Source organism: Gastrolobium bilobum, unplaced genomic scaffold (genome assembly GCF_033153095.1).
Source record: "Gastrolobium bilobum isolate Gb01-03AN ecotype WA unplaced genomic scaffold, APGP_CSIRO_Gbil_v1 utg33850, whole genome shotgun sequence".
NCBI classification, from domain to species: Eukaryota; Viridiplantae; Streptophyta; class Magnoliopsida; order Fabales; family Fabaceae; genus Gastrolobium; species Gastrolobium bilobum.
In genome coordinates this window covers 6,086-66,659 of record NW_026899874.1, presented here as the reverse complement: position 1 = coordinate 66,659, position 60,574 = coordinate 6,086, and the positions used below count along the sequence as shown (strand labels likewise).

Here is a 60,574-nt window from a genome sequence, read left to right as displayed (position 1 = left end):
AGCAATATTTAATACATGGGTTAATTATGTCGTGTCACCTCATGTTAATTAAAAGGAAACTTTTAGATAGCTAATTATTCACAGAGCTAGGATCGTTTGATATAAGTATCAAATTTAAAGTTTTACATCTCATTTAAGAACTGTTAGATAAAAAAAAAAAATCAATGATCTCACATGTTTACAAATCAGAGTCGTTGATCTTTTTTGATTTAGTAACTCTCAAATGAGGTGTCAAATTTTAAATTTTAATGTCAAAGGATACGATCTCTTATTCATATTCACATATTAAGTGGGACACCTTTAAATTAGCATATTATTTATAGGGTCTAGTGTGTCATTTAAAAGGACATAAGTTATGTCTTTTTAGTGACTTACACAGGTTATATTCACAAGTTATGTGTAAATTTGAAAAGTTATTTTTTTCACTTTACATGATGTGATTGGGGAGAAAAAAAAAAACTTCTCATATTTACACAAAGTATGACCAATCATACTTTGTGTAAATCACTTAAAAAGATACAAACTTGTATCCTTTAAAACGATACTTTTGTTTTCTTTATTTATATTGTGTCCAGTGGCAAGTCGTATTTGTGTAAAAAAATTTAATATGAATCTTTGGTATGGAGGTCAAACTTAAGTGGGACACCTTACATCATTCTCTCGTACTAAGTCTTTGGCAAATCCAGGAGATAAGTTTATCTCTATAGATTGTCAGGTTACCATACGTCCATACCAACTCAGTAGTTAAAACTTACAAGGTTTGAGTTATTATATGGAAGAAGAATAATTAACTTCTAAATTGAGTGCTTCTGATTGATTTGTTTTCCCAAAGATTGGATAAACATAGAAGGGAGAAACAATATTTTATTACAAAATATGTAATCCTGTAAAAAAAAATTATTCAAAATGTTTTGGTGTACAGGTAAATTAAATTACTTAATATATCAGTTTATATACGGCTATGAAAATCTAATTGTAGGAAGTATGCTATGTTTGACGAGAAGGATTATATTTTTTCTTTTACAAACTCTTATAAATTACATTATATTCTTCTGGAAGAATACTAGGTTACACTATGTTCTCCCAGAAGTACATAATTTAATTTGCAAAAATTTGTAAACAGATCCTTCCCCTGATTGAATATTCAAATTTGGAAAATAAATAAGTCTAAAAATTAATGAAATGGTAAAGTTGCAAATATAATCATTAATATCTGCTAGGATTTTTAATTTTATTTTTGAGACAGCCTCCAATGAATTTTTAAATTTTTTTATTTTTAAATTTGTTTATTAATATCAGATCATATATATTGGTATTATTTCTTTAGGAATTTTATTCTGTTTTATGAGTTATTATTCTGTTCCAATTTCTTTTTTCTACGTACTTATTCAAGTAAAAAAATAGATGATACAATTTTAAATAGTAATATACACGAATTGTTAATAGTAAGTTAAATTATATTTTTAATCACTATACATTATGTTTATTTCAATTTGATACCTTTTTTCGGGCACAAATTTCATACGTTTTTAATATAGTCTCGTACAATCATTTTAATTTAACCCTTAGCGTCTTTTATTATTAAAATATTCTCTGTTAAAAATCATAACAACATAAATTGTGAGAAATAAATTAAAAATAAGTATACGTAATGAAAACGGTATATTTTTTGTCTGTACACGTGATATGCTTTTGTTTAAGGAAAATTATTATCTCATTTTATATAAAATAATTATTTTTTATATAAAAATTTGTGCCATTTTTTGTTAATAGATGGTGGACCCACCACATCAAGTGTCTATATGGCAGGAGATATTTATCTCTAACAATACGAGAAAATAGAACCTTTGTTTAATTTAGTTTATACACTTTATATCAATCTCATGATATTGTAATCACAATAAACGAAAAAAAAATAATTTATCTATAAAATCAAATAATTTATTTTGTATAACAAATAAATTAAAAATAAATGTCATTTTTAAAATTAAAATATATTTAAACTAATAATATGGGTTTTGAGCATGTTTAGCACATTTTTTCAAGTTACAGATATAAAAAAATAAATAAATAATAAAATTAAAAGTTGTTTGGTAATTATTATTAGAATAAATTATTACAATAAATGATAAAATTTATAAAAGTAAGTTTAGAATAAGGATAAAACTGTAAATAATTAAGGAGTAAAAAAGTTGACATAAAAAATCTCATATTAAGAGCTTTAGCTTTAATTTTTAACTTGTTTTTATTATATAAAAAAGCTCTTTTCATAATAAGATATTTTATAAAAATTTGTTTGGCAAAATTTTTGCATATAAAGAGAAGAAAAACTGAAAAAAAAAAAATCTTCACAAACATACGCTTAATATTCTATCACAATCAATGTTATCAAAATCAAGTTTCTACTTAGAAACGGAAGAGGATGGTAGAAACAATACAAAACGTAAAGTTTCAACTACTTAAGGTCAAGATACAAAAAAAAAATATATATATATATCACATACGTTACTACTCAAAATTCAATGAACAACTTCCTATTTAAAAGATATAAGTTACATAACTATATAAAATATAAGTTCAAAAACGCAAAAAAAGTTTAACAACTATTCAATAGCGACCCCCGTGCGAGGCTTTTCTTTTTTCTTGCATCATCTTGATTTATATCAATTGATTCAAATCAAATACATCATCTTGCACCAGTTACATGTCATCTTCTCTTGATCCTATAATAAGTTAATTTGCAATAAAACTTGGTATTCAAACTTTTAACCAGTGGTTTCACTTTCTTCTTTCTCTGCAATAGCGACCCCGTGCGAGGCTTTTCTTTTTTCATTGTGCATTTTGATTTAGGGGAATGGAGAAAATCGATTTGTGGGTTAAAAGTTGACCTAGTTCAATTTTTTTATATATAAGATCTGATTTAGTTTTTTGTTTAAGTAAAAATGCATAAACTTACGTTTCTGTCGTTTTTATCAATTTTTATTGAGAAAGTTTTTATTTGCATTTTAACATGTATCACTTCAATGAAAATATAAAAATATAAATTTTTTCATTTTTACACTAAATTTTTATAGCAATGGTCACAATCGGTTTGGAATTTGTCGCATGTGAGGTAAAATATTTTTCTCTAATAATAATATCAATTTATATTAAGTATGAGATTTTTTTTTAACTAACCTCCAATATCATTAACCGATAAAGAAGTGAGGGGTTGTTTGGTATGGAGTTTTTTTTTTAAATCCTGGGAAGTGGGGTGGGGCAAATTTTTTTCCAACGTTTGGTATGAGAAAATTAAAAATATCTTCGGAAATCTTTTTTTCCCATCTTTTCAGTTTTAACTATAGAATCCTAGGGTGTTCATCAACTGATCCAAACCGCAGTGACCGAACCGAAAAATCGATAACCGAATTAACCGAAAATTGAAAAAAATCGCAAAATTTAATTGAATTGGATCAGTCTGCGGTTTGGTTTGTGAAAATTGATCCAATCTGAACCAATTCAGTGATTCCTCAACCTTACCCTCTACCCACTTTAGCCTATTCCCCAGTCATAGCTCAAAAATCATATAGCAAAATTCTAAATTTAAGACTTATTAATCTATCAACCTCTAAACGCAAGAGAAAATATAATTCTAATTAAATATAAAAATTATTGATAATTAATAATTGCATGTAAAATCCTAATCAAATACAATATCCTAATGATATGTTTCTCCATTTTCGGTTGTGCTCGATCTATGTTATATTTTTGTTTTGTAAGATACATCATATATTTTTCATTGCACGTGTTATTGAAATTTTTTCGTCAGAGGAAAAATAATGTTGTCAATTCCATCATGTTGTCAATGCTTTTTTGTGCTTGTTATGCTTTTGATCTATGTTACTCCGTATCTCAAGCAACCACATCGTAAATTTTTTGTTTGAGTTAAAAGATAGTAATTCAACTCTTTGTTATACTATATTAAAAAATAGATCATCGGTGCATGATACTTCTAGATTGCACAATAATCATCATACAAATTTTACAAAGTCAATACATTAAAAAGATATGTTATTTGCATAATAATCATCGTACAAATTTTAGGTCGAAAAATGATCCAATCCAAACCGAAAAAAATTGGATTGGATTTGAAAAAAAATTCAAACTGAATGAATAATTACATGATCAAACCAAAGGAATTGGATCAGATAATTTTTACTTTCAAAACCGCAAATATCCCTACAGAATCCCAAACAAAAATAACTTCTGATATATGGTATTTTTATTTTCTTATAACATCATTATAATTAATTCAACATTTTCAATAAAAATTTAGACCTACCAAACACTTTTTCAGGAAAAAAAATCTCCCATATTCTTGGAGATATTTTTTTGGGAAAAAAAAATATCTCTTTTATTAAACACCTCTAAGAAGTATTACAGTCTCTGTTTGACAATGTAAGTTTGCAAACGACTCTGCTAGCCAATTTTAATGTCAGCGAAATATTGGGTAGGTCCCTCGTCTATGCTTAGGAATGGAGGCGGTGGTAGGTGAAGATTAATTAAGAAAAACAAAAAAAATCAGCTGTAATCATCCTATCCAATTCACACAGCACACCCACGCCACGCCTGCTTAAAGTGTAGGCTCCACCTCCACCGTTATTCTACGCTTCCCTCCCAGTATGTCGTATTTGTTGCACTTCAAGCGAACTAGTGGGTTTACTTGTATAATATATAAAATTCCCATTTTCAACTTTTATTCATAAGTTTTATTAATCTCATGTTAAAGGAAATAAATTATCTCATGTCATAAAGATAAATTTGTGAGCTCTATCATCTGAAAAAAAAAAAAAATGATACGGTTATCGAAAGATATGTAAAAGAAAAAATTGTCACATGTAACATAATAGTAGATTTTCTCTTTATTTATCTTATAAACAAAATATAATATATAAATTATTTTTTTGCATTCACTAACAATTTAAACTATCGGTTTTGTAATTCTTATATAATATCAGAAAACAAAAATTTCTATATATCTTTCGATTTTTGTACTAACATAAATTTCACACATCTCTTTTTTCAATATATGAGTTTCATATAATTTTTTATCTTTGGCATCTCTCTTCTCATGTAACATGATAATTATAAAATCCTTAAATTATTGAGTTTCCTTGTACAAAAAAAACTAAAACTATTGGATTTAATATTTTTCGTATTATAAGAGATAAATTTATCTACTATATATATATATATATATATATAAAACATGAGCCATATTTTTATTATTCTCTTTCTTTTCCTCACATTGACCTATACAGACCTCACATATTTTTATGCATGTATAAAAGATAAATTTATCTCCTATAACATGATAAACATAAAATCCTAAACTATTAAGAGTCATTTCATAAGTAATTGCATAACCAAATGATGGTAACTCAGTTAAAACTAGAAAACTGAGCATGTGGAAATGAAAACATGTGTTCGATCGTCTCCAATATTCTTTTGAAATGAATTTAAAATCTTAATCCCAAAATCCATCCGAAACACACTAATTACTAAATTCTGAACCAAAAAATAAAAGTAACTGCATGACACTTCAGAGAAAGAAAGAAAGAAAGAGTTGGTGGCAAAAAAATTAATTTATTGCTTTTTTAATAAAAAATTACGAATAAGTAGTCGTTTTGAAATTAATTACGAAAATATAGCAGTTAAACACGTCCCATAGGGGCGTGACCGGTTGGAGAGAGACACGCCCAATGTTGGGCGTGTTTCACCAGGTGCTGCCACGTGGCACAAAAGCCAACAGTTTGACCGTAAAACTTTGGAAGTCCATAACTTTTGACTCGGGTATCCGAATTAGGTATTTTTTTTTGAATCCACATAACTTTTCAAGATCTACGTAATGACACCTTATTTGGCATATTTTGTCTCTCACAAAAAAAAAATTGAATTTATAATAATGATATCATAAGAACGTTTAAACAAAAATTAATGGACAGAAAACCACTGTTATGATTAGAAACATTCATAATAAAGATTATGATAAGGTTAATTATGTATGTTATTGAGATATATATTAAAATTTTGAATGAAGAATTTTATGAAATTGATAATTAATAAAAGTTAACATCTATCGGTTACAGAATATCGAATAATTTATATCAATAAGTTAAGTGAGTGCTTTTCATTTTATTTTGATTTTTAAGTTTTTGTTCATGATTATAAAAATGTTGGATTATTTTTAGTAATAATTATAAGGTAACAAAGTCATGTCATTTTTAATAATTATGGTATCATTGTTGTAAATTCAATTTTTTTGTGAGAGACAAAATAGGTCAAATTAGGTGTCATTACGTAGATCTCGAAAAGTTATGTGGAATTAAAAAAAATTACCTAATTCGGATACCCGAGTCAAAAGTTATGGACTTCCAAAGTTTTACGGTCAAATTATTGACTTTTATGACACGTGGCAGCACCTGGTGAAACACGCCCAACATTGGGCGTGTCTCTCTCCTCGGTCACGCCCAACATTGGGCGTGTCTCTCTCCAACTTGGTCATGCCCAATGTGGGCGTGAGTCACGCTTAGGTCACGCCCAACATTGAGCGTGTCTCTCTCCAACTGGTCACGCCTCTATGGGATGTGTTTGACTGTTATATTTTCGTAATTAATTTTAAAATGACTACTTATTTATAATTTTTTATTCAAAAAATAATAAATTAATTTTTTTGTCAAAGAGTTAGTTGCATAACACACAAAAATACAGAGGGATGGGCGTTAGGTCAGTTTCGCCTGCAAATTTAATATCATTCAAATTTCAACTCATACAGTAAAAGTGTTGACAAATCATCGGGAAACCTGTGCCACTTTGCTACACTGGTTTAGCATAACTTTGAAAAATAATAATTCATAATTAAGTTGAATTGACCACATAAGTTTGGTGGGCTCTGAATGACTTCCTCAAATAGAGTTTTATACGGGATGCACAATAAATAAATAAATAAATAAAAAGGAAATTTTTAAGTTTATTTAAAAAAAACATATAATCATTAATTTAAGGATTCTGTTAATGAACATCTAAAAGCATTAATTAAAGAGTATTTTATATGTTATATCAAATACTCTTTATTATCTAAAGAAACAAACAACACTGAATATATTTAATAATTTTATTATAATTTTTGATTCAGTATATGTTTTATTTCTTTAAAATGAACAAATTCCTTAACTTAATATAATTCATAGCTGGATTTGCGGTGCAGTAAGATGATTCCCAAGGGTCAGTCACCATTTTGCTACGTTTTGGCAAAAAAATTACCAGAATGTCACGCAAACAGTAAAAAAATTTAAACTGTCATGCGGCATAATTCGCTACACATTGTAGCAAATTATGCATGCAAATAATTCGTTACACAGTGTAGTGAAATACGACACGTCAGAACCAAAAAGTGTCATGTGTCAAAATTGTTGAAATTCGCTACTCTATGTAGCGAATTTCAACATTCTGACACAGGACACTTTTTGGTTCTGTGCATTCTGACGTGACATATTTCACTACACTGTGTATCGAATTATGCCGCGTGACAGTTTGAAAAATTTTACTGTTCACGTGACATTTTGATAATTTTTTTACCAAAACGTGACATTTTAGTCACTGTCCCGATTCCCAGAGCACACGGGGCAGCGCTAAAACAATTATGACCATTGTCTGTACCGTAAATGGACAAATGCAAAATCGCCAGTGAAGTGGCCGCCTCTATATTTTTTATTATAAACGACCACTTGATCTGAGTTTTTTTTGTTGTTATTGTAAATTTTCTTCTCGAGCACTGCGTAATGGTCACTGATAAATTAGCAAAAGGAAAACCAACAGATTCCAAGCCTGTTGTTAAGTTCCAAAATCCAAACCATATATAATCTGAAAATGTTTTTTAAATATAAACCAAAAGTTACAGGGAGTAAAGATATTTTTAATATAATTCAAACAATCTATATATAATTTGTTTTTCTTCAAATTAATATATTAGTAGCATGAGGCTTGACTAATTTATTACTATTATTATTATTATTATTATTGCTGTCGATTCTTTCTTAATTATTAAATAGATAATGACGGTATATTATTTGATCCAGCCTAGGTTTTATTGGTTCATCTGTGTATAATTAATCCGTTTAACAGAACAAGGGAGTAACGTGTGACAAATCTTATAACATGCTGGAACCTCGGCAGTTAACACCTTATATTAAAAAAAAAAAAAAAAAGAATTAGATGAAAATTGGAATTCGTCTTCACTGATTAACTTAGTCAAATATAAACGCATTAGAGTTTAGTTTAGTGCTCTTACAATACAAGATTACATCTCGAGTAACTTAATATAGCAAACCCCTATCCTCTCCCCATCATATTACATAAGATAAGAATGGTCAAGTTTTTTGCACCACAAGCTTCAGTTGAGAAGTTTGAAACGCCTCTGAAGGCTATTATTGCTGATCATGTTGTATCGGCGGAGAGGAAGGTGATACCAACTTTTGATATTTATTAAACAGAAAAATATTTATGCAGTTAATGTAGATAAGTTATCTGAATTTACTCTAAAAAACAATGTCGTTTTGGAATTGAAAGATTAGAAAATTATAATTATAAAATATTTACGTCTGTTGTACTGTAGAAGACAAACTGAGGGAATTAGTTGAGAGTTAGTTGATTATTGGGTGCTTGCTTAGAAAAGTCAAGAAACATTGTATTAGGAAATATAGTGTCGATAACATTATCCTCATTATTTCCACGCAAAATAATTACTATTTGACTATTGTAATATATTTTTTCCTTTTTTATTTATTGGCCAATTTTATTTTCAAAATTGGTGCTGTTCATCAATATAATTAGGCCTCTTTTCTTGAGTATACTTGATACCATGAACAAAGGTCCAGTTTGGCTTATGGGCTTTATTCTCTTAAGACGTACGAGGTTCAAACCTCTAAGGCCATGTCCAGAATCGGAAAGGTTACGATTTTGAAAGCTTATTCTTTAATCTTTATTCTCTCTTTAAAATTGGTTTTGCGAATTGAATGGGGTTTTCCAAGTCTGAGACTTTTGAACTCGGAATAAGAGTTGTCAGTGAACTGGGTATTTACTATTTTTTTAAGGGTTTTATTAATCTCACGTTAAAGGAGATAGGTGACACAGTTTATCGAAGAGAGTGTAGGAGAGAAATTTATCACATGTAGTATGAGACTAGTTTTTCCCGTTTTTTAATGCCCTTGCTCTTGGAACTTGTTGTGCTGCAACGGTGCTTAAAAGTTTATGATTTTTACCTGGTTATCATCTATAGGAAATTGTTTTCTGTTTTTTTTTTTTTAGAAACTGGAGTTTGCTTGTACTTAATTTACTTTGGTGGGGTTAGGGCTGGGATGGGGATTTCATTTTTGGTGTTTGTTTGCGCCACATTATGTCTAGTATTCAGCTGAATATTTTATGAACACATTACCATAATCTTAATATTGTTGTTCCTCATTACTTATGTGATACGAGTTCTGGTGTATGTGTATATTCTTTACAGTGATCGTATTGATCGATGAAGAATTGCATAAAGGAAAAAGAGAGAAGTCCTCTTACAAGGAATCTCTCCCTTACACTGGGCAATGCCTGCCCCATTTCTCTTACAATGTTCCCCAAAGATGTAGCTGAATGAAAATGAGTGCACCGAGCAGCTGAAAAGCAAGTGCAAATTGCACATTATTATTTTGTTCCAATGAGAAGCTCATGCTTGATAATTTTGCATTCTCAATGCAATCGTCATAGTTCCATAATATTGCAATTAATATGCACCAAAGAGTTTTTTACTTGTGTGTTTGGGGGCTTTGCTACGTATCTCTGATGTTTTCTGGAGTTCCTTGGTGATTCCTAGCATATTATTATGTGAAGGAGCTTCATGCGTGAATTTACAAATGGAGCTTTTATTAGTAGCACAAAAATATATAGCTATAAGTGGGGTTAAATTCTCTAACCCATGCTAATCCATTTGATTTGGATAAGAATAAGATGACTTTAAATGCTTGCTTACTGGTTGTGTGGACACATTATTTGATCCTCTTGCTATGTTGGGCTTTATGGTGCAAGAATTCGGTTTACTCATTATTTCATGGTATTTTGCTGAGTAGCTTCCTTCACTTACATCAGAAATGGAGTTCTCGCTTGTAGCATAATACAGGTTCATACCACACGTTTATATGCAGTTGGTTGAATTCCTATTCCTGCTTACCATCCTTTACCTAAAATATTGATGTTAGACTATGGTTACAGCCCCCTTCCCCCCATAATATATTACATGGCCACTTCTACTTCATTGCTTGTTTTATTTTTTATGTTGATTTTCATGCTCTCTTGAAGAATAGGGAATACTTAATTTCACGTGTTCTTTTGCAAGTGCAAATTCATTCTGTTTGCTTTTTCCAGTCCATTCTCAGAACCAAGCCTTTTTTGTGTCAGCGTGATTTGTTTGAAGTAGCCTAAGAACTGTAGGGATACAAGGAATAGAATTAAGCACAAAATTGTATGTTTCAAACCTGGACCATGGAGTACCTAAAGACGACATAAGGGTACATACTGTGTCAGTACTTCCTTCTTAGTCTCTGTTTCTAGCTGACCTCTCTCGAAGTTATCTCGAAACTTCCTTATTGGATCTTCATGTTCTTGGTTATTAAAAAATATTCCTGGAATTTAATTTGGCTAGCTATTGCATTTTTTTGTCCATGTTAATTACATGCTAACTTGGATGGGCATGTTTCTCAGTATTTGACATGGAACCATTTCAGTATTCTGTCTTATGGGGGAGAAGTATTTCACCATCAATGAAATTGTAGCTACTTATATGATTTTCTTACTTTTCTTTTTTCAAACAAAATCTTCATCTCCTTGTCATGAAGTTCTTCAAATATAGAACTTATGGACAGTAGTGTAGTTGGAATCACCAGAATGGAAGTTCGAACGATTCTGAACATATAATTTCCTTCTGGGTCATGACAGGATCTAGCTCATCATTTGTGACCCAAAAGGGCATTATAAAAACAGCCTTCTGATTCATAATTTAACTTGTTAGAGATATAATTAAAAACCATTCATGTGCCTTCATCTAATAGCTTAAGTTTTTGGGAGAGTTGGTGTTTTTCCTTTGTTTAATGACTGTGGTCCCATACCAACCTTGACTTGCTCCTTGGTTTTTGGAGGAGGAGGATGAGCTAAGTGATGACTATACTGTTATTGGAGAAAATAATTAGAATTAAAAGTACTGATTTGTGTTTTTAAAATTCAAGTTATTAGACCATGTGATATGAATTTGATTTACATTAAGTTTAGACTTTTATCTTTTTGATACATGATGACTTATCGTATGTTATTATGTATGTTGATATTTGTCACTTATTAAATGATTGAATCATGTTATTGTGTAGGAGGATGCATATTTTTATGCTATTTTTGAGCTAAGATTCTTATAATTTGCTATTTGGAAAATTGGCTTTCCAATTCATGATTTGATAATAGTGGTTATTGGAGTTACTGCATGAAATTGTTAAAAGTCATGTTGAGCAACATGGTTTATTTTTCAATTGATTTGTTTTGGCATGAAAGTCTGAGATTCCTGTTGAAGTATGTTAACTCTTGGGAAGATATATGTTACAGAAAATACCATGTTTAGCAGTTATACTTTATGTATCTTAACCTTTCAACAATGCTGGTATTAGTTACTTTCTATTTCGATCTTTAATATCTTTAACTGGGTTACAGGGTTCAGCTGAAGTTTTGCATACTAGAAGTGATGCATTTGCTGCTCTTAAACGATTTAGTAATGTACTTTTGGATGGAAAACCCATGAAAATTGAGATTGTTGGTGCCAATGCAGAATTGGCAATATCTGCTCGTGTAAATATCACTGGAGTAAATGGGCAGAGGAAGAGCACAGTTGTAACGACGAACGTCATTCCAAGTGAGCATAGAGACTTCTATGTACATATTCTTATATTGTGTAATTAGTGGATGTTCTTTTGGAATTCTGGATCAAAACTACATGCTTAACACATTGCAATAAAAATTTAACTTGAGTTTCTTTTAAAATCATTCATTTTTTTTCTTTTTATATAAACAGGATAAATATTATTTTGGATTGTATGCTGTTGATAGCAATGTTGCAGGCCTGGAGGAGATCAAACTGATGGTCTTTTGGTGCTTAATCATGGTTCTGCGTAAGTTTTAATATCATTAATAATATAATTTGTTATTGATGTTACTTTTTACTAAATTTGTGTTTTCAACTTCATAGAAATCGGATGATTAATGTTTTCTTGTGTTGTTATATGCCATATTAATATAAAGATTTAGGACATTTATGTAGCTTTTGAAGTCTGTGTACGGATCTCTTTAGTATAGGACAAATGGATTTTGTTGTGGTATTCAAATGACTCTGGTGGATATGCAAAGAGATTGGCAAATCCTGTTTTATGTGTCATTTTTGTTTTTCCTAGTTTTTTCATGTTGTGGAAATGCAAAGAGATTGGCAAATCCTGTTTTATGAATCACTTTTTATTTTTCCTAGTTTTTTCACGTTGTATTGAGTAACTCAATGGGATATTTTTCAGGAATATATGTGTACAACTATAAGAAAAGAAAGCAGAAAATGTTCAGACACATACTTCAAGGGATCGGTACCTTTCTATAACTCCAAAATATCTACCCCTCTTGTTTTCCTTTTTTCCACTTACGTGTGCAGGGTGGTTATAAGCTTATAATTCAAATTTCAATTTTTGTCCACATTTACATCATGCTTTTTGCCTTGAGTGTTCTAGTCTCTATTAGCTTTTTTATTTCCCATAAGTTATACCTTTCGTAATTTCCGAACCTTGGTACATCCTGTCATACTCTTTTAATTTTTTATGACATAGTTAATTTTTAATAAGATTTTCCTTCTTTTATTTAGGCAATTTTTTTTTCTTTGTTGTATTACTTTGGGGTCTAACATCTTACTATTGATGTTTTTGGATATTATGTCTTTCTCTTATTAGCATATGATGCTTTTGGGTAGGATGAGTAAATGAGTAAATGAAGGTTAACTTCATTTGGGTTACAATACCAAAATGTTTTTTTTTTTTTAAATATTACCATAAAATATTGAAAAAAAATACCAGGTGTGTAAGATGTTATTTTACAATGTACGTTGCAAGACACTACGTGAAATAGTGCCTTTAATATTTAATAAAATAATTATGCCAAATCTAGAGAAGGGCATAATGGCACTTCTGTACACAAGTACGATGCTTGCTTGCATGGTGGTGTTGGCATTCTGGGTAGAATTACAACTTGTCTTCCATCTTCTTGGGACATTTGGATCGCTTGGCAAAAGAGAAATGGACAGCATTGTCATCGTGGGTTAGGGCAGTGTGAATACCTTCCCTGTGATTTCGATTCCCTGGTTACTCACAAAGGTTGTGAGATAAACGGAGAACTGGTGCACAAGATGCTTTGAAAGAATAAGAACTTGTTTAAATTGGATGTGAGATTTTAATGTTAGCCTTCGTGTCCCCGTTGAAGCAGACTGGGAAAAGGCCTGCCTATGCCATAAACTATTTTGTTTTGCCGAATCAATAAACATCATTTTCAGTTCACCATTATTTTCATTCTAGCCCATTCTCGGAATTTTTTGGGTATTGATGGGCTTATGGTGATTAAGTATTAATGATGGATACGGGTTAATAGTGATATTTAATGGGTTATATAACTATCATGTCACATGACCAATTTTTTTTTTCTTGCAAACAGATTTGGATGGGGTTCACTGTTTTTTTTTTTCACTTTTAAGTGGAAGCAAGAAGGAGAACAAAAAAAATCAATAGACCCCATCCAAATCTGTGTTTGCAGGAAAAAAAATTTAGTCACGTGACATAATAGTTATATAATCCATATTTAATTTATTGATTCGGCATAATAATCGTCTATTTTGATATGGGACAAAGGCTAACATTTAACAATCAACCCCACCTTCAATTTAAACAAGTTCTCGTCATTCTTGAGGATCTTGCGCATCAGTGCTCTGTATCACAATCTTGGGCAGTGGATCTCAATCAAGCAATTGAGATTTTACCATAGAATGCTACGAGAAGGCTATTGCTTTCCCTTTGGTAAAGTGATCTAGATGTCCCAATAGTGAAGGAGGACAAGCCACACAACAAAGATTTATCTCGAATGTAACAAGGCCCCATCAACAAACTTCGTGCTTATGTGACAGAATGCACCATGACCTCTTCTAAATTCGGTGCGAGGGTTAATAATTTTTTTTAAAATATTATAGGCGTTATTTCATTTGGTGTCTTGCAAGGCGCCACACGGAATAACATCTTGCATGCTTGGCATGACAGATTAATATATTTTTTTGGTAAATTCTTTTATTAAATAAAATTCTGGTTTTGTTGCTTAAATGAAGTTAACATTCGATTAAGTATGTTCTACCCTAAAGCATTATATGCTGTTATCAAAAAAAAAAAAAAAAGCATTATATGCTAAAAAGAAAATGACTTGCATTGTCCGAAGGTATCAATAGTAAGATATAGTTTCATTCAGGTTTAGATACAAATTTAATATAATAGCATTACTTCCATCTTCTTTTGATTATGGTAATAAGTTCGTTTATAGAGAGAAAAACAATTGCCTGAGCAGATGGAGGAAAACCTTATCTCAAAAAATTAGCTATGCTGTAGAAAATTAAGATTCAAACCATGATGCATTCATCTGCATATCTCTCAACACAAAAGTGAATTCTAGGGCTCATACAGTACTGAGGTGTATTTTATGATAGATTAAGAGGTTAGTAGGGGATAGAAAGTAGAAAGGATGATGTGAATTTGAGCTGCAAGTGTAATCAGCCTCCATACTTATATGTTTTGAAGTGGGTTGTGGAAGTGAGATCCGACCCCCTGTGCTGTACTTATTTTGCTTTCTTCTTATATAGTTGTATATATCTATTTCTGAAATGATATCAGTATGTATCTCTGATCATATACCAAAGTTATTCAATGAAATACAGCTCTGGTTCCAGTTTTGTAGCAGTGAAACTTCTGAAAATGGTGTAGACTTTATTTAAATTTGCTCAAGTAATGGACTAAACATGTGACGTGCCCATTTCAAAGAGATCCTAAGACATTTGACGACCAATATATAATGGTTTCTATTAGTCATTTGCTTCTTGTGCCGTGAAAGATTAGTTTATGGCCTACATGTGGACATTTTTAACACCCTTCTTGTTCTTGCTCAAAAGGCCTGTACTAATTAAAAGATGCTGTTTCTTTTTTATCAAAGAAGAAGTGTCATTAAAATATATAGCTAAGTTTATGCAGAGGATATGACATCTTTCTAAAAGAAAACAACATGAAATAATTAAGAAAAGCAAGAATGACACCTAAAACAAGACTTGTCAATTTCTTTGGAGTCATTTGAAGAGCTAAACAAGTTCCTTACCCACTGCAACCTCGTCGAAGCCCGCAACACTGCTAATTTCAGCACACAATCCAAAATAATGTTTATTCTGTTTATGAGAAATGAATGATTTTAAAAGAAGTTTTGCAGAATTTTAAGTTAATCTTTTTTCACAACAAACATCCATTAAATTACACAACAGGTGAACACAGAAATATATACATAGAGAAGTCTCTGCTCAATTGTGATAACATGCATCATTAAGTACATGCATCATTAAGTACATGCATGGATAATTCTTTTGATGTAATTTTTTAAAAAATTGCTCATATAATATTATTTTCAGATATAATATCAATCTAATGCAATGAGTATTGAATTTTATTTCTGAGAACTTTCACGTGTTGCAAATTAAAAAGGTTCGAAATTAATTTTGAAAAAAATTAATTACAATTTAGTTGTGACTAGTTTCATTCGATCAGTTGCTCACACCTTTCATGTGCAACTGTTATGAAATTAGTTACATATTAGACTAATCTCTTATGAATAGAGTGTGAAACTCACTATTATATTTGAAAATGAGATCATTTAAAAAATTGCATATTTTAGTCGTTTAGCAGAATCAGTCATTCTTCCACCAGTAAGAGTACTACCTGGCACACGGGAAGCTTCTGTCACGTCCTGTTCCCATAAGCAAGTGACATATCCAAGGAAGAAGCGATTGCAATTGAAATTAACAAAGAATTTAAATTCTTCAGAAAATTATGATAATTTAGGCCTCCAAAAATAAGGAAAGGAAATTAGCTCCATCAGTTTATTGTAAAGAATAGACGCATACACCAGGTACTAGACAACAGAGCTCGTAGTAAATAATGAGAAACGACAATATTAAGATTATGGAAATGTGTTCATAAAATATTCAGTTGAATTCTATGCATGTGGCTTAATCTATACTTTAAACAAACACCATATGGAATCTCGGTCCCAGCCCAGCAACCCCCAACATAATTTTACGCTCGAAACACATTTCTATTATTCGCAGAAAATTATAATGATTTTATTCTTTGATAAGAACTCTGTTAACAGCACCTGAGTTTAGACATATATAGAAATCCCAGATTTTAAAATTGATGACTGTCCTAACTTCTAACTGTTTTATGAAGGACATTTGCACTGGAATTTTGGAAGAAAAGAAAAGCAGGAGACGACAGTGCTATCCCCTATCATGACAGCAAACTTGAGTAACAGGAAGCTCGATTTTCTCAAAAAATAAAAAATAAAAAAATTAATAATAATAATAATAATAAAAGTCAACTTCCTATAGATGATAGCCAGATGAAAATCATAAACTTTTAACAGTTACAGCACAAGAAGTTTCAACAGCAAGGGCATTGAAAAAAAATAGTAAAGAACGAGTTCACAACTCAAACTTGAAGTCTCAAACCTGAAGCCGAAAACCCCAATCAAATTCACAACCCAATTCGCAAAACTCAAAAAATATAAAGGAAGACAGATTACAAGAACTAGGATTCATAGTTGTACTGTGTCGGGAGTATAAAGACATGAAATTACCTATAGAATATAGCAGAAGCGAGGGATGAAAATGTAGAAGGAAAACCTAGTATTAGAATGGAAAAGAGATGACTGCGTATTTAGGGGCAGATGCTTAGAGAAGAAGAAGCAAGATTATTAGATTTTTAATGGAAACAGAGACGAAACACCCATGATTTTTTGTGGATTTTGGGTATCTGCGTGAGCCAGAGCTTTTGGGGGCAGTTTCGAAGCACGAGCACGTTATATGTAGAATTGCTTAAGTTGCCTTGTAGATGAAATCCAACCACTTGTTTTTATTCCAAAAAATAAAATAAAATTCGAAAAGCTCAGCTCATGAAGCTTCCTCTGAGAATGTCTTTTATCAGCTCCCATCTGATACAATACAATCTTTGATTCTTTGGCACATCAGCAACCATGCTTTCCTATCACTCCATATTTTCACTAGCCTTGACTCGAATTTATCATTTTCATATTTGCCAGCAACACAGCATCCAGGATTAGTTGGTCACAAGGTCTATATACACACGCCAGGCATTATCCATCTTTCTTTCTTTTTTTGAAAATGTGGCATCATACGAAAAAAAAAAGGTGGATGCAGGATATCTCACCCAATCTTTTAGCAAGATGGGTGTAGGCTTTCTTAACAAGAAGCATATTGTGTTTTAAAACAATCGTTTCAGAACAAAAAGCACCAAAAGATACTATCAAAAATATGCTTCTTTAAGTAATTTATTCCTAGAGCTCTGTATCCAAACAACTATTAACAGCACCAGCTATCAGGATTCATGACAAAGGCATGGACATAAATCACCAACACCTAAAACTTCAACCACACTGTCTGCTAGGAAATTCTTGTAACATACACACAGTAACGCAGGGAACAATCAGTAAACTCTTAAACCCTTGTGTTCACTGAAAACAAAAGTACACTTCGCCAGTTCTCTGACGCCTATATTACCTCCCAAATTTATGTTGCTTTGTTTGCGCTTCGCTATCTTAGCACAATCCATGAAATGACAAAATATATGGATAAATAAACTTCACAACTTCTTCATTCATGAGCTTGCCATAGTGACTAAATCCCAGGTGTCAGGAGAGATGAACAAGCTTGTTAACAGCAGAATCCAGAGCATCAACGTGCCTTCTTAGGATTTTTCTTCAAACCATTAAGGAGATTCCATTGAAAACTAGGATTAAATCAGGCAGAAAAAGAAGGACTATCTAACATTCCAAAGTGTTCCTAAGAAAGTCTCGAGCAGAAAAAGAGAATATATAAACCTCCCAGAATAATAGAAACAACACTACATTACACAAATATATATATATAGATATATATATATATATATATATATATATACGGGAAATGTTATATTTACAAATTTTTTGTTTACAAACTACACTAAGTATGACCGGTCATATTTTAATCAAGAATGTATGACTGGTCATACTTAGTGCAATTTGTAAAAAAAATTATAAACGGATCCTTCTATATATATATATATATATATATATATATATATATGTGTGAGATGAATGTTTAGCCTATCAAGATGCATGAAGAAAAAGGTAAAATAAATTAGCTAGCAAATATTAAAGCAATTTGGATTTTGGATACAGTTGGGACGCTAGGCCATCAATACTCTTCATCTCCTCATTCAATCTGCACCCCCTCAAGAAAAAAAGGGTGGGTTAGGAACTAGCCAACTTCAACATGATACTATAACTTGACTATAAACAGCAACAAACTTAGAATTTAGTATTTTCCGGTGCAACATGAAATAAAGTTATATCTATCTCCAACCCAAAAAGTTCCAGAAAAAATCATGTTGCAAAAAGAGAAATAAAATTAAAATTGACTATATGTTGCATAAATAATAATAAATATCATAAAACAACATAAAGATAATACCTGAGACATGAATTGATATAGCGGTTCCCTTTTGTTGCTGCATCAAGCACTGCAAAACACAAATACAAGGTTAATAAAGTAATTGGAATAGGTTAGAAGTGTAGCTGAGAATAGAGATGCAGTTGAGAACCAGATTCCTGAAGGCGACCGGTAGCATCGGTGAAGCAGTGGATGTGATGGAGTGAGGTGGAAGTAGCTTGTGAGAGTGCCAACCGGAGTGACGCGAACAGAGAAGTGAAGCTCTCTGCGATGGCCAAAGAATCTCTCTCCACAACCTCAATCGCTCTCATAATTTCTCTCTCATTATTGAAGGCCGTGCTGCCATCCGACGATACTGAAATTGGGGTTTCGCTTTCTCTTTCTCTATCTGTTTCTGTTTCTCTTTCTCTGTCACCCATTTGATCCAACAAACCACAAACAGCTAATAGTTAGTTATAATTGCGACTCGCAGAGACGAAGATTTTGATCGGAAGGATTGTCCTCAATCCTTATTCTAATACCTCGCCTCCGGTACAAGTCAGGGTTTTCAGTAATTTTACATTATTATTATTTTTTAAGAAAAGTTCGTTTTTATTAGTTACATCTCTATACTTTCTTTTATCAATTACCTCCTGTGATCTTTTTCTATTCAATTCTACCTTTAATGTTGTTAATAAGCCCTCAGAAATTTTATTCTTATTTTAGGTTTAGAATTTTGTTCAACAAAAATAATAGAGTAAAATCCTTTTTGATTCCTAACAAAAAAACAAAAACACGATTCTTACTTCTGTCTCTTACAAAAAAAATATTAACTTTTAGTCTTTTTACAATTTCAGTTCTTTGAAAATTGTGGTACTTCAAAAATTCAATAGAAACTTAATTTAGTCCCTGAAAAATTACTAATATAAATACTTTTTGTTGTAAGGAATGAAAGTGAGGACCATATTTTTTTGTTAAGAACCCAAAAAGAACTTTACTCAAAATAATTTCTGAATCTAAAAATTAAAATGGTGGAAAAGTCTATTTTATTATGACTAGTAAAAATAATACATTTGGAGAACAATAATTATTGGAAGCGGGGCTTTGAAAAATTTCACAGACAAATTATAGCTAGACGTGGCAAAATAAAGGAAATCACATTAACTAAAAAAAAGTCACATAGTATTGGTCCTAATGTCAATATTAAATTCCTATAAAAAGAGATGCTTTAAATTGCATATTGATCCAACATTATATTAATATTATATTCTGAGAAATGATTCATATACATCATATTTTTTATAGGAATTCTTGTACTTTTTATATTCAAAAATAGAAAAGATATTGGAATATATATATATATATATATATATACATATATATCAGAAAAATGTTTCTACAGATAAGTTATCTGCATTTACTTCCAAAACGATGTCGTTTTGATATTAAAATATTAAAAAATTATAATTATATTACATCAAGCAAAATAAAAAGTGTTAAAGATAATGGAAAATAAAAAAAATAAAAAAAAAAGAGAGAATATAGTGATACCAAGGTCCAAACACCATTAAGCAAGAGACAAACATTTAGGTAATTTCGTCATAAAAATTAAGAAATTTACAAACATTAAAAAAAAGGGGTTAAATGTTAGTTATTTTAAAGAACCCAATAGTGGTCTCCTGTTCTAACCATGTGAATAGAAAAATTGGTCTCAGACAGTGATATGAACCAAGCCCATCTAGCAAGGGAGGAAGCCCATACATATGAGGAACCAGAAGAAGAATTAGCATCAGAACATACCAGCCCAAAGGTTAAATGGTCCAAGAGGTGCAAGACCAAACCCAAATGGACGAGGGACTATTTGGTCAATTAATTAGTTACCATGTGACTCAGGGATAAGGGACGTGTGTGTGAGGATTCTGTTAGAGAGGGGTTAAGAATTCTGTTGCATAAGGTGTAGGGGCAACACTTGTTGGTGTGCCTCAACCGTTTAGTCATTTGCATCTTTTCTGTTTTGCATTGTGTATAAAGTTCCCTTCCAGGAGTAAATGAAGGTATCAGAAGTTATAGAAAACCCTTGTGGTTAAGGAGGTACCTCCCCTCGAAGGAGGATTATCGTTCTGTTTCAATATATTGTTGTAATTCCTTTGTTTTTCTTACTAATATTGTGCTGTTAAGAGAAGTCCTACCTTTCATTGGCGCTTTCATTGAGTAACCACCACCATGGTTATCCCTCCTTCACACCCAGATTCCATCGAAAACACTTTAGCCCAGCTCTTACAGTCCCAATTGACGCTTCAGCAAGACATGCAGGCCATCGTTCACAAGGTTACTGTCCTCGAAACTCGTGCCCCACCACTGCCACGACAAGTTCTTCTTCCGGCCCACCACCACCCCTACAACCAGCCGAAATCAAGACCGCCACTCTCAAGCTCGAGGTTCCTCGCTTCGACGGTTCCAATGCATTGGGTTGGATCTTTAAGATCACCCAATTTTTCGAATTTCACGGTACACCGGAGGAACAACGCCCTCAGATTGCTTCCTTTTACATGGAAGGCGAGGCATTGAATTGGTACCAGTGGATGCATGCCAGCGGTCAAATCGCCAACTAGCCTCAGCTACTTCAGGCTTTAGAGCTTCGCTTTGCTCCGTCACAGTATGAAGACCCACGCGGTGACTTGATGAAACTGCTTCAGACAGCCACTGTTCGCGAATATCAGGCCCAATTTGAATCCCTTGCTAATCGATGTATTGGCCTTCCCCAACCTTACCTCTTGAGCTGTTTTATTTTCGGTCTCAAATCTGAGATTCGTCGGGAGGTTCAGGCCCTTCAACCCATGTCCCTTGCTCAGGCAATTGGTTTGGCCCGTTTACAGGAGGACAAACTCAACGATCAACGCACGCACTTTCGTTCCAAACCCTACACTGGTTCTCATTCATCAACTTTTGGTAACCCTCGTTCACCAATCGTTACTTCCACCGTCTATAATGCCACACCACTCCCACCTCAACCCTTCACCAAACCTGCCATCAAACGACTCTCTCCCGCAGAACTCCAGATCCGGCGCGATAAGGGCCTTTGTTACAACTGTGACGATAAGTATCACCCCACTCACAAATGCAAACGTCAATTCCTTTTGTTGATTGCCTCACCAGAGGACGCTGTTGGGGACGACGATCTCGAGCAACTGATGGTGGTCCATTCGTCCTCCAGCCCGGATGTCCAACCTGATGAAATGTGTGGGCCTGATGTGGATATAGAAAAATTGGTCTCAGACAGCTGCCCACTTTATATAGTTCGAATTGAATTAGTTATATGGATGAACCGGTTGAGTAGATTAAAAAAAAAATACGAATTTATATCATTTTAAGTGAAATTATTATGTTGTGGTGGTTTTTTACATTTTTTTTCATTCACAAAATTCGAAGGAGAGAGAAAATGAAATGAGAGATAAAGTAAAAAGTTACCAAAACACATACTAATGTTATTAGAAGGTAAAAAGCCATCAAAAGACATACTTATATCATTTTAAGCCACCAAAATGATACAAGTATATGTTTTGGTGGCTTTTTATCTTTTTTCTCATTTACAAAATTAGGAGAGAGAAATGATATGAAAGATAAGGTAAAAAATCACAAAAATACAGTAGTTTTACTTAAAATGATATAAGTTTGTATTTTTTAAAATGAAAAGTATTTTTTCTTAAAAAAGCTATAAAATTAACAATATGTAATTAATTTATTGAAATACTTGTTACCTTCAAGAGAGGGGTCATTTTATGTAAACCATCATCAATTTTCCAAGAAACCACACGCAATCGAACACATTAATACCTCATTCGAACCTTCGGGTTTATGCCTAAAAACGAAGGTTAAGAGTTAAGACAATGGGTCCCTAGGCTATCACATTTTTGTTTTATTTTATTGTGGTTTATTTTGATTTGATATGTGATCATGTCTGGACAATTTATATATATATTTTTTTGAAAAGTATTTCTTCTTTTATAAAATATATAGTTATGTCATCTTGTAAAAGAAAGACACATCTTAATAATTATTTATTTATAATTTAAATTAAAAAAATACTCATTTTTTCTCTCATAATTTTTATTATGTGTGTTTTTTTTCACTTAAAATTACATAACTCTATGTCATTTAAAAATTCATATTTTTTTTGGGAAAGAAAGACAATTTATATTTTTACATCCAGTGAAAGGCAAGAAATCAGTAGTGGGTACATATTTGGTAATGATTATTTTTTAAATTTCTATTTTTCAAGAGCCATTCCGTAAATTTGTTTATTATTTTTAAATATAAAATAAATTAAATTTTAAAAACTATGATATTCATAAGGTGGCTTAACCATAAATAATTGGTATACTTCAGAAATCAAGCATTTGAATAATTTCATCATTAACAAACATAAAAAAAAACTATAAAATTAACAATAGGTAATTAAAATACTAGTGGCATGAAAAAAGCTAGTTGTGGTGGTATATTAATTAAGAGATCACAATGGATCCTTTTTGGGAAGCTTCTATTGTAATTTAGGTTCCTGCAATCTTCTTGATGCAGAATTATGGGGATTACTGAAAGGTTTGGAACTGCTTTGGGGTACAGGATTAAAAAGAATAGAGCTAGAATGTGATTCTATCTAAGCCATCCAGATGTTATTGGAGCAACATGAAGATCCTAGGGACTCTCAAGTCACTAGCAAATTGAGATTATGGTTAAAAGCAGATTGGACTATTCATCTTGTTCATACCAAGAGAGAAAACAACAAATGTGCTCATTGGTTAGCTAAAGCTGGGCAGACTAATAATCTCCATTTCAAGATTTTTAAAGATCCTCTTCCTCAGTTGATGGAACTTATAGTTGCTGATGCTAGAAATATGTCTAGTTTGTTAGTTTCTGATTTGTAATTTCTTTCTGTTTCTGGGGCTTAGCCGCTCTTTATTTAAAAAATAAAATAAAAAATACTTGTTACCTTCAAGAGAGGGGTCATTCATTTTACGTACACCGTCATCAAATTTCCAAGAAATCAAACGCGATCGGACACATTTGTTAACATCTTAAGGGCTATGTCCTTTTTCGTCAATCTCATTAAAACAATACCGCGTTCGAACCTTGGGGTTTTCGTCAATCTTATGGCTAATGTCGAATTGAGATATTCACTTCACATTATTATTTAAAGAGGCCGGCGGGAATACCATTCGAGAATTCGCTAGCTAGTGTCCAAATCACAAAATCGAAACAAAAAGGGTGCTATATTGTTATTTTACAAAGAAGCAGTTAAAATAACTTAAAAAGAGATTCAAGTTTCTTTATTTGGCTTCTAATCCAATTCAATTTACTGTTTACTATTTTTTATCTAAAATTTTCCATGTTCCTGAACGCTTTTCATTTGAAAACAACGTAACAAACAAAGGAAAAGGCCCATTTGATTTAACATTGCTTAACTCTTCAACCTCTCTCTCTCTCTCTCTCACACTCTCAAATCTCGCACCTAATTTCTGTTCTTCTTCCTTTTCTTCTCCAAACAGAAAATCTTCCTCCAATTCCGATCCATCCGTAACGGCGTCGTTCCATTTCGCATTGCAATTTCGAGGAGACATCTACTTTCCGTTCCGCGCCAACTTGTTCTTCATTCATTGGTTCGATTTGATCTCTTCCTTTCAAAGCGTGGCTTCTCCTCTCTCACCTTCTTCCTACATTGCTTCTCCAAGGTTAGGTTCGCGCCGATCTGCTTCCCTTTCTCTTTGTTTTCTATTGTTTTTGGTTCGTTCGTTAAGTGATTAATTAATTAATTAATCGATTAATAATCATACGTGTCAGCTAGCTAATAATGTAGCTGCGATTTTGAATTTTATTTTTTTATTATTTATTTTTATTAATTTGTTTTTTCTTCATTTGCTTCCCTTAAATTGCACTTTTGTTTTTGTTCCTGACAAAATCGTTTGAACCATGACATGACAACTTTTAATCTCGTTATTCTACTGCACTAATACTGTATTGTTTAATGTAGCTTAGTTTAACAAGAAATTTTGGCTCCTATTTTTTAATTGTTATTTTACTGAGAAGTAATTGTTGTTAGGCATCTTCTAGATAAAATTGTCGTGAACATAATCAAAGGGGCAAGGAGTATCGAAAACGAGCATGCAGTGGGAACAGGAGGGGCGGGGGAATGGGGGAACTGGCAGCTTAAATGGGTTTCCTTGGGGTGGTGTTAACCGAAGAGAAGCTTTAGGAGGCATAGTTGAAGGTAACATAACTACTGGCTTCTGTCTTTTAAGATGTTTTTTTTTTGTATTCCTTATTCACCCTCTCTAGGACACTAGATTTTGATATGGTTTCAGGTAACCAACTTGCATCTGTGGTGAAGTGGATGAATGCTGTGCTTCCTAACTTTAATTTGCCTTTAGAAACTTCAGAGGAGGATTTGAGGTTATTGTTGAGGGATGGATCTGTATTATGCAGCATTTTGGACAAGCTGGTTCCTGGTTCAGTGGAGGTTAGAGGATTATTTTTTACTATTTTTCATTGCGTTATATACTTATATACTGCTTCTTTTTGTTTTTTTATGAGTATGCATACATTAGTGTTCTTTATTTTCTAATTGTGCTGACATTAAGTTAGAGATTATTTATTTTTGTCCTCTTTCTTCTAAGGAGTGCATTTTTAACTTCAGGGAAGTGGTTCATTGAATGAGCCAGTGAGTGTTAAAAGGTTTCTGCTGGCTTTGGATGAGTTGGGATTGTCTGGATTTGAATTGTCAGACCTGGAGCAGGTATAAGAAGTTCCTTACGTGAAATGTAATTTGAGAACATGCTGGGTTATGTCTTTGGCTCTCTTTGGTGTGCTTGACTGAAGGGTTGGCTAGATAAGCGCCTAATATGTCTGTACATTTCCGTTACACAATGAAGGAGAACCACTGAATAATTTGATTGCTATGTCTACTATTTATGGTTGTGCTTTTGGAAATAACTTCAGTTGATTTTCTTTCTTGGATGATGAAACCAGTACTCTGCTTTGTACTAGCTTTATGCTGGACTGTGACTAATAAAATAAATTAGATGGAACTGTCCAAACCTGATACTGGAATTCCGTTTTTTCTTTACCACACTTTGTAAGTTTTGTTCTAATTATTTAATTCTGTGCTCTGAGAATATATGCAGGGATCCATGGCTCCTGTGTTGCAGTGCCTTGAGATTTTGAAAACTCATTTTGCTTTTAATGCTGCACGAGAAAATATCCAAAGTTGGTCTAGAAAGAGGTGGGATGAGTCGGATCTAACATCCCTAGAGGAAACTGATAGTTTCCTCAAGGATGCTTCAAAATTCCAATACGCAGTTGATGGTTCTGTTGTATCAGGTATTATGATCCATTAAAAAATGCCTTGCGCTAAATAGATTTATTGAAAAATTCAAATTTTTGTTGAGTCCAAGGGCACCATGTGATCTATGTAACTGACCCCACCTAATGGGATAAGGCTTGGTTGTTTTTTGATTATGCTCTTTCTATTCTTATCCAAACATTTTTATTTGTTATATTATGCTTCTGTTTTCTTTTTCCAGATGGAATTGCTTCTATAGATCATACTGGATTAAAGTCTAATGAACCGTTCCAGTTGAAGCGAGGATTGCATGTGGATCTTTTAGATGCTAAACTTAATGAATTATTAAAATCAAACAGTTTGGATGTAAGTCAATAAGATATTTAATTTATTTGTCTCTATTAGTGTTTCCCTTCCTTCTTGCTCGTACTATTAAATAATTCTTTTATGTGTATTATGCACTTGAGTTCTTGCTGTTAGCTCATATGTGACCTTAATATATTAGTGAAATCTTTTTTCTGCAGAGTGCCTCAACTCAGTCACTTTTTTGCATAGGAAATAGGATCCTAAGCGATATCTTTGAAAGGAAGAATGGAGATGTACCTCAAGTAAGTGGATTAAATACTTGTGCAATAAATAATGCATAACACTAATACTTATTTTCTTATTCTTGCAAAATTAAATTTGATTGCGTAGAGCAGTAATTCAATTTCCCATTTATTTATATGTTTCTAGGCTCAGCGTGCCGCATGCCTGTTGAGGAAAATTCTGCAAGTAATTGAGTTGCGCGTTTCAAATCAAGCAGAAGGCTTGAAAAATGTAAAATTGACATTTTTTTATGTATGTTTTCCTAAACAGTATTGGTTTTTCAGTTTTTTCTTGAAGAATGACCATTTTACCATGTTGCATACCTGAAGCAAAACAATCTTTTCAAGGCTCGTGAGGGAAAGTACCAATCAAGAATAAATGCACTTGAAACTCTGGCAGTAGGGACGACAGAAGAGAATGAGGTATTTTGATGGATCTGGGGGCTTGCCTTACTGTCTTTCTATATTATTATTGTATTGCTAATTTAATTTTAAAGTGGTTTCCCCTTTCTCCAGGTTGTTACAGGTTGGGTTCAGCAATTGAAGGTGCCAAACCCCCTATCTTTGAGTTCAATATTATGGAACAAACTATCAATATAGATCCTTGGTTCTGTTAAATTTACTCTTGTTATTTTCTTTGTCATTATTACCATTGCTTAAACTTTTTGCATTCAAGAAGACTAAGTGGTTGGCTTGGCTCATTTATGCAGCATCATACAGTAATGTTCTTGATTTGGGTGAATAACTAATAATTATCATGCTAAAAAGTTTAAAATGATAAGAGTGCCACTTATATTGCTTTTCTCCAATGTAGCAAGGGGAGTCCATTGATCAGACATAGGATTAGTTTTATGTAAACTTGTCTACCAATATGTTATAAAAACCACTCCCCATAAAACCTGTTTTTGCGAAAGCTGGGGTGAGGGAAATTCTAGTATGCAACCTTACACTTGTATTTTTTGCAAAGAGGTTATTCTCTAGATTCGAACCCATGATCTTTTAGTCACAAAAGAGTAGCTTTATCACTGCTCCAGGCTTGCCTTTTGTCTATCAATATGTTATGCAATTAAAAATGCTTATGAGTGATTATTACCTTTATATATAATGAAATGCATATCGGTTAAGGAGGTTTTCCATGTTACCATTGTGGAAAATGAAAATGATTTAATTTATTTTTAAATGTATTTTTAACTTTTAAAAATTGCAAAACATGTAATTTTTCCAATTTTCCAAGTTCCAACGTGATTTCTGTTGGCTACTAACTTGCTACACTCATTTGTTCTTTAGTTTGCTTTGCAGCGTGAACAAACCAAATTTGAGGAGAAGAAGAAACTTGAAGAGCAGGATTTTTCTCGATTAAAGAAAGACAAAGTTCGTAATGAAATTGAACTTTCTTCACTGAAGCAGGAAATGGAAATGGCCAAAAGAACACATGAAGAACATGTTTCGCAATTAGAATTGCAAGCAACTGAATCCAAAGCTGAATATGAGAAAAGGATAGAGGAACTTAAGCGTCATCTTGCTAATGCAAGGAAGCAAGTGAAGGAACTGGAGGCATTTTCAGAATCCAGATCTTTGAATTGGAAGAATAAAGAGCATACTTATCAAAGTTTTGTCAATTACCAATTTGGAGCTTTCCAGGTTTGCTTCTTTGTTTGCTGTTGGCATAATGTTGCCAATTTCTTTCTTATGCTATACCATATAACTTGATTCTCTGTAGGAATTGAGAGCTGCAATGAAGTCTGTCAAAAATGAAGTGATAAAAACAAAAAGAAGCTACTTAGAGGAATTCAAGTACTTTGGTAGGATAAAATGTTTAAATCTTTTCATGATTTATCATTGATTATTTGTTTTATTATGGATTATATGCATTTACAAGATGTGCATATATAGGAACCAAGCTCAAAGGTCTAGCTGAGGCTGCTGAAAATTATCATGTAGTTCTAGCAGAAAATCGGAAATTGTATAATGAAGTTCAAGATTTGAAAGGTATGTTTATATAGTTCTTATATTAGAGTTGTGCCACTTGTGAGCCTTGCCTGTTTGCTGACCTGATTTCTTCATTCCTTTCGTTCTAAATCATTAATGAATAGGAAATATCAGGGTATATTGTCGAATTAGACCATTTCTTCAGGGACAAAGTCAAAACCATACAACAATTGAGTTTGTTGGTGATGATGGAGAATTAGTTATTAGCAATCCTCTTAAACAAGGAAAAGAAAGTCGCAAGCTTTTTAAATTTAATAAGGTTTTTGGTCAAGCATCAAGTCAAGGTACTGTTTTTTTTTCTTTTCTATTTCACAATTTTTATTATTTTTGCATGTTATGGGTTGTTGGAATTTACAAAAATGTTCAACTTATACATCAATGTTTTTTTTTGTAGAGGAAGTATTCATGGACACTCAACCTCTAATTCGTTCTGTTCTTGATGGGTACAATGTTTGTATATTTGCTTATGGTCAAACTGGCTCAGGAAAGACGTATACGATGGTATGCATTTTGTATGTTTTGATACTTCATTTGCATTGTGAGTGCATATATGGTTCAAACATTTACTTAGCAATTATTTTTCTTCTAGAGTGGACCTTCCCAATCAACAAAATCAGATTGGGGAGTCAACTATCGGGCACTTCATGATCTTTTCCATTTCTCCCAAAGTAGGAGAAGCTCTATTGTTTATGAAGTTGGAGTTCAAATGGTTGAAATTTATAACGAACAAGTTCGTGATTTACTATCAAGCAATGGTCCACAAAAGAGATATCCTTTTACTTTTTTTAACAAATATTCCCATGCTTATTAAAAGTTATGCAACTCTTTATATTCATACTTAAGCTTCCATGCTTATTCATTTATGTATTGACATAAAACTATGCATGTAAACACACATGGATCAGAGATTTAACATATAATATTATTTATTTGATTCATGCTTCTTTATTTGCTATCATGTATGTTATCATCATTATATATAGACACAACATTGTCTACCATTCATTTACTTTTGTTTTCAATGAAAAATATACCAAGTATTGTTTCCTTGACTTTCACACACTTGGGATTTGGAATACTGCCCAACCAAATGGGTTGGCTGTTCCTGATGCAAGTATGTATTCAGTGACTTCAATGACAGATGTCCTTGATTTGATGAATACTGGGTTGATGAATCGGGCAACTAGTGCCACGGCCTTAAATGAAAGAAGTAGCAGATCACACAGGTTGCGTAACTACTCAGTTTTATGATTATCTTTTATGTCAATTTTCCAATTGTGAAGACACAAAACTCATTTTATTTTTATAATCATGTGATAGTGTTCTCTCTGTTCATGTTCGTGGAACGGATTTGAAGGCCAACACTATGTTGCGTGGATGTCTGCATCTTGTAGATCTTGCAGGAAGTGAAAGAGTGGATCGTTCTGAAGCAACTGGAGATAGGCTTAAGGAGGCTCAACATATAAATAAATCGCTATCCGCACTTGGAGATGTGATATTTGCTCTAGCGCAAAAGAGTCCACATGTGCCGTATAGAAATAGTAAATTGACTCAACTTCTTCAGAGTTCGTTAGGTAAACATTGCAGTTTTTGTATATCTGGTTTCATTATTTTGTGTAATGATTTTAGCATATTGTAGTCATGGCTTACTAAATGGTAATAGCTTTTTTTCTTGTATTTTCTAGGTGGTCAAGCGAAAACCCTTATGTTTGTACAGCTTAATCCTGATGTTGCTTCATATTCTGAAACTATAAGCACCTTGAAGTTTGCTGAGAGGGTTTCTGGTGTTGAGTTAGGCGCTGCTCGTAGCAACAAAGAGGGAAGGGATGTGAGAGAACTTATGGAGCAGGTTAATTCTATTTTTGATTGCATTTTACAAGGTGTTTTAGTTGATGGAACCCATGGAAGTGATGTCAGTGTCAAGTTATCAGCAAAGCACCAGATTTTTTTATATTTTTTCTTTGACACTTATGCCCCATCGCTCTTGCAGTAGCTAATGCACCTGCACATATGGCTAATGAAGCACTAAATTCAAAATTGCACTTTGTTTTGATTGGGAAGCATGCATCTGTGGGTGCTTATGGTTTATGAAGCACTAAATCCAATTACACTTTGTTAGTTAGTTTGGATGAGGAAGTTATGTAGGTAGGGAAAATAACAAAGTTATCAAATGCGGATTGCGGCATGTCGCGGCCAACCCCGAAAAATGCTATAGTGCTATAGCGGGTTGTGGAAATAGCGGAATAGATATATGACAGAATCAATGACAAAAAGAAACATTTTTTAAAGGCAGAGATAGCAGAATTGACAGAGAAAGACTAAAAAACCCTTAAAAAGTCTCTATTGCATATTTAAATTTAGGACAAAATTGACATTTTGCCTTACGACAACAATATGGTTGCGATTTGGCCACAAATGCGATCGCAATGGCCGTTATTGCATTCTGGTGCAGCATGGCGCGGTTTCTTGCAGCAAGGCACCACAATGCCCATACGACGCGGCTCACGGTGCTATTATGGCTCAATTAACTACTATGGAAAATAAAACTGAAAAAATTTAAAATCTTTCCATTTAATGAGTTTATTTATGGCTTAGGAAGCAGACCATGGTGAAATGCCACGGCAAAGGTGTCACCATAACATACACTTTTTCAGCTTTATCTTGTAGCCAGTTGAATTGTTTGTGGCCCAATGATCCATTGATACTTATGAAATGAAACCAGTTGGCTTAAACTGATATTGCAATATCATATACGAGTGCACACTGACGTGTATCGTTCTTGCAGTTGGCATCTCTCAAGGATGCAATTGCTAGGAAGGATGAAGAGATTGAGCAGTTGCAGTTGCTCAAGGCTAATCACAATGGTTCAAAGCTTGGTATGATCTCACGAAGGCATGGGTCATCATCTCCAAGGAGACATTCCATAGGGACTCCCCGACATAGGGTGAGACTTTCCGGAACAAGGAGCTTTGGAGTCAATGAAAAAGCAGCTTCTGACGTGGATAACTGCTCAGAGTATAGTGATAAGCATTCAGAAGCCGGTTCTCATCAATCAATGGATGATTTCAGGAACAAGTCCAGTTCCCTACGGTTGAAATTAGCTAGAGAAGATATCAGTCAAAATGTCAATGAGGATGTTGAACTCTTAAGATTTGGAGATGCAGATTCGGAGGAGAGATTAAGTGACATATCTGATGGTGGTCTTTCAATGGGAACAGAAACTGATGGTTCAATCAGCAGTATTGTGGAATACACTCTTTTCCCTGAACTTGAGAAGGCAGACGAGACCACACCAACAGCTAACAAGAGAACAGCCGACAACCTTCCAGCTGAGAGCACGGAAAAGTGAGTTCTCTCTCTTTAAAGTTTTTCAAGTCTATTCTATTTCATTCCAAACGCTAGTTATTTGCGTAGCACTTGTTACCAAGCCATCTATATTGAAATCAGATCTGATATCAACTTGTGTTTGATTTTGAATTCAGGGCCATTATGCCATCCAAAATTCCCAAAGCTCCGCAAGTCCAGCCAAAACTGCAGAGACCATCTAGGCTATCATTGAACAGAAGCTCCTCGAAGGTTTTGTCAAGTATGTATATCCAGTTAACTTACCCCTTTTATTCTGTTATGTCTCCAAAATTTAAATAATTTGCTCTCACTTTTGGGACCCAGTCTCCTTTGATTTTTCTGCTTCTTATTTCTTGTTTTACATGTAGGTGTTAGAAAACCCACAGCCAGTAGCTCTTCTTCGGTGAAGCCTCTCAAACGATGGCAATAGTTAGGATGCCACTTCGATGCTGTAGAGTGCTAGTAGTGATAGCTGGTAGGAACTTTTTATTCATGTTAGGTGCTAATTTTATTATGATGCTCAAGGGTTATAGCTCATTTCAGCTGCAATCTGTTATTGAATGAGGCTATTGCAAACTCTGGCTTGTAACTAGTTTGTATGTAAGCATATTATGGTCTTTTCTGCCATACTACCAAATCTGTTGCTTTTACAACTTTCCTTTCAGTAATCCTTTCTGCGATAATGTATATGTAGCAGAAAAGTGAGAATGGTCACAAATCATCCAACATTAAAACCTCTCATTTTGAAACTTCACGTTGGAACAATTAAAATCACAATCTAGAAGTGAATAGAACATAACCATTTGAAAAAGGGGCCCGGGGGAGGGTAACAACCCTCATCTTTTAACAAATATCGAATCACTTAAATTAGTATATTTGATATTCTGAATGCGTAGTCCTGATTGTTGCAATCTGGTCTTAAAATATACCCGAACGTTCGTAATTCATAAACACAAATAAAGAGCTTCAATGATTAACCATGACTTCATCCCTATGCTCGTTGAAAAAGGGTTTACAATTGTTTTGGGGCGATGTTAAGATAAAAAAAAAAGGAATAGGCTAACCAATGGTTTGCACTCACAGATGATAACAAACTAAGAATGATACTCTGTCGAAACAAAAGAAATTTAGTCACTTGCAGGTTTTCCAAATCGAATCATGTGGTCTGGGTGGTGTAGTTGGTTATCACGCTAGTCTCACACACTAGAGGTCCCCGGTTCGAACCCGGGCTCAGACACACAGCTTGCTTTAATTTTTCATAATATTTATTTTGTTGTTATGTATTTTGTTGGTTATATATATGGCAAAATGTATTTTTCTATTGCAGTAAATTGTTTATATCATGTCACTCTCAGCTCGTAAAACGTGCCTAATTTTTTTATTTTTTTTTACAAAAACTAGTGGGACTCAGCTTGCCTCTACGTGCAAGAAAATTTGGTAATCTCCTGCTATATATATATATATATAACTTATATGTGGTGTTATGTATTTTGTATTAATATTTTATACAAATTTCAATTTTTTTAAATTTCTTATGAAAAAACTATAATTGACCAACAAAGCTTAGCAAAGTTGGTAGATAACTGAGTTCTCTAAGCAAATTAATAGGGATTTGATTTCTGGCAGTATATATGAAAAAAAGCTTTGTTGGGTAAGGTTTATCCATTTATCGTGATCTCCCACTTCGAAAGTATTAGTCTTCGATTGTCGGCTGAAGAATATCTTAGGAAACTAGAAACAAACACTAAGTGAGTAAATAAATTTAAAATTTTTAATATAAAGCTAAATTTTTGCCAATAGGTAAGCAATAATTGAATACTTGTTACAAAAATGCTAGATTTTTGTTGTTGTTGTTGGAGATATTCCAATCGATTCACCACTTCACGATTAGTTCGATTTGAGGCGAATGACGGGATTAAGACTAGGATTGAATATATGCTCTCACACCCAACTGAGCTACCATCGAAATTTGAATCTTATTAGAAACCAATACCTATATACAGAGTGCAATTAAACTTACTCAAATATGGGTATTTTTAAATTCAGATAAAATATTCAGATATAATAAAAAATATTTTAAAGTTTTAAAATTATAAACTCAATAATTATTTCAAGTAAAATTTAAATAAAAGTATATTAAAATTATGGGAAAAAGAAGTATTATTTTAAAAGCCACAAGCTTAGGTGATTTACATCAAGTATGATCTGTCATACTTTGTGTAAATATAAAAAGTTTTTTTTTTCTCTCCAGTCACATCGATGACATATAAAGTGAAAAAAAAGTAACTTTTTGAATTTATATAAAATATGACCTATCATACTTTGTGTAAGTTACTAAAAGACACAACTTTGTAACGTCGCACACTAAACCCTAAAATTATTTAAAAAAATTAACATTTAATTTGGCTCAATTATAAATTCTGCTCCAGCTTCTTAAACCCTCTTAACCTCTTCGTCACCTCTTTACCTCAAGACATGAATTTCAGAGCTTGTAATCAACTAACGCTTTCATCAAGGTTTCCCTTGTTAATCAACATCGAACTTCAACTTTAGTCTTTTTTTGTGTTGCACTGTCTCTGACTATTTTTTTCGGACAAATTCAGTGTCTTGACTTTGTGTCTGTCTTCTTCTTTTTTCTGCAGAGGACCTCTTTCGTTTAGCTCACTTGATGTGGCCAATTTTGATTCGGGTGCCACTCTATTCATTTCTATATCACACAAATGAGAAGGATTTAACAGGTAAATACTGTTGTTTTTTTAATTCTCTCTCCAGTTCAATGTGTATATCATATGCTTGATTGAATGACAGTTTTCAATGTCACAATAGTTTTTATTTTTTATTTTTTATTTTTTGAGGAGTGGGTGAGGATGAGGAGTTAGACTATTTAGGGGTTCAATTCGATACATATTTGATTGATATATTGTGGGAACAGTCCAAAATTGCAACTTGGTCGGTCAATCCTGAGTAATGGGTTCTGTCTCTTTGTTGAGAGAGTACAATACAAGAAATTAAGTGTTTATGCAATTGACAGTTAATTACTTTGCAATTCACGTCGCAATCTGTTTCATTTCCAGGCCTTTTCTGTCCAGACTCCAGACATTTTCAGGCTATCTGCTTCTTGAAGGAGATATAGAAAAGGATTGAGAATATGTCTGGATGCAGTAAATCACCTAAAAATGATCAACATTCAATCAAATATAGAGGGAATCAACATAAGGGGGCACCCTTTGAGGCTGATCTTTCTTGTGTAGATTATTCGCCTTCTCTTTCCAATAAAGAGAATAAACAATGCTACGAAAGATCTCAACTGAAGTCCCGTGAGATACTGAGCACACCTCAGCTCATCTCTGCAATAGGCCAGATATGGGATTCTGCAAGTCGCCCACTTTCATTTTTACTCTCGAAGGAAAAGGTGAACCGAGATGATAAAGGATTCCCAAAAGAGAAAATTTTGGATAGCATTGATGAGAAAAGGAATGGCTTGGTATATACTTCAAATTACACTACTTACTATCCTGTTAATATGGGGGATACTGGATATGGTTCACAGATAGTGCAGGAAAAAATGGATTTTCCCAAGGTAAAACAGATGTTAGCCCTTGAGTCTTCTAATGAAAGCCAAAAATTTGTTCATTCTTTATTCCAGAGATTTTTGCAGGCAAGTGATAACAATTCAGGAAATGCTCATAAGGGACTAAACTATCATGCAAAGGTTACTGAGCCTGAGAACCTGAAAACTAATTCTCCTGAGGCTGGGGGCTGCTTTTCAATAGATACAAGCACCCCTGCTTTGGCTAATGAGAGTGATGTGTGCGGCCCTGATTTAATTGTACATGAAGGTCGACCATTATCTAATGATGTGATTCTGGACACAAGAAAAGTTAGCCCTCTGTGTTCAGACTATGTTATTCAACCTGTACCTTATTCTGACACAGATGTTGGTGCTTGTCATACCCTATCTTCTAGTGTCAATGCGGACTATCATATTAACTCTTCATCCACCTGTAATAGCACTTCTGTGCAGTGCCAACATGAGATTGATAATAATGAATTGATGGAAATCCAAAGAAGACAGTTCTCAGATGTAACTGATGATGAACCTAAGGTACAGATCTTTTCCACAACCCATCAAAAGCCTGGTTATTCCCTTGCCAAGCAAGAACATGCTGTTTCTGGGGCATTGGCTGGTATATGTGTCAGCCTATGTCTGCATCCCATTGACACAATAAAGACAGTCATTCAATCATGTCATGCTGAACAGAGGTCCCTCTTTTACATTGGCAAATCAATTGTTTCTGATAGAGGTTGGTTTTTAAGAGAAATCTTCTTCTTGCTATATATCTGTGTACCTTACATTTCGTGTTTCGTTTAGATCACTTTCCCTTTTGAATTAAATCCTCTACTAGATGGATTCTTCATAGAGTTGATGGACTGATTTCAGGTTTGCCTGGACTATATCGTGGAATTACTACAAACATTGCATGTTCAGCTCCAATTTCTGCAGTTTATACTTTCACCTATGAGTCAGTTAAAGCAGCTTTGCTTCCTTATCTTCCTAAGGTAGCTTGTCTTTCTCTATATTCTAGTCGTCTAAGTGGAGTCATTTGAAATTGGTTATCTCTGCTATCTTGTGTTTGTTTGTTTGTTTGTTTATTTATTTTTTAGTGATTTCTTTATTTCTACATATGGTGCCACCTAGGTGAGAGAAACTATGCAAGTTAAACATCACTGTCAACATTGTAGTGGTAGATATCTAAAATGAGCCAGGGTCGTATTATAATTTTAATGCTTATTTGTATAAATGAGGTTTCAACCATCTTTTGGTGCAGGAGTATTATTCTTTTGCCCATTGTGTGGGAGGTGGTTGTGCAAGCATTGCCACCTCTTTCATTTTTACTCCTAGCGAGCGAGTAAAGCAGCAGATGCAAGTTGGGTCTCATTATCGCAACTGCTGGTATGTCTCATTTCTTTGTATCATCTGTACCTGTCACGACATAAAGTACTAAACTGCTTGCTTTGAGTATGCCTGGATTTATGTGTTTGTCGTGAATTGTATTCAATCATTGAAATTTGTGTTCGTTGTTTCTGAAGATCTAGTAGATTTTGAGTATTTCCTTTCTATGTGTATTTTGGTAGTCTCAAATAATTACATCATCTTGAGAGATCCGTATTATGTCTGAGTAAGCCCATGGCTTCCCACTTCCACATGAATATTTTCTCATGCAAGACCTTTGTAATTGTATTTTACTTTGCCACGCATCTTATGAATATCTCTGTGCAGGGAGGGATTGATTGGAATTATCAGAAACGGTGGTTTTCCCTCCCTGTATGCAGGCTGGGGAGCTGTACTGTGCCGGAATGTTCCACATTCAATTATCAAGGTTAGTAGGTGTTTTCGACATTCAATGCATGTTTATATTGAAGTAGCTTAAACAAATAGATTTTTTGACAACAATGTGGGAGGGGCTGTTTGCATGAGGAATTGGTGGTGTTTGTTCAAAAGTCACTCATGCTAAAGATTCATTATTTTCAATGTTGGCTCCCAACTTCGACCCTGGAAATTTTCATCTCTTAATTTTAATGTAGAGGAAGTCTCTTATGATTGTTGATGCTTTATTGTCAAACTCCCTCTGTTAATATTCTTCTGTGATTGCTTTCCTAAGTTCTTCAGAAACTGAGGTTTTATCTATGACTTTTGTCTGTGACTTATTGTAGTTTTACACGTACGAAAGCATGAAGCAAGTGATGCCATCTAGCATTCAACCTAACATGTTTCAGACTGTTAGTGTTTATTCCTTGCTCTTTCTTAACCATCATTTTTTGTCTCACTACGACGGACGTGACTATGATGATTTTACATTTTCTGTAGTTAGTATGTGGAGGATTAGCTGGATCTACTGCTGCTTTATTCACAACTCCATTTGATGTGATCAAGACTAGATTACAGACACAGGTTTGTAATAAACCAGCTCTTCAGTTGTATAAATTATAACTACTAACAGTGATGCAGAATATGGTTTAGCCATGTTACTAGGTGTTGCAGACAACCTTTCTTGACACTAGGTTTCTGAAACTGCTCCAATGTATTTGGTATCAATAATTGTTATCTGATTTCGATGATATGTTATTTTTTAATAATATTTTGAAAAAAATAAATATAACATGTATATTATTATTATTATTAATTTTGGTCGATGTATATTATTATATTCTTAATTTATGTTTCTGATAAAAGCTGAGTGCACTGCAGATTCCTGGATCTAGAAATCAATATGATAGCGTGCTTCATGCTCTTTACAAAATTAGCAAGAGTGAAGGTTTGAAGGGTCTGTACAGGTATTATTTTCTTAGTCTAGCCATTATCATTTATATCAGAAGAAAACGTATGAAAGAGACAATGCTATACATTCTGTCTGCATCATGATATTTTCTTTTGGATGTCTGCTATCAGGGGGTTGATGCCACGGTTGATTATGTACATGTCTCAAGGATCACTGTTCTTTGCTTCATATGAATTTTTCAAGAGAGTATTTTCTCTGGAAGCGTCACATCCCACTGGTTTATACATCCAGGACGATGACAATAATGTTGAGGACAACAGAAACTTAGAATTAACAAATCCATAATCAGGAAGCATCCCCAAGTCATGAACTGTATATTTAATGCATTTATAATTGCTCCATTGGCGGAGCCAAGCCCAGAGGTTCGAGGGAGCATTAGTAATTATAAAAACGATATAAATATATTAAAAATGTAACACCCTCTCCCTCTCTTCCCCCCCCCCCTATATATATATATATATATGGGAAAAACGTTTCTCCGGTAACTTGAGATAAGTTTATCTTCGGCCATCCCAAAACTATGTCGTTTTGTTTATTTATTTCCTTATATTAATTGATTCACTTTTGAATGGTTATGATTTTCTTTTTCTCTCTCTTCCTTTATCACCATTGATCCATCTTTGTACGGTTATGATTTAGTAGCTGGAGATAAAATTATCTCAAGCAGCTTGAGAAACGACAAGCTATATATATATATATATAAATTTCACATATATCCCATAATGTGAATTAATATCAAATTAAGGAGATCAAAGCGGAATGTGAAAGCAGAAACTTAAGACAGAATTTACATTACATTCAGAGTTTAGTGCTATCTAAAGCCTATAGTAGTCACCACTAAAGCACGGACACGCTGATCAAACAAAATTTTGCGTGTCAGACACGTGTCCGACACGGACACGCTCGGACACGCGTCCGACACGTGGTCAACATTTGGGGACACGCGGTCAACTCTCCGACACGTTCCGACACGTTTTTTGGACACGCAGTCAACTTTTTTGGACACGCAGTCAACGCTAGGACACGCTCGGACACGTTTTTTTTTTTTTTTTTAAATCTTAATTTTATTTTGTTAACTAAATATAAAAGAAATAATTTATAAATTAATTTTTTTCTGTTATGAAATTTGACATGAAAAATTAACAAAGTACGAAAAATTATTTATATTTATATTTATGTTATGAAATTTAAATATTTGATTGGTTATATGACTTATTATGAACTCTTATATGTCTTAAATATAAATTATATTATATATATTAAAAATTTATTTAATATCAAAACGTGTCCCAACGTGTCCAAATATGACATTTTTTAGAATTAACGTGTCGGCGTGTCGTGTCGTGTCCCGTGTCCCGTGTCCGTGTCCGTGCATCATAGGTAGTCACTACTATTGGATACCCAATATACATTCAAGTTCTGTAAAGGAATTACCATATATTATCTTTCTTTTTTTTTAAGTATTAACATGGAGCTATTCAATCCTTTGTAGCCATCTTGCCCTTGGATTACGGCCATTAGAGCTAGGTTTTCATTGGTGCATTGGGTGTATTAAATAGTTGTCACCGGAGAAGGAATAAGACTAATCCTTCAATCAAGGCTTAAAGTGCAAGGGTATCACCTCTGGCCCAAAGAGCGTCTATCAAGGATACGACTGTATTCTTGAGGCATAGTTTATTACCAAATGTGCCCGCCCCCTCGGGTTTATATATTATCTTTTACATTAGTATATTTATGACAAAACGCAAAAGATATAAGAAGAATTGATCCTCCAAAAGTTATATATTTTCAATAAATTATAATCATTAGATACATGGAAATTAACAGTTAAGATTTGATTTAAGATTTATTATTCTTATATTGGTGTAAATTGATTTTATCTCATATATTTATTAGATTATATTAATTAATTATTAATTTTTAATAAATTATAATTGTTAAATACACAAAAATCAGCGGTTAAAATTTGATGTAAAACTTATTATTCTTATATCGGTATAAGTTGATCCTGTCGATATATATATATATATATATATATATATATATATATATATATATATATATATATATATATATATCGACTTTAATGTAGAATTAATTTTTATTCTAAAGGGACCCTTTCATTAGTCATGTTGTGTCTTTCCCTAATTTAACAAGACGTGAAAGTATTCAATGATGATAACTTAATTGGTGTAATGGAGTTGAGTAGGTGGTGAAGGATAGCGGTTCGTTTCCACCAATGTCATCTTAGAGAGAGGTATAAGTCCTTAATCCTCAACTCGTCCCGCACTCGGAATTAGTCTCATAATCAATTCAAAGAGTCGAAGCTTGTAGGGATATTTGGGGAAATCTACTCACTTGAAAGAGGTAATTAAGGTTGGTATATATCAAAAAAAAAAAAAAAAGACCTGAAGTACATATCCGTCCATAAGTGATGGTCTACCACTTCAATGATTATTAGTCATACAATGGAAACATTAGCATTCCCATGCAGTGCTTCGTTAGCATTTTAAAGCCGAGACATTACATAAACAACGCCATCAGTCATTCGAAGAAAGCATAAGCCCAGAATAAGTGCAAGTTGGCAACCTAGAAATCATTGCAAAAAAGGTGCTAATATGCAGTGGAGGATATTGAAATGGAAGGTCAGTAATGATAAGTTGCTCACATTTTATGATCACAAACTCTAAATGAAACTTATATGGGATCATTCCAAAAATTACAGTGACCAAGATAGTATATAATAATTTGCATTGGTCTACGGTAGATTTGTGAGATTAAAGTTTGGTCATTACTATACAGCATTTCCTTTGAACTTTCAGCCTCCTGAAAAATTTGGATACATACTCAAAGAAGAGAGGCCAACAATTCTTATATCTATTCCAATCCACTTCCCATAATTTATCATTTCAGAATCTTAATAGATACACAAACAGGAAGAGAGAAAAGAAAAGATTGCTATGCTATCTCCTACTGAGTGTAAAGTATTCCCCCCTCTAACTATCCCAATACAATATGAACAATTTTCGGTTTCTATCCCATCCCATGTACTTTCAGTAACTGGAATAAAAGAACTTACTACAAAGAATTATTCTGATACCTCTAATGTGCTAGCTATCCCTATCAGCTTTAGAAGCAGCCATTTACATTTTATCTAGGGATTTTGAGGGTGTTTTACAGCTTCAGTAAGCAGGGCATTGTGTCTAGCAACAAAATTTCTTATTGATGCGAATCCCACCCTCCACTATTAAAGCTGATACTGATACAAAGATAAGAGAGACTTAGATATATTTTCCATTTAATCACTACAGCTCCATCTTCTAGCTGGGCTGATTAAGTCTTAACTTTATACTCGTGCAATAGGAGAAAAAGGTGGGTTAAGCACATAGGATCTAGGAATTCCTTTCTGAGTCTTGCATACAGTCTTCTTGTCGGTTGTGACCGATTTGATGAAAAAATCTACTTCCTCCCCAAGAAGCATTTTCAATGAACTGCATTGAGATAACTGTTGGTTTTTCTCGTGCCCTGCACTGCTGGAGGCAGAAGTGCCATGCAAAATAGCAACACAGATGGAGAATGCTTGTAATGTTGATAACTGTGCATGAAAATCAACAGCATATTGCCCCTCTTCAACCATTGTCATGCTGAAGGTAGGACTATTTTCTTTTGCTCCCTGTGCACCAAAACATCAGATAAGTACTAGAAAAAACAACAACAATCTCATAACAAGGCAAGTTAAAACTGTAACGCTGAAGAATTCGAAGAGAGCTGTGATAAGAAACACTGCTTTCGAAAAGCTTATAGAGATGCAAGTCTCATGAAATTAATTCATTGTCCAATCCTACAGTCAATATCTTTTTGCTTTGTTATAACCTGTGCATGCATTCTATCTTTATATCAAATGGTTGCTAAACACAAATAATGGGATAGAGTTCTTGAAGCTAATTTGAGGGATCTTCTAACTACTGTAACACTTGCAATTTCCTTAAAAGCATCTATCATATTTTTTGGGAAAATAAAGCACAAATAAGCAAAGATGAAGGACAACAATAACTAATCCTTATCCCACTGGGTGGGGCAAAGAAAAGATAAAGCGAATCACTAAAAATTATGAATAAAAAAGATAATATTTTCATCAACACATGTTCGTGGGATTCGATCAGCATATTTGAAAAGCAGATGCAACCCATCTCAAAGCAGGAAGAGGTTGATTAAATGTCTCGGACATAATATTATCAATAAACTTTTTTCTTGGTCGTTTATTATCAATAAAATAACTTTTGCAGTTTTTTGAACTCTCTAAAATACATCCTGAAAAGTTATTGCATTATGGCATATGGTTTGCTGGAAATCTGGAACAAAACTATCTTCTAATAGTCACATCGAATAGCTCCATAAGAAATTCGAACCCATTTTGGGAACTGGAATACAAAAGTGCAAGAAGTTTTTTCTCTCCATATTTGTCACCTAAGTAAGAGGGCGAGTCTAACGCAGCAGTAAAATTGTTCTTTTGTGACCAGAAGGTAACGGGATTGAGTATGGAAAACAGTCTCTTTTTTAAAATATAAGGGTAAAGTTGCTTACAATGGACTCTCACACCTACTCTCGCAAAGTCGGAGAGCCTTGTTCATCGGAATTTGTCCTTTACTCTCTATTTGTCTCCTAAGTAACTCAAAATTAAAATACTTGTTTTTCATCTATCCTACATCCATTCAAGAAACAGGTTATGTGAAATTCAAGTTGTACCTGAACGAAAAGTTCCAGTGGTTGATATTCCTCCATAAGTGACCGGTCTTCAGCAAACTGAATACTAGGATTGCCTAAAAGAATAAGGGGACAGGCCATGTCCCAGCCACCACAGTCACAGCCTCCACCATGCCTCAATCGATCAAGTAATGATGAAGGACCCCGGCTTTCAACATTTGGCAAACCATGGTTGCCAGTTGGTATTACCACCTTCATCTGTTCCTGGATTTTGCTGTCATGAAGACTCTTTCTACCCTGATCTACTACTGTAGAGAGACCGCTTATGTTGAAATACTCTTTAGCACTTATTCTATCCCCTCTCTTGTACTTCAAGCTCTCTCTCTTAGTAAACGGAATTTGCAAAACAATGGCAGCAATTTCAAGGTTTGAATGGGATTCAGTGGACAACAAAGGATAACAATTTGAATCAACAAAATCAACATTGCTTGATAAAGGCTTGTCTTGAAGTTTGTTTTTGATTGCAAGGTTCTCTTCATCCAGCCTGAAAGTTTCTTCCTTCAATCCAACATGGGAAACTTTTCGGGTTTTAGAAGCATCTTGTTCACAGAAAGACTTTTTTCCTCGTGAAACACTTTGTCTTGAGTGTGTAAGATCATACAACACGAATTCTGTCACCATAGAGTTGTCAAATACTCTGTCTTCTGGTTCAGAACATAAATTACAGGAAACTAGCATCTCTGCTACCATTGAGGAATCTTTGTCACAATCATGGGATCCCAAGTCAGTAGCATTGCTTTTCTTTCTATTGTCAATGGAGTGGAAAGTATATACCCAATTCAGAGCATTACCTGCTCTCCAAGTCTTGGCCACAAAGACATCTTCAGGACACTTCACCTTGAATTCAAAAAATGGCACACCATGTTTGTTTTCCAACTTGAGATTACCATGCAGATGAACTGGTGAAGATGCTATACCTGAATACTTGATTTCTCTATTGATAAACTCGGAAATAATGTCAGAATGGTTTGTGGTGTTAGAGAAGACATTTAGCAAAGATTTCTGATAAGTCCTGTTTCTTGTAACATTTGCTGTCTCATTTGATTTGACCTCATTAGTTTCCAGCACATGACCCGCTGAACTTCTCAAAGATTTTGACTTTGTGAATTGATTCAGTCTTTTCCTAATAGGGGTGAATTGGACTTTTGGACTTGCTCTTGATGAGCAATCACTTTCCATCGGAGATACCAAGTGAGAGACTTCCACCTTAGCAGAAAGTGACTTGTGCAATGAGTGGACTGTATCCTTTCCAAGAGGAGAATTGCCATCAATTAGGGAATCAACCACTTTAACACTTCTGGACTTTAAATTTATAGAATCTCTCCTTTCTAGCACAGTAGAGTTTTTACACTTAGCATCTGGATTTATGCAAATTTCAATGAATCCATTTGATGAGTCTGGCTCCTTGCAAGCCCAGGACCTAGAAACAGATGGGGAACCCAAGTTTGAATCCTGGGATATCTCTGAAGATCTCTGCTCAAAACCCTTATCAACTGAACCACATAAAGAATCAACAATGCTACCGGGGAAAGAGGTATCACTCCTTGAAATTTCTATTTTTTTCCTTCCCCCTACTACAGTGCCCATTTTCTTTATATCTTTTACTTCTTCTGAACTCTGATACACGCTACTGCGCCTCATATCTATATTGCTTTCCAATCCATGAGGTCTAGGGAGATGGTTCTTACACGAAGAACTGCGGAAGCGAGCAAATTTGATCTCCGCAAAATCCCCCTTGAGGGTAAAAAAATCATCTTTCCCTGTGAGTTTTCCTTTTTTAGATCTCTTCTTCACATTTGCACAATATTGATGAGATGGAAGAACAGTATTGGGACTCAGACCTACTGAAGACTTATCATTGAGATCCAACTCCAACTCTTGTCCCATTGATGAATTCAGAGCCCTGCAGTTAGTGCAATACCATTAAGAAAAAAAAAAGAACATAAATTAGTTTGTGGCAAGGCAACAGACACACCCAACTTCAGTTGACACAATGCTGTATGGTACCTATTATCTAACAAGATTTATATCTCTGACGGCTACAAGTAAACTAATCTAAGAAGTAACAAGATGACGACAAGGGAAACCTTCCATTAAGGAATTTTTGTTAGACTAAAAAACAAGAGGCAACAAGATACATTCATTAGTCCATATAAATTTGTTGAAATTATAGGGTTTTTAGGCATTGAGGGAGAAAGAAAAGGAGAAGGCCTGGTAATATTGTATATTGATATGATACAAAAGAGAAAGCTAACCTGTATTAAGATATAATCAATATATTATATGATATTTTGTTAGAAAATATTCTAACAAAATTATATCAATACTTTGGGCGTAACAATAAGCTCTAATATTTTAGATGATGAGATGAAAATCATGAAATGATATTTCACAAAACAAATTGTTGATTGCAAGTAAGAAACGGTACCTACACAGCAGAACAAGTTATCTACACTCTCCTAAAACATGTAAAGGACCATTATTGTGACCTTGCAAACAACCATTGTTGTAAAGGAAGCATCCCACCATTACAAGAAAAAAAGAAAAGAAAAACTTGAAAAGAACAATATTTATTGATTCCGAGCACAGAAAAAGAAATGCTGTATGATCTGTTGGATAAAACAATTGCAAAAGGAATAGAAAAAGGCTGAAAAGAACACTATATGATGTGTATAACGCCCAAATGTGAGTAAAGTGACACCGATGAGTGCTCCAAAATGTTTAATTTTAAAAAAAGGAAATAGTAAAGTACACACTTATTTTGATACCAAACTATAGCAGGGAAAAATGCAAAAGAAAGAAAGAAAAAACAGCGGAAAAAAGGAAAAGGCCATACTGGAGTAGATCTTGGAGAAGTGAACTGAAGAAAAAAAAGACCCAACAAGGCAGGTTCAGTGCATAATCATAAATCTCCAAACTTGAGCATGAAGTCTGAAGGAGAATAACTTATTAAACCAACCCATTTTGGTAAAGAGTCAAATCATGCCCCATTTGTATTGTAACTCAAAATAAGCAACAAAAAGCAGTGGGAGGAGGCTGGAACAAGAAGCAAGCTTAGTTCAATCACCGCTAGCTAGTAATAAAGCATTGCAAATGAAGCCAAAAAGCGATGTTAATGTTAGAAACAGTAACAGTAACGGAAGCTACAAAATAGAAGAGAGAGAAGCATTGGACTCTCTCACACACGAGTAACGGAAGAGAGAGGAGACAACAATAACACGCATGTACTACTACTACTAACAAAAGCCATGTTCTTCAGACACCATCATGCGATGTTGCTTTTTTTTTTTTTTTTTTTTGGGGGCCTTCCCTTATTATTTAATTATTATTTATTATTTGTGTCTCACTCTGCAGTCAGCATGAGACCAGTGATCTAAGCAAAGTAAGTTAGCGACCCGAGAAAGAATCGATAGAAAAAAGAGAGAGGATTCCCCTGGTGAAAAGACAAATAACCCCATAGAAGAAAAACATTTGGCTTTGGTACTTGTTTCACAGAGGCAAGGGTCATAGTGGAATTTAATGATGTCTTACCACAGTAACAGTACTACTGCGAGTTCTCTTGTTTATGGTTACAGTACAAAAAAAAAGAGTGGTTTTCTAAATCAAATCATTATCTTATAGCTTCGGGAAGGGCAGATATGACATATTAACTTATTAAGAACGGAATCCGACAATTAATTAATATAATAATGATATTAGACACAATAATCAGTTTTGTCGAATTCCGAATCAGATCTATAGAGTATTTATTCACCTGTTTAATTTTATTGACCATGATACCCCCTGTTATTTTCCAAGTGGACAAGGCAAGTAATGGAATCAATTCTTTCATTTTAACATTTCGGCTGCGCACGACAACCATTTTAATTCCTCGCACTATTTTTGAAAAAAATGATTTTTATTTTTATTTTTGTGCCTTGTAAGAGGTCTGAGAATTAGAATTATTTGTTAACATATTTTATTGTTATTATGAGAATCAGAATTACATTTGTTAACATAATTTTTTTTGAGAGATAGAGATAATGACTTTGTTTTTTTTTTTAAAGCTCTCTCAAAACAATGAAACACAAAACATTAAAGCTTGAGTAATTCAGAACGTTTTAAAGTAATTAGAGTATCACAATGAAGTAATTCACATAGTTAGCACAATTACATTCTGTTTTTTTTTGGGCGATGAAGTAAATAGAGGGCGATGAAAGTGTTTCTGCAAAGGATAGGCCGGTAAAGTCTGGAGCTTTTACCTGCAAATGGGAACGCAAGAGAGAGAGGAAAGGAGACCAAAAACTTCTATGGTGAAGGGAGGGGTGGTGATCCGGTGATATGTGGTTGAAGGCCAGTGACAGTTCAGTGTTAGTGTGTGAGCAGAAAAAAAGTCACGAGAGTGTGAGAGTAAACTGATTCTCTTTTTGTGCCCAGAAATAGAAAAGCAGAATTTTTTTGATTGATTTCGTATCCAAAGAAATTTTTTGATTCTTTTTTATTCCCCAGCATAAAAAAAGACCGGTTCATCGCGAGAACAAAAATATAAACCGATTTTATCAAACGCAATTCTCATCCATTTTTGTTCCCAAGAACAGAAATTAAAAAAAAAACTCATTCCAAAAAGATTGTCATGTAAAAAGATTGTCATGTAACAGGGTCATATAAATTTTTTATATTTATTTTTTTCTTTATTAATAATAATTAAATAGACACAAAAATTTCATATTTATAAATTTTAACATGAAAGGAAAAGATATTTTGACCAAGTTAAATCAAAGGATTTTTCTTGCAAGCGGGGGTAGAGGCGTAAATTTTCCCAAGGTGAAGAAAGGTAAGGAGAAAAACGAGAATATTGCATTTGCATGTGAGATTGGATTGGCAGAGGGACCCCAAATTCAATGACTGTGGCTCATATCAAACCCACGGAATCTTGGACTCAGACGACCTGCATTTTTTTTTTATTTTCTCCAGATCGTCCAATTCTAATTTCATGTTACTGTTAATGAAAGGCCATTAGTACAAACCCCAGAGGGAAATATATTTCTCAATATATAAAAAAATAAGTAAAATCTACAGTTAAGAGAGAAAAATAAAATAAAATAAATCTCATCTACTTTTTATATATTATATAAAATAATTTTATCTCATATAATATGATAAATATTTTCTCAAAAAAAATATGCATTAAAAAAAAAACAAAGTAAAGCAATATACACAAACATAAACGGAAAAATATAATTTTAAGGATAAAAATAAAGCAGTGAGACGTAAACATTTATAATTATTTTACTTTAATATAAATATATACCTAACCAATTTATTTAAATAGTATTTAAAAGAATTAAACGTTTATCGTAAAGTTTATTTTATATTGAAGATAGAAAATAATGACCTAAACCTCAAACCTCACAATCATCCCCAACACACAAAGGTGTTCAAGGACAAGAAAAATCCAACGTAAATTCAGATATAACCCTATAAGCTGGCATTTCTGTAACATTATATGTAAAGTATAGATAAAAATCCATTAGTCTAGTTAAAGCTATACGGAAAGCCAACGGCTTATTGTATGCACAATCAAACTGGAAGAAAACTAAGCTCAATCCTTTGCTACAACCAGACCAAAAGAAAAAGAGATTTTCCTTAAACTAAATACTATACGGGGTAGGGTAGAATATTCCTAGTCAGCATGTTTTGTAGCTTCAGCGTTTTCATCTTTCCTCGACTTGCCAAATGATTTCTTGGTGTCCAAAACAGGCATGTATGTTTCGCTAGTTTTCTTAAAGATGTCATTGGCCGACTTTGCAGATTCACGGGGACTCACCAGCTTCTTCTCAACATCTTCAAATTTTGCTGTGGCCCATGGCGCTGCGCCTACACTTCTTTTTGAATCAGATGCATCAATAGTCAGCACTGACACCGCATCACGTGAGGCATACCAGGAATTACCACAGGCAATACATTCAAGCTGAACAAGCAGAGCAGCAATCAAACCCCAAGTCATAAAAAGTGCAGGAGATCATTTTGGAATTTTAGAAACCAGTAATAAATAAATAAATAAATAAGATGGTGCAAACCTGATATCGGTCACCATGTCCTGCATGGATAATATCCCTCAAGCCCACCTTAGACTCGGAGCATCTTGAGCAGCGGGCATCCGTCATCTGTTTCCCGGACGGAAAAGCTAACAATCAGCAAATATCTTCACACAATATAACAGATAACATAAAGAGTGAGGTGGGAAATAAAAATGACCTGAATGTGCTGTGACTCATCCGGCTCCTTCTTGGATATTTCCTCAGCAGTTAAACCCTCCTGGAGTTCAAATACTTTGTTAATAATTATAATAACCACAAAATCAACAACCAGATTACTCTTTCCAAAAGTAGCTTTGAGAATTGATGATCGATGTTACGAGTAAGAAATCCCTAGTTGCTTTATGAAGCTCTTGTTATTTTTCTGCTGTTTCAGTAAATAAACAAAAAAAAAACACAAAAGGCTTTCAAAGTCATTTCCTAGCAATATTTAAAAGCACGAGGAATTTTTTCTCTCAATCTTTTTTTTTTATTTTTTCATTTGGGTTAATTGGCCACCGACCCTAACTTGTTTGAGATAAAGATGTAGTTGATGTAAGAAGCAACCGGTTTAAATCACAAATTAATAGTATAAAATCTGCAAACCAAATTCATCATATAAGCAGACAGCTTAAAGAGCAAATGAAATGAAAAAAAAAATCCTAGTAGATAATATACCTTCAACTCACTGGGTGTCATATTCAATATTCTTGAAGGTTCCAGCTCTCCATTTAGTAGACGGCGTGCCAGCAATGCATTATTCTAGAAAAAAAAAATCCCAGAAAAAATAGAATAATAAATATAAGCAAGCCATCATTATCAACGCAGAAAAACACAAAGATATTCACATTTATTTCTCAAGCCAAAAACAGCTCTAGAGCATTGATAGTGGTGATGCTGATCGTGATGAACTAATGATAGACATCAATAATAGAGAAAATATCATCATTGTTAAGCCAGCCAATTTTTTCTTTCCTTTTTCCATTGTACATAGCAGCAATATGTACTTTTACATCAATGTCTATAAGCATTTAAAGTAAATGATTCATATTACAAGAGCAGCTCCTAACCTTGAGATTAAATACTAATTGACGTAACTTCTGGTTATACTTCTGATAATCCGATGAAAGAGTATCATGTGAAGCTTTCTCCAGAGCAACTACAGCTGGAACAGCAACATCTGGCCAGACGAAAGACTTGGAACTCTGTAGAGCCAAAAAGGTAAATACTGAATTCATTATAACCCTCTAGGAAAAGGAAAATAAATAGAAGATTACAAGAGAATCAATAATCCCAAACAGGAAATCATAACCACAATTGGATAATTCATCATATACCTTCTGAACCTTGTCCTTGTATTCATTTGCTAATTCTATGCTTTTGTTATTGCTTCCATTTTTTATTGCATCAGAATTGCCATTTCCTCTGTGATCCTTCTTTATGCCGTCATCAGAATTAAATATGTATTGAACACTTTGAAGCAACTTCTCCAAACCTTTGTCCCTATGGGTATCTCCTGTTAGTACATTGAAATCCACCAATATGCGATAATGCTCCGAGGCATTATTTACAGAACTCCCTGGTGTTTCAGGTTTCAGAGGTTGGTTGCTTTTATGAGCTGTTTCCTCCTCCCTTGTAACATCGAGAGGTGAAATACTCCTTTCCCTCAAGATTCTATTACTTTTCATCAGATCTTCCTCATCAACAACAGCTTCTTCAACCTCGATGTCAAGTAGTTCTTCACCCAAATTTTGAATAGTTTTCTGAACAAGCTCATCAATTTCTTGCTGTTTATTATCCTCATAGTCCTTATCAGTTAGATTCCAGAGTTTCCTTTCTACTGTGTCATACACCCTTTGCACAATAAACCCGGGATGTTGCTTGCGATTTGGAAACTGTTTGTGTATAGGAACAAAATGCACCACACACTTATGCATAACAGATTCTGCAGGAACCTCATCACGGTGGAAACTATAAAACAGCTCCCTTGAATCACATGCTTGCCATTTGCCACCACCTTTTCTGTCTGCTTCCTCAGGACGATAAAACCACTGTCCTGTAACCATCACGCTACCATTTTGGGATTGTGCAATGTCCTAACAGCAAAGCAACTTGAGAAATCAAAAGGTGAAGAGAAAAAGGAAGGAATAACACCCCCCTCTTCCCCCAAGCATGGAAGAGGAGAAAAGAGAAAGGGAGCACCAAACCTGTCATAACACCAACACAGCTCAAGCTGATTGACAACATATGTTGCATACAACATGACAAAATTTTGGCAACCTAGTGACCAGAACTCAAAAAAGAGCAAAGTAACATGCTAACCCTAGCACATACATGTGCCAAGGATATTAAACACATGAAATAGTGAACCATAAAAACATGTATTGATTATTAAATAAGGGGAAAAATCTACTTGTACTTCTTGTAGAATTTATTACTCTTCACCAATGCCCAAAATCATGTATATGATATCTAAGCATATATCGAGTATCATAAAACTTTAATGTTCCAACCCAACGTATCTTCAAAACTGTAGTCAACTTAGGGCAGAATTAAATAGTAGACAAGGAATTTACCTTAATAATAGCAACATACGGCTTTTGGTCTTTGTCCTCAGGCACGAGAAGTACAGGGTCCTCCTACGCAAACAATATGCCAAGAATAACAGTAAGTTGCAATATCAAAAAAATAAAAATGCAACGTAGTTCTCAAGAGAGAATGTTTTAGAACCCAATTTCAGAAAATAACCATCAACCTCTCGAACAATGCCCAAGCCAACTTTATGTCAGAAGCCTTAAACTAGGGTTCAGTTTCAGTAGCCAGGAAGTAGGAAGACTGGGAATGACAAAGCCAGTAAAGAACTAGGTTATTAATATCACGCGATAAATCGCGCTATATATGCACGTAACATCTTCCCGCTGCGATTTTCATCATGCAACGCAATTATTTGCAGTAATAGCAGCAATCGCTCCACTATAGTGAAGGAAGGGAAAATTCCATATTTGCCCCTATGGAACTCGGTCACATGTGCAATTTAAGGGGGTATAATAGACTTTTGGCCCTTTTTATTTTCTGATAATGTTATCATTCAAAGTTTCAAACTCTATCTCTGGACTCCTCCCTCTCTTGACTCACTTTCAACTCCTGCCTATATCGACTCACTTTCGGGCAAGCCCATCACAGTTTCAAGTTCCGACGATTTAGGGTTCCACAGATTGCTTTTGTTTGTGGTTCCACAGTTTGGACTCATTCTGCTGTTCACTCAAAGCAAGTTTGGTTCTGTTTGCGACTCCACAATGCCTTTGTTTTGTTCACCTCGGCAAGTTTGCCTCACTTCACTATAGCAGCTATGCCGCTAGCTCGCTACCTGCTATATCGTTATAGTGTTTTTGGGGTTGGTTGCTACCCGTGATTGATAACTATGGTGGAAAAGCAACATAGAGAGATGCAACAAGTAGGTTTGAAAAGGCTAAAAGTTACATTGTCATTAGATGAATAATCAAGCTTTTTGTGGTTAAAGTGCATACTAAGCACAGTTATTATACGTGTTGTTATCGTGCCACAGATGTGAATAGCTGCCCGAGCCACTGTTTTCGCAACATCGCGATGCAGCGCAATGGAGCCGCTATAATGAAGGGGGAGTCAGATCCCATGTGTGACTAATCTCCCATGCATATATTAAGGGGGTACTCGAATTTTGACTCTTTTTTCTCCTAATAATGTTAGCTTCGAAGTTTCAAACCCTAACTCTCGACTCCTGCCTCTCTACTCACTTTCCGACAAGCACATCTGCCCCATCACACTTCTAGCCGTGTACCGGGAAGCTATTGAGAGTTCACAGTCTCCTTCGACCAACTTCGCAATCTATTAACAATGGCTCCTTGCCTCTATTTTCTCTCAACTCATTCCATATTTTGTTTTCTCTCTCCAGCAAGTCTCCACAACAGAACACCTCGGTCTTTGTTTTGGAGTCGGCCCGGACTCACAGCTATCCATTGTTGAACCTATGCTACAGGGAATTTTAAGAAACAATCTTAAATTAGATGATACACTTGTGTAGCAGGAGAATCATCTTTCTTTTCCCCACAATTACTCAGTTGCTGTCATTTTGATTGCAGTTACAGAAATCTAAGCCATAGAAACTAACACAGTTATGTAGATGACGCAAACCCTATCAGCGCAAGAAAAAATAAAATAGTGAAATTCATGCGTTCTAATGCAATGGCGGTAAGTTATTTCCCTCAAATTCAAAATAAGTTAATGGAAATGCGAAAAGCTAATATAATAGAACAATGAGATGAGATACCAGTGTATATTGGTTCCCATCATACTCGAAGGAGTCAAAATGCTTCCTCCTGCCTCTTCCTTTTCCGGAAACCCTAACTGGTTCGCCAATGGGCTTAGCGTCCTCCTGTGGCGCTTCTTCTTCGTCGTCAGACTCTTCCTCTTCCTCTTCCTTGTCTTTCGGCTTCCTCTTCGTTTTCTTGTCAACCTCCTCCTCCTCCTCTTCCTCTTCCTCTTCCTCTTCCTCTGGAAGCTTCATTCTCTTCCTTCTCCGCTGCTTCGAAGGGTTCTCTTCAGCGCCAGTTACAGTAGATTGCTGCTTAGAATCGGGAAGAGGCGGTGCATTGTCTTCTTCGTCGCTGGATGCCACCAGAGTGAACCGTCGATTCCCCATTTTTATTTTTATTTTCAGAATGAATGCCGCTAGCTACGCTGTTTTCTCACTGAATGCCACGCTGCTTTGTGACTCTAATAAGACTTGGGTTTCTTGCCGTTTTGGTATTTCGAAAAAGCTTGCATCACCACGCTGTTTTTCATGCACTTTTTAAGAAGCTTTTTTCAAAAAGAAGTGAATATTGAATAGTACGTTTTATCACGTTTAAGAGTAAATATCATATAATCAATGAAATTTAGAATTATTTATACTTTTAATATGAATTAGATCGAATTCTTAGTTTACCTTTTTTGAAAAAGATCATAACGTTCTCGAATATTCATGAACATTCAAGCGTCAAATGGAAGTTCTAGCAACCCTTTTGAGGAGGCAATTTGTTTTGTTTTGTTTTTGGTTTTTTTGTTTTAATTGTGGGAACTTGGAAGAGCCCGAACAAGCAGGCCCATTAAGGAGGATAGGCCCAGACAAAATATGATACTTCAATGATCTCCTTCCTTCTTTGTGTATAGCTTGGTTTATACCTTTTGTTTTAGGTGATAATTATGCATTTATACATTATTGATGAGGAGATAATGTAATGTGCAGTGCAGTCTAATCAAGATGCAGTTCTTATGCTGTCATTGCTGAGAACGAATGTAATTGGGTTTCAATATCTACGAAATCAAGGATATTGGAGAATATGATGTAGTTACAGTATGATTAATGTTGGATGTGAGAGACTTATTTTTTAGAATATATCTATGGGAAATGTATGTATCATGTAACATGATTTAAAGTTGTTTCCCTACTCAAACAAAAACTTATGGGGCCCACAATTTTTTCTTTTCTTTCTCCTAAACTCACTTTCTCTTTCTTCTTTTATGTTTGTGCTAGAACAAACATTGATTTTCATGTAACATTATACTAATATAACCCTATATCTATTTATGAAAATAACAGCAAATATCTATGAAGCACCGACACTGACATGGGACACGAGACACAACACGACACGCCGACACGTTAATTCTAAAAAATGACATATTTTGACACGTTGGGTGTTGCGAAAAATCGGCAAGTGCACCGATCGCACAAGTAATATAATAGTAAGTAAAGTATTGTCTCCACAGGGATTGGGTCGAATATCAATTAATTGTTCCTTTTAAGAATGGATGAACAAGAGTTGGTTTGAAAGTAATGGTGTTTGTAACAATTGTGAACTATTCAATAATTTATGAACAATTCAGAAAGAAATTTGAAGACTTTAAAATAAAAGGTTTTTGAGAAAATTATTGTAAAAAGCTATTGCAGTAAAGGACTCCAACACCTTTCTGATCCCCACCTTGTAATAATGATTAATATTTATGTTTAATTACCCAATTGATCAAACAATTCACCATCTATAATTAATTAGTTAAGTTCTAATCTCTTAGTGATCTTAACCTTATTAACCCTATTAGAATCCTAATCCCTTAGAAATCCTTTTTCAAGTTAATCTTTAAGCCCAGTGAATTTTCCATGTTTGCAGTTCATATAGCTTATCCCTAGTGCTTACATGAACAGTTATCTTACCCTTTGTCAGGAATTAGAATCCCAATATCCCTATTGCGAACCCTAACCCTCGCAATCCTAGTAGAGTCGCGAATTCTAAAAGAATTATGGGATGAAGAACAGAGTAAAATAAGGGGTTCACATCAAGGGTTGTGACCCTTACCACAATATAAAAGACTAGCCAGACATATTCATGTGTGACAAAACAATAATGAGAAAGAGTTTATGAAAATGTAAACCGGAAGAAGAAGAAGTCTTGAATCTTCAGTCACCGAGAGCTTCCTCTCCAATTCTCCTTGCCAAAAGATGATCCTCTTTTAGAGTTTCTGCTTCCTTTATATAGCCAGCTACTCAATCAGGTCATAATCCTCTAATTAATTCTGATTAAATTTTCATTTTCCTCATAATTCCACCAATCAATCAGGTCATAATCCTCTCATTAATTTGATTAAATTTCCATTTCCATCAAACTACACAAATCAAGGAATGCATTCATGACGCCCACGCGATCAGTGCCAAATCCGCGCAGATCGCGCGTACAAACAGAAAGTAATTTGCCAAAATCACGCGGATCGCGCCATTTTCATGCGTTTTGCGCAAGACTATGCAATTTCAACTTCTCTCTTTCACTTCTTTTTGATGTTTCCTGCTATCAAAATGCATAAATTGAGCAAGAGAATGATTGAGAAGGAATAATCAAATATTTCTTGCATTTATGAGCTTATTTTCACACATTTATGATTAATTCCTTGCTTCTTTTACTTAGAAATCACCAATCAAATAATATTAAATAATATTTTTAATATATATATAATCTAATTTATATTTAATACATATATATCAGTCCATAATAAGTCATATAACCAATCAAATATTCAAATTCATAACATAAATATAAACAAAAATAATTTTTTGTACCTTGTTAATTTTTCATGTCAAATTTCATAACAGAAAAAAATTGATTTATAAATAAATTTTTTATTTTTAGTTAATAAAATAAAATGAAGACTGAAAAAAAAAACGTGTCGGAGCGTTGATCACGTGTCGAAAAAAGTTGACTGCGTGTCGAAAAACGTGTTGGAGAGTTGACCGTGTGTCGGAGCATGTCGGTGTCCGACATGAATTTTTTTTAAAAAAAGGCGTGTCCGGGTATCGCAGGCTAATATCATGAAATTTGGCAAAAAAAAAAATAATATATTATTATTTTAATAAAAAAATATAAAAATATAATCGTTTTAAATCAATTTGTTTGCACTCGGTTGTGTCCTAGCTATGCGCAACAAGTCGCACCCCAGTGAGGCACAAGTTGTGCAAAGTGGCGCCTCATCCAGGCGCAATAGGTGACGCCTCACCTAGGCGCCACTTTGCACCCTAGTATATACCCCAACTTCATTTTTTCACTTATATCTTCTCTCTAACATATTTCTCTGAATCCATATTAATGGGTGATCTTTTATTGAACCAATGCAATTGAGACCGATGGTTCCTGTAACATCCCGAGCGCTGACGAGGACGGGGAGTGATCGCCGGTGCGAAAGGGCATGGACAAGGAGCGGCTTCTGGCAGGCTTCCAGCGACGGGGGTACATGAATTAATCGAATCAACACCTGAAAGAAAGAGATTCCAGAGACTGTGCTGGTATGGGACGGTGTAGTTGAGAATAGCATATAAGAATTAATTGGTACTACCTATACTAACAAGATGCATCTACTTTTCGGTAGCCCGGAATGGAAGAACTTCATAGTTAAGCGTGCTTGACTTGGGGCAATTATGCGATGGGTGACCTCCTGAGAAGTTTTCCCGGGAAGTGTGCGAGTGAGGACAAAGCACGCTGAAAAGTCTCGTGTTAGTGTGTGGGGACAGTCATTGATCCTTGCAAGTTGCCAGGCATTACAAGTGGTATCAGAGCAGGGCCTCTCTTCCAGTACGGTGTGGTTCGAGGACGAACCAGGTGGAAGCTGGTGGGCATGTAACATGTTGAGCGCTGACGAGGGCGGGGAGTGATCGCCGGTGCAACAGAGCTTTCTACATCTATATATAAATGCTGGTTTATCAAGAATACGCAAGAAAAGCATTTCGAATTGTTGATTCATCGCCAAGTCATTTTTAAAATTTCAATTGGATAAAATATTTGGAAGGTATTTTATTTGTCTATAATGATATACAAAACCATCAGGGCATGGACAAGGAGCGGCTCCTGTCAGGCTTCCAGCGACGGGGGTACATGAATAAATCGAATCAACACCCGAAAGAGAGGGATTCCAGAGACTGTGCTGGTATAGGACGGTGTAGTTGGGAATAACTTATAAGAATTAATTGGTACTACCTATACTAACACGATGCATCTACTTTTCGATAGCCCGGAACGGAAGAACTCCATAGTTAAGCGTGCTTGACTTGGGGCAATTCTAGGATGGGTGACCTCCTGGGAAGTTTTCCCGAGAAGTGTGCGACTGAGGACAAAGCACGCTGAAAAGTCTCGTGTTAGTGTGTGGGGACAGTTGTTGATCCTTGCAAGTTGTCAGGCATTACAGTTCCTCCTTTATCATTCCTAATAATCAAAATGTAGCGTATACATTAAGAATAACAAAAATATCATATATTTTTCATAATTATCAGACTATCCAATAATGTACCTACTACAAGTGAAGCAATAACATCAACATCAAGTTGTCTGCGATCCTAAGAAATGTGGTCATTCAAGCAAATGTGGTCCCCACCCCATTTGGTAATCATCTATTTTTTACCGTACGTTGGTTTGATTACTCTAACCCTTCACGGGCAACCCTGCTCATATGCATGACATTTCATGCTTAACTTTGTAAGTGTGCTCTCAACCATAATAGCTTTTTGATGCTCCTTCATGAGGTTCTGCTTGATTGCCATCTGCGCATCTTTTTTTTATGTAAATTCCTGCTTAACAAACAACTTATTCCCTTATAGCCATGGTCCCTCAACTGAACCTGAACCATTAGTATAAGAATCTTGTTGACTCGAATGATCCCAATCAATGAGTGTGTAACGTGGAATTCCACCCCAAAAAGGAGTAACAACATCACCTATATGTGCGGATTAATACTAGTAACTTAAAAAAAAATTACATAAACAAAGCTAGACATACATGTGAATATGTGTTGTTTAGTAACACACCTTCAGAATGTTGTGGTAATTGAGTCGAGCCCATGGCATGAAGTTTCGGGAATTGAGACTCCTCCACATCTTGATATTCTTGGATTTGAGTTGCGGCCAGACCAGGTTCCTCATCATTGTCCAAACCACTAGCATTATCGGCAAGAAGACAATCTTCCATTACGATATTTTGATTATCATCATCATCAATATCGTCATCCATAACCTAAGTAGGGTCATTTTCATCTTCCGTTGACAAATTAACAACGGGAGCAGCAGATGATGATGTATTATGTGCAGAATTGAAATCAACTGACCCCATAGGTAAAGCAACATCATCTGCTTCGGCAATATCCATCTACAACTCTAAAAAATCTTTGGTTAAAGAATTCTCCTATTACCATTTCTACGTCTTCATCCATCCATTACTTGCAAGCTAATGTATTGTTCTTCGCACTATATTCTTGTTGTGACCAAAGTGATAGATTGTTACCTTTGAGAGCTAACTTTTGACAGATTTTTTGATGCACTTCGTCAATAGTTGAGTTGCACTTGATACGTGTTGGTCTTTTCTCGCCTTCAAAAACTACTCTACGTCGGCCTTCCACTTTCGTACCATTATAATACAGAAAAACACAAACAGAATCAGAATGTGAACTCATTTTTATATATGGCTTTAATGTTTTTACAGTGAATGTAGATAAGTTATCTACATTCATTCCTAAAACGATGCCGTTTTGGTTGAAAGATTAAAAATTATAATGAGAAAGACTACTATAACCCTAAAATAAATGGAACACCGACCAAAATGCCATTGTTCACCAACTTTTTTACCTAAACGCCACGCGAACAGTCTTATTTTCCAATCTGCCATGGGGGCAAGTTCGCTACCCGATGTAGCGAACTCGGTTTGCTGACATGTCACGTTTCTTGTGGATAACAGGTACCAAGTTAAAAAAAAAAGTTTGAAGTTCGCTACAGTGGGTAGCGAACTTGGTTTGCTGACGTGTCACTTTTCTAGTGGATAACAGGTACCAAGTTAAAAAAAAAAAGTTTGAAGTTCGCTACATTGGGTAGCGAACTTGGTGTCTACTAGAAACGTAACACGTCAGCAAACCGAGTTCGCTACACCGGGTAACGAACTTGCCCCCGTGGCAGATTGGAAAATCAGACTGTTCGCGTGGCATTTAGGTAAAAAAGTTGGTGAACAATGGCATTTTGGTTACTGTTCCAAAATAAATTGTAATTATAAAAATATCTTGATTTTTGTCCCAAAACGACATCATTTTCGGCTCAATATAGATAACTTATCTATATTGATGTAGAAAAAAGAACCCTTTATATATATATATATATATATATATATATATATATATATATATATATAGGTCTGGATCATTTTACATCAGTGTAAATTACTCTCTCAATCTTGATCGTTGATCTCATTTATATCTATTGGCTCAATTTTTTTAGTAATATGAGCCATTAGATACAAGTGGATCAATGGTGAAGATTGAGTGTAAGACTTCTAACTTTTACACCGGTGTAAGAATATCCTACCTTATATATATATATAAAATCAATAAACACAAAAAATATTATGAATAAGCAAGTTCTAATATATTTAAGAGTAGAGAGATGATGAAGAAGAGTTATGAAGGGAATAAGGGTTTAAATAGAGGACAAATGGTTGAATCGCGCTCTAGCAGGGCGGGTAAGAGAACAAATCGCACCCCTGAAAAGTGCTACTGATGCAAAGTGGTGCCTAGGTGAGGCGCCACCTATCGTGCCTGGATGGGGTGCCACTTTGCACCAATTGTGCCTCACTAGGACGTAACTTGTTGCGCACAGCTAGAGCGCGATAAAGTGTAATAAATTCGTAAATTGATTTCAAATGACTATATTTTTGTAATTTTTTAATAAAATAATAAAATATTATTTTTTTGCCCACGAAATT

General features: G+C 34.2%; 7 protein-coding genes and 1 non-coding gene across 12 annotated transcripts; 4 read left to right on the top strand and 4 right to left on the bottom strand.

Moving 5' to 3' along the window:
* Window positions 1-8,404: 8,404 nt before the first annotated feature.
* Window positions 8,405-12,982, top strand: LOC133294049 (THO complex subunit 4C-like). The gene is made up of 7 exons (XM_061492697.1): window positions 8,405-8,500; window positions 9,389-9,440; window positions 9,545-9,623; window positions 10,493-10,583; window positions 11,770-11,968; window positions 12,128-12,224; window positions 12,618-12,982. Exons 1-6 carry the CDS (start codon window positions 8,405-8,407, stop codon window positions 12,130-12,132), a joined length of 522 nt encoding a protein of 173 aa, XP_061348681.1. The 3' UTR covers window positions 12,133-12,224; window positions 12,618-12,982.
* Window positions 12,983-17,590: 4,608 nt separating this feature from the next.
* Window positions 17,591-19,422, bottom strand: LOC133294055 (uncharacterized). The gene is made up of 4 exons (XM_061492704.1): window positions 19,038-19,422; window positions 18,908-18,956; window positions 18,614-18,658; window positions 17,591-18,154 (listed from the first exon to the last, which is right to left on the bottom strand). The coding sequence occupies exons 1-4, from the start codon at window positions 19,303-19,305 to the stop codon at window positions 18,088-18,090; spliced, it is 429 nt and encodes a 142-aa protein (XP_061348688.1). The 5' UTR covers window positions 19,306-19,422; the 3' UTR covers window positions 17,591-18,087.
* Window positions 19,423-21,064: 1,642 nt separating this feature from the next.
* Window positions 21,065-38,982, top strand: LOC133294044 (uncharacterized). 4 transcript variants are annotated; one of them, XM_061492693.1, is made up of 11 exons: window positions 34,578-34,635; window positions 34,762-34,857; window positions 35,194-35,699; window positions 35,778-36,423; window positions 36,561-36,679; window positions 36,949-37,073; window positions 37,401-37,500; window positions 37,835-37,900; window positions 37,989-38,072; window positions 38,370-38,455; window positions 38,571-38,982. In XM_061492693.1, exons 3-11 carry the CDS (start codon window positions 35,268-35,270, stop codon window positions 38,743-38,745), a joined length of 1,833 nt encoding a protein of 610 aa, XP_061348677.1. In that variant the 5' UTR covers window positions 34,578-34,635; window positions 34,762-34,857; window positions 35,194-35,267; the 3' UTR covers window positions 38,746-38,982. The 4 variants fall into 4 exon arrangements, 3 of the variants coding, with proteins under 3 accessions (XP_061348676.1, XP_061348677.1, XP_061348675.1); XM_061492692.1 differs by lacking the exon at window positions 34,578-34,635 and adding an exon at window positions 21,065-21,076 and having other exon boundaries at window positions 35,194-36,423; XR_009749137.1 differs by having other exon boundaries at window positions 35,194-36,423; window positions 37,989-38,209; window positions 38,571-38,615.
* LOC133294059 (kinesin-like protein KIN-14J) lies at window positions 25,109-32,736 on the top strand. Its single transcript, XM_061492708.1, has 21 exons — window positions 25,109-25,127; window positions 25,204-25,376; window positions 25,554-25,652; window positions 26,041-26,236; window positions 26,440-26,564; window positions 26,723-26,806; window positions 26,940-27,017; window positions 27,116-27,208; window positions 27,302-27,331; window positions 28,085-28,426; window positions 28,506-28,587; window positions 28,679-28,774; window positions 28,879-29,058; window positions 29,169-29,275; window positions 29,364-29,542; window positions 29,836-30,000; window positions 30,095-30,348; window positions 30,460-30,623; window positions 31,560-32,119; window positions 32,257-32,360; window positions 32,488-32,736. The coding sequence occupies exons 2-21, from the start codon at window positions 25,212-25,214 to the stop codon at window positions 32,547-32,549; spliced, it is 3,165 nt and encodes a 1,054-aa protein (XP_061348692.1). The 5' UTR covers window positions 25,109-25,127; window positions 25,204-25,211; the 3' UTR covers window positions 32,550-32,736.
* TRNAV-CAC (transfer RNA valine (anticodon CAC)) lies at window positions 33,283-33,356 on the top strand. The gene has a single exon. It is a non-coding gene; the product is annotated as a tRNA-Val (tRNA).
* A 2,487-nt stretch (window positions 38,983-41,469) lies between the features above and the next one.
* Window positions 41,470-43,451, bottom strand: LOC133294060 (uncharacterized). Its single transcript, XM_061492709.1, has 2 exons — window positions 43,207-43,451; window positions 41,470-42,133 (listed from the first exon to the last, which is right to left on the bottom strand). Exons 1-2 carry the CDS (start codon window positions 43,420-43,422, stop codon window positions 41,807-41,809), a joined length of 543 nt encoding a protein of 180 aa, XP_061348693.1. The 5' UTR covers window positions 43,423-43,451; the 3' UTR covers window positions 41,470-41,806.
* A 5-nt stretch (window positions 43,452-43,456) lies between these two features.
* LOC133294048 (uncharacterized) lies at window positions 43,457-44,403 on the bottom strand. Its single transcript, XM_061492696.1, has 2 exons — window positions 43,535-44,403; window positions 43,457-43,472 (listed from the first exon to the last, which is right to left on the bottom strand). The coding sequence occupies exons 1-2, from the start codon at window positions 44,401-44,403 to the stop codon at window positions 43,457-43,459; spliced, it is 885 nt and encodes a 294-aa protein (XP_061348680.1).
* Window positions 44,404-48,683: 4,280 nt separating this feature from the next.
* LOC133294053 (ASI1-immunoprecipitated protein 3-like) lies at window positions 48,684-54,144 on the bottom strand. Of its 2 annotated transcripts, none has more exons than XM_061492701.1 (8): window positions 53,587-54,144; window positions 51,857-51,919; window positions 50,618-51,376; window positions 50,351-50,485; window positions 49,959-50,042; window positions 49,462-49,521; window positions 49,284-49,370; window positions 48,684-49,174 (listed from the first exon to the last, which is right to left on the bottom strand). In XM_061492701.1, exons 1-8 carry the CDS (start codon window positions 53,956-53,958, stop codon window positions 48,887-48,889), a joined length of 1,848 nt encoding a protein of 615 aa, XP_061348685.1. In that variant the 5' UTR covers window positions 53,959-54,144; the 3' UTR covers window positions 48,684-48,886. The 2 variants fall into 2 exon arrangements, with proteins under 2 accessions (XP_061348685.1, XP_061348686.1); XM_061492702.1 differs by having other exon boundaries at window positions 50,351-50,476; window positions 50,627-51,376.
* Between the last annotated feature and the right edge of the window lie 6,430 nt (window positions 54,145-60,574).

What these genes read in the sequence shown, in the direction of transcription:
- LOC133294055 (XM_061492704.1), bottom strand. Translation starts at nt 19,305, where the DNA reads ATGGGTGACAGAGAAAGAGAAACAGAAACAGATAGAGAAAGAGAAAGC. An exon ending in CGGTCGCCTTCAGGAATCTG is followed by an intron (nt 18,957 to 19,037) that starts GTTCTCAACTGC and finishes TGTGTTTTGCAG; the next exon opens with TGCTTGATGCAGCAACAAAA. An exon ending in GATGGCCTAGCGTCCCAACT is followed by an intron (nt 18,155 to 18,613) that starts GTATCCAAAATC and finishes AATGGTTTGAAG; the next exon opens with AAAAATCCTAAGAAGGCACG.
- LOC133294059 (XM_061492708.1), top strand. Translation starts at nt 25,212, where the DNA reads ATGGTTTCAGGTAACCAACTTGCATCTGTGGTGAAGTGGATGAATGCT. An exon ending in AATTGTCAGACCTGGAGCAG is followed by an intron (nt 25,653 to 26,040) that starts GTATAAGAAGTT and finishes GAATATATGCAG; the next exon opens with GGATCCATGGCTCCTGTGTT. An exon ending in CCAGCTGAGAGCACGGAAAA is followed by an intron (nt 32,120 to 32,256) that starts GTGAGTTCTCTC and finishes TTTTGAATTCAG; the next exon opens with GGCCATTATGCCATCCAAAA.
- LOC133294044 (XM_061492692.1), top strand. Translation starts at nt 35,268, where the DNA reads ATGTCTGGATGCAGTAAATCACCTAAAAATGATCAACATTCAATCAAA. An exon ending in AACCTAACATGTTTCAGACT is followed by an intron (nt 37,901 to 37,988) that starts GTTAGTGTTTAT and finishes CATTTTCTGTAG; the next exon opens with TTAGTATGTGGAGGATTAGC. An exon ending in AGACTAGATTACAGACACAG is followed by an intron (nt 38,073 to 38,369) that starts GTTTGTAATAAA and finishes AGTGCACTGCAG; the next exon opens with ATTCCTGGATCTAGAAATCA.
- LOC133294060 (XM_061492709.1), bottom strand. Translation starts at nt 43,422, where the DNA reads ATGAAGGTGGTAATACCAACTGGCAACCATGGTTTGCCAAATGTTGAA. An exon ending in CACTGGAACTTTTCGTTCAG is followed by an intron (nt 42,134 to 43,206) that starts GTACAACTTGAA and finishes TTTGGTGCACAG; the next exon opens with GGAGCAAAAGAAAATAGTCC.
- LOC133294048 (XM_061492696.1), bottom strand. Translation starts at nt 44,403, where the DNA reads ATGGAAAGTGATTGCTCATCAAGAGCAAGTCCAAAAGTCCAATTCACC.
- LOC133294049 (XM_061492697.1), top strand. Translation starts at nt 8,405, where the DNA reads ATGGTCAAGTTTTTTGCACCACAAGCTTCAGTTGAGAAGTTTGAAACG. An exon ending in TTGTATCGGCGGAGAGGAAG is followed by an intron (nt 8,501 to 9,388) that starts GTGATACCAACT and finishes TGGTGGGGTTAG; the next exon opens with GGCTGGGATGGGGATTTCAT. An exon ending in TTTGCGCCACATTATGTCTA is followed by an intron (nt 9,441 to 9,544) that starts GTATTCAGCTGA and finishes TATTCTTTACAG; the next exon opens with TGATCGTATTGATCGATGAA.
- LOC133294053 (XM_061492701.1), bottom strand. Translation starts at nt 53,958, where the DNA reads ATGGGGAATCGACGGTTCACTCTGGTGGCATCCAGCGACGAAGAAGAC. An exon ending in ACAAGGACAAGGTTCAGAAG is followed by an intron (nt 50,486 to 50,617) that starts GTATATGATGAA and finishes TTGGCTCTACAG; the next exon opens with AGTTCCAAGTCTTTCGTCTG. An exon ending in ATGAGTCACAGCACATTCAG is followed by an intron (nt 49,371 to 49,461) that starts GTCATTTTTATT and finishes TCCGGGAAACAG; the next exon opens with ATGACGGATGCCCGCTGCTC.